This window comes from Sebastes umbrosus, chromosome 8 (genome assembly GCF_015220745.1).
Source record: "Sebastes umbrosus isolate fSebUmb1 chromosome 8, fSebUmb1.pri, whole genome shotgun sequence".
NCBI classification, from domain to species: Eukaryota; Metazoa; Chordata; class Actinopteri; order Perciformes; family Sebastidae; genus Sebastes; species Sebastes umbrosus.
In genome coordinates this window covers 1,973,837-2,034,784 of record NC_051276.1, presented here as the reverse complement: position 1 = coordinate 2,034,784, position 60,948 = coordinate 1,973,837, and the positions used below count along the sequence as shown (strand labels likewise).

The following is a 60,948-nucleotide window of genomic DNA, read 5'->3' as shown; positions in this document are numbered from 1 at the left end:
CAGGAACACTTGAGCTGAACATTGTAGTAAAGTTAGTTGACTTGGTTGTATGCTTTAAAATTTGGGAATGCCCCTTGCTGCATACAAGCAGCATTACATACCGACATGGAGGTTTCACAGCAAATAATCCCCCAAGTAGAAGTTAAAATTGGAGATCTATAAGGACTCAAAAAAAGTAGAACAAAAACACATGGAGGCTGTGGTGCAGCAGAAAACATGCATCAGTTTACAGAGTAAATGCAGGTATCAGGTATCAGTGTCTATAAGCACAACCTGATCAGTGCAGTGAGATGCGATAGCTTTATGACCCAGTATTAGGCTACTCAATTACAGTGTCTGGCACTGCCTGAGACATACAGTATGCTCTTTATCAGGGCACACTGACCTGCATATAAAAATGTATATCAGTAAGATCTGAATTGATAATATGTATCCATACTAAAATGACTAACAGTAAAACAGATGACACAATATATTGAAAAACCTTTGTCGGCATAAAACATCCTCAGAGATACTTCACACTTTGGCGCTTACATATTTACATAGTAACACAGATACACCGTTATGTACAGTTTATTTGCCCCCACTCCTTTATAATTTAGGCCATTGTAATGCTGTCCTGCATTTTCATTCATTTATTTTATCATCATTTGGCTACTTTGCACCTCCCTTTATTCTGCATGTATGTGTTTTTCAACTTTTAATTTGCCTTACTATGGCTGTAGGCTATATTTTATTAATAATTAATTAATACAGTGTATACATTCTCTGTGTATATTTATTTTATTAGCATTTTAAAGTATACAGAGTATCCTTTGTTTGGATCAATAGTCTGTCTTATCTTATCTCTCCAGAGTTCAGCCTTATATAAGATGGGGGATGCATGCTGAGACATGTATTTTTGTATACACATGTATGTATGTTTTTTGCTTTTTTTAATATTCACATATTTCATGGTGATAATAGGCTTGCAAAAGTTGCAGTGTTATGGCATCTGAATGCTGACCCTGTTCTATAGCATACTGCTGCTGAACGAGAACTTACTTTTGATATATTTTGCCAACAAAACAATGCCTCTTCTTTAGTTATATTTGAAATTTGATTGCAGGACTGGACTTTTTCTTGTAATATCTTGTATTTTAATAGTCTGGTTGTGGTCCCTTTACTTGGGTAAAGATCTCAATACTAGCCTACCACTGCTTACCAGTAACAAGGATATAGAAACTGTGGTGTAATATAGGCCTACACTGTATAACAGCCTATCGCTTGAAGTGAATGTAACTTTGTGCATTAACAGGGCCTGGTACATTATGGAAATGCTTGTTGTGTATTATATATGGCTACTTTGACAGGGAAGATGCATTGTCATTCTTATTACTATTAAATAAATATATGATAATGTGATAAATATGAAATCGGTGTAGACTAGTTCTTAGTTTGCCTGATTCCCAGCAGGCTCTACTACTGGTGAAGAACATGTAAACAGTCGTCACTCACCGCCGTCACTAAGCAACGCTCCTCGGCGTCCTTCACTTCGCAAGGGATTCTGGGAATCTGAGTCCTGAGGATTGAACGACCGCCCTTTCTGGAGCGAGCAGAGTAGAACAGAGCTACACGCGTCGAGGGAAATATTATCACTAAACAACTTTCTGAAGCAGCGGAACCAGACCTGAGGTATGTATGCGGACAGTTTGTAACATGTATTTTGACCCACGGCGGCTAGAATTAGGAAATGTGTCTGGGAAAAGTGTATTTTAATGCGCGGTTTGATGACGTAATGTTGATTGTCAAACACGAAATGGCGAGCGTGCTAGGAGCAGGAGGCCCGGTACCCTCCTCACTGTGGGGCTGGAGCAGGTTCACCTCCTTCAGGTTACAGGATCCAGACGGTCACACTGGTAGATCTAGTCCTGGTGAGTCCGGCTGTGGTTCCAGAGATATCCCGGCTGTGTGAAGGGACCTGTGTTGTTCTTCTGTTGGGGGCAGGACTGAATGTTTGCTAGTGAAGCTAACACCGTTAGCCACATGATCATCCATGTCTGGGCTCCTTGGTTGGATACTATGCCTCCTGTCTCCTTGTGTGGCACCACAGGGTCCGCTCTTAAAGTTTAGCAAAGTTGTTTATTTGTACACTTCTAATTGGGAGTTGTTGGCGTTGAACCAGGTTCAGTAGTGATCTGGTTCTGATGGGCCCTCACCATCATCACCTTCACTTCCTCCTTCTGTGCTATGTTGTTGTTTGGTAAAGCCTTTCTCAGCTTTGAACCTCAGATACAGACACTTCCCCTCAACCCCAAACCATTTAACTAGAGTCTTACTGCCTTGTTTCTATGCAGGTCTGCCAGCTGGGCTCCTAAACTGCACACTCAGTGATGCAGTGATCACAATGTTAAATGCTTTCACTTAACATGTAATGGTTTCTGTTTCTCCTCAAGCAATTCTCTTAAATTGTTGCCATCCTTATCACATTGAAAGCATGCTTTGAAGAGCATTTAACACAAGTGCAGACGCTCACTGCATATTTCAGCTGTTCACAATATTCACAAACCTTTTCTCGTTAATGAAGCATTTGCTTATTCTGTGTCAGCCCCTTCACTGTATGATAATATGCAGAGCAACAACACTCTTGCGTCTAGAATCATTCCAAAGTCACCTAGAAAGGGACATGACAGGTTGGTTACCTGTTGCTTGTAAAATGAAGTGGAACCAGAGAGAGGAGGATGTGTGATGTTGGCTTGTGCAATGCATTGTGGGGAATATGTATGAAGGGGCAGCAGCTGTCTCACTGTGTCATATTGGACAGTGAGGTTCAATCAGACTGTTGTGCTGCGGTTCAGGAGAGGTTACACACACACACACATCTCATGTCAGGTTGCACTCACTGAGGTGATGGACTTCACTGCTGTCATGACACGGCTGCATCTGACACTCAAACTGTTTTATCCAAGGGGGTGTGATCAGGGTGAATATCACTGTTGGCTTGATGTAGTTGAAAATCTATAGCCTTATGTAAATGACAGTCAAGATATGGAGTCATAAACAGACTGCCCAAAATATTGAGTTAATTGTATTTTCTGTTTTGTTGTCTAAATGACTGCATTTGTTTCTGTTTTGAGTACGTTGTGTATACTATTATTCTCTATACTATTGTATTCTCTGTTTGCACTGTCCCCTTTGCTGCTGTCATTCTGCAAATTCTGTAGGATTATCTTATCCTATTTTATATCAAATGAAATTCTGACAAATAATGTGTTTTTTTTTCTTTCAAAATGATAAACTGATTTTATCCTGCCAAACATTTTCTTTAGAAGTAAGGCAGGCGTTTGTATTGACTGTTGTTTTTGTAAATGCCACCCAGAAATGGATATACTTATTTAGATTTTTTGTCCTTAGGCAAAATGAAAACTACTATTAGCGAAACACCATATAAATATTTCCAATTCCAAAACCCTTATTTGTTGTTTTTAACACTCATTACTGAAATAAAACAGTCCTTTGACACAATGTCCTCTTCAAACAATAAGAAGGCTGGATCAAAACAATGGAGGAAACTGTAACCAGGAATCCAGGTCAATCTAAGTGACATTGTGAGGCATGCATGTGTGTGTGTGGTCGGTTCAGCTCATAGCTGTGTTACTTTTCTCAAACAATATTAATACTTGTATGTCCATCTGCAACATTTAGTCTTGTATTTTATACCTGTCTTATTCTATTTAGCTTGTTTATATCCTAGTCTCTGTTTTTAATTTAATTTAAATGTCCTTTTATAATGTGTTTCTTTTGCACTTTGTCTCGATGTTTTATGTAAAGTGCATTGAATTGCCTTGTTGCATAAATGTGCTATATAAATAAAATTGCCATGCCTTTCTCCGTTCTCTGCAGAAAAGGATAAGGTCAATAATGGCGGCTGAGGTGGATGTGGAGCTGGAGGCAGGCAATGAGTACCCAGCGCATTACAAAGTCATGATGGACAAACTTAATGAACAACGACAGCTGGACCAGTTCACAGACATTACCTTGATTGTGGATGGTAAGTAGGAATACATTATAGGTCATCTTTAGGATATTAAAATTCCTAAGCAATGCTTCTTATATGTCCATGTCTCTTGTCTCTTGCAGGACACCAGTTCAGAGCCCATAAAGCAGTGTTGGCAGCATGCAGTCAGTTTTTCCATAAGTTCTTCCAGGATTTTACCCAGGAGCCACTGGTGGAGATAGAAGGTATTCTGTGTTTTTAATACCTGTGTTTTTAATATTTGGAAAAGAAAGTAGTCAGACAGCTCTTCAGTCAGGAGATAGAGCAAGACTGTAAACCTGTTCTTTGCAAGTGAACAACAACGTTCATTTTAAGATTACCCAACTGTTGTCAGCATCCATTAGAGAGGTAATTACTGTAATGTTGTAGCGGCAGATATATTTCCTTGTGTTCGTTACTTGAGCTGCAGCGATTAATCGATTGATTTTCAACTATTAAATTAATTGACAACTATTTTGATAATCTATTAATCGGTTTAAGTAATTTTTTAAGGAAAAAAGTTAAAGTGTTCTGATTCCAGCTTCTTAAATGTGAATATTTTCTGGTTTCTTTACTCCTCTATGACAGTAAACTGAACATCTTTGAGTTGTGGACAAAACAAGACATTTGAGGATGTCATCTTGGGCTTTGGGAAACACTGATCAACGTTTTTCACCATTTTCTGACATTTTATAGACCAAACAACTAATCGATTAATCGAGAAAATGATCGACAGTTTAATCGACAATGAAAATAGTTGTTAGTTGCAGCCCTATTTGTTACTGTGATACATCAAACAGCTTTTACTCACCACTGCTGCTCTATCATACTCTTGACAGGAGTGAGTAACACCGCCTTTCGCCAGCTGATGGAGTTCACTTACACAGCAACACTAGTTGTAGTTGGAGAAGAGGAGGCCTATGATGTCTGGAAGGCTGCTGAATACCTCCAGATGCAGGAAGCCATCAAAGCGCTCAACATTAAGTGAGTCTTGTTGCAGATGACCTGTCACCTACCACAGCTGATGACGCTAAAATTGTGTCACTCTCAGAATTTAATTGTGTGATTTACATATTCAGTGTTTTTTTTTTTTTGTCTCAACAATAGCTTGTCTTCTCTTGTAGGATAAATGAGATTGCCTCGCTGACAGCAAAGAGCAAAGGTAAAAAGAGGAAGATTGCTGAGACATCTAATGTAATTACAGAAACGCTACCTTCAGTGGAAGGGGAACAGGTCAGTATGTTCATGATGATCACACTGATACAGTTTTAGTTCCTTGCTAAGCAGTGGACAATAAGATCGGCTGAAATTTAACTGCATTTTTCTAACACTGAGATTCATTCTTGCCTAATGTATGAAGTGCACACAAGTGACCCCTACTCTGTCCACACATTTAATTGACAGTTCCAGGGTTATTATAGTAAACTAAAGCTGAAACTAAAATGAAAATAAGCAGTGACAAATATTTGTAGTAAACTGAGACTAAATATAAACTATACCCTTTAAGAAAAACTAAACTGAAATGATATTGCCTGGTTAAAAAAAAATATAAAAATTAAATAAAAATGAAGGTATATTCATTTCAGTTGTAGTTATTAGCTATAATATATCACTACCAAAAAAAGGAGAGAGCATGAATTTCCGTCAACTCGAGACATCGAACCACAGAAATTGAACGGACTTGACATTCCAGTAGATGGCGCTATGCTGCAATTGCTTCACTAAAGTAGTGCAAAGATTAAACATTATGGCCATTCCTACACAATTCTCCCACCATTAACTTTGTATGTATATGTAGCTACATACTTCTGAGACATTATAGCTGGCCTCAACGAAAACAAACTACAACCAAATATATACAAAACTAAAACTAAACCTTTCTGAAAAACTGAAACTAAACTAAGCAAATGCACTCTGAATATGAACTAAAGTCAAAACTAAAATAAAATAAAAAACGAATGAAATTTGGTCAGGACTGAATGTTTTCAATGTTCTGCAGGTGGAGATTGAGGTGATAGGGGAAGGGGCCATCGAGGTGGAGGAGACGGGACTGGAGGAGGTGGTCGATGCAGCAAAGAATGCTCAGGCTGCGTCGGATGACTCTGCTCTGGCTCTTCTCGCTGACATAACCAGCAAGTATCAGCAAGAGGAACCTACGTTACAGGTCATTAAGAAGGAAGGAATAGAAGAGGTATATTGACTTGTATTTGTACAGAACTTCATTTAAGCTGAGTTTACCATGTTTATTAAGTAAGAGTTCTTGATGTGAAAGGACTAACCCTGCCTTGCCTGTGTTTGTGCTGGGCAGGAGGTGGTGTATCAGGAGGAAACGGTGACTGCCTCCAAGGCGCTGGAGAACGTCGAGGTCGTAGAGGTCCAGATTTCCCAAGTGGACAACATGTTCCGCTGCAACAAGTGCGATCGTAGCTTCAAGTTGTACTACCACCTCAAACAGCACTTAAAAACACACCTGGGCTCGCTGGAAAAACCCCACGTGTGCAACCACTGCGGGAAAGCCTACACGCGGGAGGGCGCCTTGAAGCAGCACGTCAGCACGTTTCATTTTGATGCAGAAGAGCTGTCTCGAAACCAGAAACCCCAGAAGAAAGTGCACGTTTGTGAATACTGTAAAAAGCACTTTGACCACTTCGGACACTTTAAGGAGCACTTACGGAAGCACACTGGTGAGAATGAAAAATGAAGCTTGTTGTGTTCAGTTTCTTATTTTGCAAATTACTCAGTTTAGTACTGTCATAATTATGTATTGTTAACTTGTTGTTACACATCTAGCAATGAAATAAATGCTCGGCTTTATGCATGTATTTGTAGGGGAAAAACCTTACAAGTGTCCAGATTGCCATGAACGATTTGCAAGGAACAGCACACTGAAGTGCCATATGGCAGCCTGTCAGAATGGAGCCGGAGCCAAGAAGGGACGCAAGAAGCTCTATGAATGCCAGGTACAGCTTGTACACATCAAGGCCATCACTGCTCCCCTGCCAGTGCAGTGTCTACAGTAGAAAAGAGATTTCATTCTAGTTTTTGAACGTTTTTTTTCTCATTATGTAAATGTATTCATTCACTTAAAGCGGCAGTAGGCAGAATGTTTTTGGCATCACTGGGCAAAAATTCCATAATAACCTTTTATCATATTGTAATTCAAGTGTTCTGAGAGAGAACTAGACTTCTGCTCCTCCTCATGGCTCTGTTTTCAGGCTTTAAAAAAATCTAGCTTGTGACGGGAGACTTTGGGCGATCACAGGTCATTTCAGAGGGAGAGAGAGCGTTCCTATTGGCTGTTCATTCAACAGAGGCAGCTGTCAATCATTCGCCAACTCCGATGAAACGCTCAATCTAGGGAGTGCTGATCAAATATGAATCAATATTCTGAATATGATGATTCTGAAAACATTTAACGAGAGAAGTAGGCATTACAGTAACAGAATATTGATTCATATTTGATCAGCGCTGCCTAGTTTGATAGGAGTTCGCGAGTGGTTGACAGATGCTCAGAGACAGCAAGGCTCCAGCTCGGCTCTAGTTGGTTGTTTTCCTCCGGTCTGTGAAATCTTGCAGATCCCATTAGGAGCACCGGAGGACACAGAGGCACATGATTTCTTTCTTCAGATTACCTGTCTCATGCACTACTGTCAGGATATAGTGACCATTTTATAAAAATAACCTTTTTTAATCATATTTGTTCCAATTCTACCCACTGCAGCTTTAATGCTGAAAGACATAACTCAACTTTATTTATATAATATTGGACTCAGGGGGCCTGTATACTCGTAGGCAGAAGACAGGTGGGGTGCTATCCATCATAACAGATTAAAAGGGGCCTATAGAGAAAACGGAACACTTGAGTACATTTTTGTGAATTGTGGCAACCCTACCGCCTTGTGCATGTGACCTGGGTAGATGAAAGTGAGAGTAGCCTGAAGGAGTGGCTTCAATGAGAGGGGACAGGTCATCAGGGCCATGACTCTGTGATGAAGAAACAGTTTAGATTTTGGGACACAATAAAATCTTGACAGATAAATGATTTGTTTGACAGAAATATCACATCTAGCTAACCAAATTAAAGGGACTATTTGTGACTTTCAGAAATGCTTGTTAACAGCGACACCTATGGCCGTGAAATAAATGAAAGTCAGCGTCGGGATCGCGCTTGCTCGCTCTAAATATACCTGAACGAGCATCGCTCAAAACGGTGAGGCGACACACGTCAGCTAAAAGCACAATATCACTCTATATTTCAGCTGCTTGGCAGTAATGTTATCTGACCAGACGAAGGTCTCTCCATGAATCAATGCTGATCCTAGTGTTGGCTTTTCCTGCCTCAGTGCAGGCTGAGGCAGCGGGGCTCTGCAGCGTGTCTCCTTGCTCTCTCTGCCCGCAGCCGGAGAGAGCAGGGAGACACCGGCACCCGGTCGGTAACGAGACGATAACGTTTCTCTCTGCGGAGCCCCATCACTTCACAAGACACGGGAAACCTCTGTTGGTCTGGAGGAGCTGCAGCAGTTATTTCTGCACAAACGTCCACTGTACATTCACTAGATATTCTCAGAGCTAAACTAATTCTTCTGCAGTGTGGAGTGTGCGCTGTCTGAGTGAAGGTAAGCAGGCAGAAGAGGAGAGGCAGCAGCTACACGCGAACGCGCATATGCGAGCGCGCATGTGTCCCGACCCGGTACATTTATACACTTAAAAAGTTACAAACAGTCCCTTTAAGAAAAAGTGTGCGTAATGGTAATGAGATAGTCATACTTTGTTGAATGGGACATAATTATAGTGTCCTGAGTGTTAGACAGATTGGGATGAGCAGCTGGATTTGAGTATGACAGTCCATGGCAGCCCCATGAGTGGTAGGGGATGAATTTGGCCAGATGTTGCAGTGAGTTCACTTGTAACAGGAACTCCACCAGTACATTTATGGTGACAGTGAACTTTATCTTGTGTGTATGTGTGGGTTACCTCATGGGGCCATGGACTGTCTCAGGTAATGCCCAGACATTCTGATATATGCCTCATTTAGTGTGCAGCATTATGTATTTTGAATAATGTACTAATACTGTATGTGTTGACATATTGTCGCACAGTTTAGATTGTGGTGGCTTACCTTTGAGAAATGAATGATGTCTCAAGTGTTTCCTGCTAATGTAAGTCATTTCATATTGAATATTTGCCAATACTGGGCATATTAAACTTGATCCATTATAGGCCAGATATGCTTGAAGGGTGAATAATGTATTTCTGTATTAAAAAGGTCTAGTTTGCATCACAGCTTTCCATTCATCTTTACAAGTCAACAAAGGAATGGAATAGAGCTGCAGTCAAATAATTGATTGTTTGTTTTCCAAATACTCAAAAGAATATGTTGCTTTTCTTTGGTCTTACATTAGTAAATAGAATATTTTTGGCTTTGGCCTGCTGGTCTATAGACAACTGATGACCTCCCCTTGGGCTCCAGGATATTGTGATGGGCATTTGTTACTGTTTTGTGAAGTTTTAAAGAACCCCCAATTCCTATGTTACCTACTATTTTCTCCTCCATCAGGTCTGCAGCAGTGTGTTCAACAGCTGGGACCAGTTCAAAGACCATCTCGTGAGCCACACAGGCGACAAGCCTAACCACTGCACCATGTGTGACATGTGGTTCACCCACCCAAAAGAACTAAAGGTCCACCTCAAAGACATCCATTCCATCGAGGAAAAGACGGTCGAAGAACTGGTCATCACCGACTCCGCTGCCACCGCCGCCCTCGCCATCGCAACGCAGGGCATCGAAGGGGCCGAAACGGTGCTGCTGGACGACGGGATCCAGGTTGAACACGTCACGGTGGAGCCCGTGGACGTGATGGAGATGGAGGAGACTGCGACAGTCGTGGTGGAGGACGGAGGGGTGGCGGAGATGTGCGAGGAGGACGTGGAGAGGTTAAAGCGGGCCGGGGTGCAGATCCAGGTGGTGCACGTGACCACGACTGAAATTGACGGGCAGCAGGTGGTGAACTCTCAGGTGGAAGTAGAGATGGAGGGTGAGATGGTGAGCGTTGAGGAGGCAGAACAAGCGGTGGATGTATGAGAATGTGAAAAGGAGGATGGTGTCCTAAAGGACCGGCTGTGTTATCCTGCAGCTGACTTGTTTCCCATAAACACTGCATGTGGGATTACAGCATGTCACCTCAGTATGTCCTGCTGTCTGCCCTCACATTGAATGACTCCATTTCCACCGCCGCTCACTCTTTGAACTCTGAGTTATGGACAGAGTTACGAAGAGGCATCATTTCCTGCTAATGATCCTGTATTTATTTTTAAGCTGTTTGCCACCATATCAAATATTCTCAATGACTCTTCCGTGCTTCATCAATCAATTTGAATGTTTTTTTTTTCTTTGTGCCCTTATTTTACCTCAAATTTATATTATGTTCTCTTAGTTTGGGTCACTTGCCAAGACAATTTGATGACGATGAATGAAATGTTCTTGTGTCAGCGTATGTATGTTGCCGATGCTCCTCAGTGCTAATGCTACAGTTTAGTCCAAGCTTATTTTCATATGGACTTTTATTGTTTTTGCAGGAAAAACTCAGATATGGAATAAAATTGGTTTCCAGAATGGACTACAAGTCTTGCATCCATCTACTGAGATCTTGATTAGGGCTGTGCAATTAATCCCATTTCAATTTTGGCTTCCAACGATTATAATAACAAGATAATTGACGTAAAACAATTATTGTGCCAAATTCCGTTTCGCAATGACGGTATCGTTTTGTCTTGTGTTATAAATCCAGCACACCCCTTCCATTTACAGTGGTGCGCTTTTGCCCCACTCAGCAGGTCAGAGGAGGACGGGGAGGATCCCCTCGTGGGAACTCTCCCAGACGTTGGCCTATTTCCTCCGTGGTGCACCACAACCGGCTCTAGGTCGGCTTTGAAAGGCCCGGGGTGAAGGTGGTGCTTTACAGCTCCCCTCGCCTGGACAAAATTCTCTTTCTAAATGCATGATGTTTCCAAAGTCAATGAGTAATCGTGTTTAATAATCGTGATCTCGGTATAGACCAAAATAATCATGATTATAATTTGTCATAATCGAGCAGCCCTAGTCTTGATTATCTTAAACTGAACCCAGGGTATTGATACATACAGAAATGCTGTATTATTATAGATTATTATACCTTCAGAATGAGTTTTTCACTTCCTTAAACCTGCTCTGTATCTGTTGGATGTGTAAATGGACGACTGTTTAACTTAGCCCTTGCTTTTGCCCTTATCACTTCATAACCCTCTGAGACCCGCGATCCCGACTGACTTTACTGTCTTTCAAAGGCTGTAGCAGGTTCACTTTTAGAGCTAGAGTAAAGCTACTGATATCATATGAAACTAGAAAAACATTGGTACCAACCATGTCATGCTAGATTGTCGGGAAGAAGACTAAATAACGCTTCAAAGTTGGGCTAAATTTTGGCAAGGAAAAACTGGCATGGCCATTATCAAACGGGTCCCTTGACCTCTCTGACCTCAAGATATGTGACTGAAACTGGGTTCTATGGGTACCCACGAGTCTCCCCTTTACAGACATGCCCACTTTATGATAATCACATGCAGTTTTTGAATGCAGTATAAATGTGTTATTTTCTACCGTATTTGAATATTTCTACATACTGGGGATCCATAAACAGTCCTGGAATTCCATAAATTGGGTATCACTGTAAAGCTGAGACTCTCCAGTGAGCCCAGTTGTATTCATGTGTGATGATGTTAGTCCCCATAGTAGCCATTTCATTGTAGTGAGACCATTTTTTTTAAAATTTGACCTCACTGTATAAAATCTGTGTAAGACCTCTAGGATAATCACAGCCTCATGAAACTTTACAGGCACAAACTAGAGACCTAGAGCATTCAGAGGATGGATGGATCAGACTAGAGACCTAGAGCATTCAGAGGATGGATGGATCAAACTAGAGCATTCAGAGGATGGATGGATCAAACTAGAGACCTAGAGCATTCAGAGGATGGATGGATCAGACTAGAGACCTAGAGCATTCAGAGGATGGATGGATCAGACTAGAGACCTAGAGCATTCAGAGGATGGATGGATCAAACTAGAGACCTAGAGCATTCAGAGGATGGATGGATCAAATTAGAGACCTAGAGCATTCAGAGGATGGATGGATCAGACTAGAGATCTAGAGCATTCAGAGGATGGATGGTTTTCCTAGCTAGATTGACAATAAGGGGGTTTCTGAGCAGTTTACACAACAAAAGTGCTCGCCATCCAATCGCTGAAAAATGCAAAATGTCAAAAGTTTTTGATACCAAATCACAGCATGGCTTTTTCTATGGTGTTCCTTATGGTGTTCGTGTCTTAATGTGGTATATTAGAGGGATTATTGATCATTTTTATCAATTCTCCAGTGGTAAAAGACAGTTACATTTAGCACCAAATCTCTGTAAGAAATTGTATCAACCCCAAAATTGCTGCAACTACTTATGAGACATAATAGAGGATGGAGATGACCATCATATACTTCGATCATAATGTTTTAAGCCCTTAGACATGTTTACTATTTATTTTTAAATAATTAATTAATTAATTAATGTTTATTTTTGATTTATGACTACAAAAATTTGACACTCAGTGCTAAGCTGCATCTCAAATTAATCTTCAGGTTCCAGCTTTCAGATGATGTACTCCACTTCTATGTGACATCTACTGTTGACCTGCTATCTCCCCCTAAAGACCCCCTGGACCCCCCTAAAAAGACAGAAACAGGTCTGTTGTGAGTCTCAGACTGATTATATGCCAACGCTGTGTTAACAGCTTGTTTCCACGGCCCCCAAGTGGATAAAACATCAATGTAGTTTTGAGGAAGTTGGTGTAATGCAGACCAATGCTCATAAACCATACATTTTGGAAAGCTTTTTTTCCCTCCAAAAGAACATAATTAAGATGCTGGTCTAAGAAATAAAGTTATTAAAAAGCAGTTGGGGAAACATAAAAACAAATCCAAGAATCAAGAATCTGCACTTCAGATATTACATTATGATCCAAATGTGACCTCGATATGTTTTAGTCAATTTGATGAGGTTATGGCACAGGGGACTACATCTTTATATTAAAACAAACTACCACATGCACACACTCTCACTCACACTCTCTCTCTCTCTCTCTCTCACACACACACACAAACACACACAAACACACACCAGAATAGTGAGCTGGAGACATGGACCTCCTGCTGGTCCCCTGACCCCACCTTGACCCTCTGCTGTGCTAATAGGCTGGCAGGTGACACACTCAGGTTGGGTTACTGGACAGCTCCTGTGGTACTGAACTCAAGTGATCCTGCGGCTCGAGCTGTAAGTCTTGCCTCTGATTGGATAAGAGATGCACCGGTGGACCGCTCAGCCCGCCGCTGATTGGTCGCTTCAGCTGCCAGTCAGGCGGATTCCCTTCACAACAGAGTGAGCCGGGAGCAGCTGCTGCAGAGCCACCGGCCACCGGAGAAACACGGTCTAACAGAGGTCGGTAAGGCTTGTCGCCTCGGGCCCATGAAGACATCCATCCAGGTAGGACTGAGTCACAGATGAATCATGTGTGGTGTTTGTGTGCTGGTAGGGGGGGTTATGGAGAGAAATGCGCCGGCTATGGCCTGCTGCTGCGAAGAGCTGGTAACTGTTGACTGTCATTGAACAGACACAGACAAATCTCTTCATTAATGCACTGCAAGGTTGATTTAACCGAAAGGTTGTTGTTTGGAAAGAGTTTGCAAAAAAATAAATAAATAAATATTCTAAAACATCACAGACACAAAACATAAGGCGACTCAGCAGCAGCTATACCTTGAAAATGAACCCTTGAAGGTGGTAGAGCTCTGTCTATCATATGGACCGAGAATAATATATTTTTCATAATGTCATGGTCTATTTTTGAATGATTTTTTTGAGCCATATTTTGCAATGATTATTGTTGAAGCTTCAGTAGGCAACAAATTTTTGGCATCATTGGGCAAAAAATTCCATAATAACCTTTCAGCATATTGTAATTCAAGTGTTCTGAGAGATAACTAGACTTCTGCTCCTCCTCATGGCTCTGTGAACAGGCTTTAGAAAAATCTAGCCTGTGAAGGGATTTTGCTGTAAAATGAGAAAGTTTGTGACCCCGCAGCCATGTTGAGATCTGTTGAAGAAATACCAAGCACCGCCCACGGCTCAGCCGGAGCACAGCCAATAGGAATGCTGAATAGGAACACTCTCTAACTTTTTTACATGTCCCATATCATGCTCATTTTCAGGTTCATACTTGTATTTTGTGTTTCTACTAGAACATGTTTACATGCTGTAATGTTCAACAAACCCTTTATTTTCCTCATACTGTCTGTCTGAATATACCTGTATTTACCCTCTGTCTGAAACACTCCATTTTAGTGCATTTCAACAGAATTGCGTTGCTAGGCAACATCATGGTTCCATGTTTACTTCCTGTCAGCTGATGTTATTTACATACACTGCAACAGGAAATAAACTGGGAGACATTTAGAATGTTTATGTTTAAAACCGTGTAAATATTGTATATTTGTGACATCACAAATGGACAGAAATCCTAACGGCTTGTTTCAAACGCACAATTTCTGAATACGGGCTGTGTGTGTTTCTCCGTATATTGAGCGTTTTGATAGTTTAACAGTATTTATAAAGCACTTAAACCTGCTTTATAATATAAAAGACATAACAATCTCACTTTTTACAATATTGGACCTTTTAAAGCCTGAAAACAGAGCCAAGAGGAGGTGCAGAAGTCTAGTTATCTCTCAGAACACTTGAATTACAATATGCTGAAAGATTACTATGGAATTTTTGCCCAATGATGCCAAAAACATGTCTGCCTACTGAAGCTTTAAGGATAGTTTGACTGATGGGATAGCATGCTTGCCTTTTAGGAGTTTGATCAACACAAACACACAGCAAAGATTTACACAAACAGATTAGATTTACAAGATCAAAATACCTGCCTGTGGCTGTAATGAAAGGAAGCAGCCTGAAGCTGAACTGTTATAGTGGTTGCACACACTGACTGGTTTATTTGCATGTTATGCTTTCTGTGTTTGCTGATCAGAAAGAGAGACAGAGGAGAGATTTGAATATCTCGGCAGTTAGATTTGCATGTCACAATTGCATTACGTGTCTCACCAAGCTGAGCCGTGAATGCTCCATACTGTGTCTTTTGGCCTACTTCAAAATTAAACAGGTAATCTTTAATGTATTTTATTAGAAAGGAAATGTTTTCATTATTCTCAGTGTAGACCTGGATTAGAAACCAGAGGTGGGAAGTAGCAAAGTACATTTACTCATGTAGTGTACAATTTAAAGTACAATTTTGAGGTACTTTACCGGAGTATTTCCATTTTAAGCTACTTTATACTTCTGCTCCACTACATCTCAGAGGTAAATATTATACTTTTTACTTCACTACATTTATTTCACAGCTGTAGTTACTTTTATTTTACAAAGAAAATGATCAACTTATTAAATATGGTGCATTGTTAAATAAAGGTCTACATCCCTGGGAGAGCCCCTGAAGTCCTCAAAAATGTTTTTTTTTTTTAATCTTGTAGTACATGATAATAACATTTTATCTTGTGTGCATAAGATACAAATATATATATCATCTTTTGAAGTTTCCATAATTAAAGACTCTGACAGGGGCCAATTTGCATATTGGGGACTTGCTACTTTAAGTACATTTTGCTATAGTACTTTTACTCAAGTAGAACCTTGAACACAAGACATTTACTTGGAACAGAGTATTTTTACAATGTGTTTTTGTTTCTTCTTCTTAAGTAAAGGATCCTCCTCCACCACTGTTAGAAAAGGCAAAAAATATACAGCATTTCCATATTTTTTAAGCAAAAATAGCCCTTTTTGGGGTCTGTTTACTTCCGCCTGGAGGAAATGTGTTCTTGATTTTTATTCTTTTGATGGTCAATCAGTCAGAGCACATGAAACATTGTGCTTCAAATGTTCTTTCTTTGATGCAATCCTCTTTGAAGCGCTGACAGCGGATAAAAATGCAAACTCAGATGGCTCTTTAAAGCAGGAAGAAGTAATCGGCCAAATAGATTTGAACCATCAGATGCAGGATTTAAAGTGTCTACTGCATTATGTTATTGTGCTCCTGCATGCATACAGTGTCATGGTAACTTTGTTAAGGCCTCAGAGACATCTCTCGCCCTCTCTCCAAGATATACTGGGAGATGTGCAGTATAGGACGGATTCTGTCTTGTCAGGCTTAGGGAATACCAGTGAGTACTGTACATTTTTTCACAACTATAAGTCATACATAAAATGATAAATGTAAAACAAAATATATGTGGAGAAATTGTTGAAATCGAATTGCAAATAATGACCATGTTTTCTGGGATTGTCGCGTCATTCCAGATTTTTGGAGAGGGATTCATAATGACTTATTTTCAGATGTCATGTACCTTGGAGAGTAAGACTTTATCTTTAGGACTTATGCCTCAAGAATGACTTAAAAAAGACAACTATTTACTAAATATATTGCTGGTAGCTGGTGAAAAAGGCTCTTACGAGTAAGTGTTTATCACAGGAGAGCCCAACTTCAAATGCATGGATGGACATTTACAAAATGGAGAGGAAAACAGCATGTCAACCATAAACTGTAATTATTTGTGTCACACTGGAACAACTGGGTTAACTATGTAACACCCCACAAGCCAGATTTTAATTTTGCAAATCTATGATTGTATGGTAATGAAAACATAACTCCCTATTTGTTCATATAGTTTTCACTGTTTTGTTTTTCTATGTATAACAAATCTTTAGACAGACAGAGGTGGGTGATGGATGTATACAGAAACCCATTTCATGGAAGTATGTTTGTGTCAATAAAAAAAAAAAAAAAAAAAAAAAAAAATATGTATGTGTGTATGTATATATATATATATATATATATATATATATATGTATATGTATATACATATATATATATATATATATATATATGTATATGTATATACATATATATATATATGTATATGTATATGTATATGTATATATACATATATATTTTTATATGTGTATATATACATATATATATGTATATGTGTATATATACATATATATATGTATATGTATATGTATATATGTGTATATGTATATGTGAAAACAGTGGTGAAAAGACTTGTCTTCCTCATGTAATGATTGATTTCAGTTGACCATGTGCAAAGCCCGGTATAGGAGGTAGTTTTAGTGCATCCACAGAGGCCTACTGTGCAGCTTTGGTTTGGTTTGTCTGTCAGGGGGAAGGGATTTAGATGTCAGTCTGGTCTTTTTGGAAATGTGAAATATTTGCCCCATAGATTTCAGAGAGGCCTGCCTCTCTGTTCCTAGGGCCCGTGGTCCTCATTGTCACAGCTCTTTCACTTTTGAGCTCTTTATTCTCGTCGGCCGTGCATCTCAGTTAACACACTGGGCAGCTTTGTGTGGAGGGAGCTTGCTGTCTGTGTGTACGCATTTGCACGAGCGTGAGTGTGTAAATGTGTGTGCGTTGGCGCGTGCGTCGTCTTTGTGCCTGAATGCGTGACGGCAGTGAAAAAAAGAGAATGTGATACGAGCGCGTGGCGGAGTGAGGGACTGGACGTGAAGTGAATGGGAGGCAAAGTAAGAGACAAAACACAGAGGGGGGGACTCTTTTTACAGATGGACGTTGCATAGCTTGTGATGTGAGATGTTCTGTTCTCTTAACTGGTCTAACTATAGGCGCAGACAGGCGTTTAGGAAAGAGTGTCTAATTGTTGATCCCCAGCTGCTGTGGAGGAGCTGGATGGGTTTTCCGTTGTTGGAGTTGTGTGAAGAGGCTGCTGCACCATGCAGGCAAACCCTCCTCCTTCTCTTTAGGGAGTAGGGACCTGTACTTGGCAGAGCTGATGTTAACTGATGAAGGGCTGGCTGTTTGCAGACTCATAAACCATGTACTGTATTAAATGAGTGAGTTTTTAAATGGTCCATCTGTCCATCCATCCATTCTCTGCCGCTTATCCGGTGCCAGGTTGTGATATAGCAGCAGGCTAAGCAAGGTCCCTCTCCCGAGCAACATTTTCCAGCTGCTCCTTGGGGATCCTGAGTGTCTCCAGCGTGTTCTGGCTAGGCTGTACCCATGGGGTCTCCTACTAGTTGGACGTGCCCGGAAAACCTCCAAAGGAAGCCTATCTCTAAGGTGGAAGATAATTTTTGGTTGCTTATATCCGCAATCTCATTCTTTTAGGCACTACCCAAAGTACTTGGCCGTAGATGCCTTTTCTAAATATAGACCTGTTTGTACTCGTGAAAGGTTTTGTAGCTTTAAAACCGATTAAGACTGCTTACTTGGTCTAACAAGGAGACTAAAATATTTTTGAAATGTTTTCAAACAGAGAAAAAAGCAAATTAATGTATTTGATTAAACTGAAACCAGATGGTATTTGGTGATTTTCTTGACATAATATGATTTAAATGACTTAAAAGTTGATTTCAACTTTAATTCACTGTCAGACAGGTACGAGCAAGATATTTATAAGGTTTCTTCCACTGGTGTTGTGTCTGTCTGTCTGTGCGTGTGTGTGTTGGTGTGTGTATAAATCCATCAGTCAGCTCGTGCACATAATTAACATGGGTACTCCGAGGCCCGGTACAGCACTGTATCACTGTAAACATGGCACTGCTGTGTGCTCTCTTTCTTGACAGTGCCAGTTAATGCCTAATCCTCAGCATGAAAAAAAGCAAAACAAACATGCTCGGCCAGTGTCCATCACCAAGCAACCAGGTAGCTCTGTTATTCAGAGGAAGCAAAGCACAAAGCAATCCGGCTGACTATTACTCGTCTATAGACCCTCTGTGGAGATACTCTCCACTTAATGTAATCAAGTAGATCCAGCTAGTTATTTCAAATGTCTATATATGGCAGAGTGTGTCTCGTGCTCTGTTAAAGAGATTTTAGGAATATATTTACTAAGATTAGAAGTATGATATTTAGGATGAAAAAAAAAAAGTGAATATGTGATGAGAGCTGGTTGAATCCTCTAAATGCTGAGCAAAGGTGCTTCAATGCTTCCTTTCTTCTCTCCTTTAGAGGATACACCAAAGCATCCTCTATCAAAGGAAAAGAGATAATGCCGTCCCACAATTCCTTGTGGTCGCAACATTTAAAGCGACGCACCATTCTGCCGTTCATGAAAACAAACAATATGCTTATCTTGCCTAATAATTTCATACGGGCATATACTGATTGGGATTCATGTTGATAAATATGAGTGGACAGTGACGACTATTTCGTTTCACTTTATTTTTAATTATTTATTTATGTCGAACATGTAACAAATACCTCAGTAAAAAACAGAACAAGAATAACTAATAAAATGAACAGTAAACATGTAGGAAACTGTCAATAAATAAATAATCAACATAAATAAATATTACGTCCGAAAAAGGAGTAGGAAGAAATATACATTTAATGGTGCTACCCCTTCTCCATAACTCAAAAAATAACTCAATATTTATCATATATTCATTTTTTATTTCAGTTCCAACCTTGGTAATGAAGTGATATTTTTCACCGGTTGTCCACGTTAGGTCAGATGATCCTTTATTATATGTTGATGTGGAGTGTTCCAGCAGCAGAAGGATTTAGGATTTTTTAGTCATGATTCCTGACTCTGATAACATATTGATGCTCGAGGCGAGGCGATCTCTCAGGCGTCTTTTTGTGCGGCCTATGTAGAAAAAGCCCTCCTCACATGGACAAGACAAGTGGTATATGACAAAGGTGGTGTTACAGTTAATGAAATCACTTTGTTTACAGGTTTTATCTGAATTAATGTTAGCAAAAAGCCCGGGTTTCTGTGGAGATTCATTATGTGTTTTTCAGCAGGAAGCGTTGATTTGTGACCTGGGCTTGGATTGTTGTGTGCCGTTCAGAAGCGTTTACCCTTTGGGTTGCGTTCACTGGTTTTCAGTGCGTAAATACCTGCCGCAGGCCACATTGATTGAGTTTTCGCTAGCTTTGGTTGTCTGAGTTTTTTGAGCTGCCTACAATGGTGTTTGCAAATGTCTGTAAAAAATGATTTTTTCAACTTTTCTTTATTGAAGAAATCATCAAATACAATGTGTGACAATATGACAAAACACAACATTAAGCATCATACTGAAATATGTATCCCAAAACATGCATGACTCCATTCTTCTTACTAGGCTGATACACTCATCATTGTATCAGGACTGTAAAAAAGATCAACTGGTGCAAATAGCTGACTATTATGACATCGTGGCAGAAAAAAACAAAAAAACATAATAACAAACAAAATAATGAGATTAGAGATGCAGTTGGGTCATCTTTGTTTGAACGACTTGTGTGTGCATCTTTCATTTCTCTGTCGATAATGTGTTTGCCCCCAACTTAAAGCAGCAGTGGGTAGAAATGGAGCATATATGATTAAAAAAAAGTCATTTTAATGAAACGGTCACTATATCCTGACAGTAGTGCATGAGACCGGTAATCTGAAAAAAATCATGTCCCTCGGTGTCCTCCGGCTTTTTCCGGTGCTCCTAACGTTATCTGCAGGATTTCACAGACCGGAGGAAAACAAGCAGTCAGAGCTGATCTGGAGTCTGCCGTCCTGTCTATGAGAGCCGGCTGTCAATCACTTGCAAACTCCGATCAAACGGTCAAACTAGGCAGCGCTGATCTAATATGAATCAATATTCTGTTACTGTAATGCCTATTTCTCTCCTCAAATGTTCTCAGAATCATCTTGTAGTGTACTGTTCAGCTGTAAAATGAGAAAGTTTGAGACCCGGCAGCCGTGTTGAAATCCCTTGAGGAAATACCAAGCACCGCCCACCAGCCAGAGCACAGCCAATAGGAACGCTCTCTCTCTGAAATGACCTGTGATTGGCCTCCCGTCACAGGCTAGATTTTTTAAAGCCTGAAAACAGAGCCATGAGGAGGTGCTAGTTTTCTCTCAGAACACTTGAATTACAATATGCTGAAAGGTTATTATAGAGTTTTTGACCAAAGATGCCAAACTTCTACTGCCTACTGCCACTTTAACCTGAACCAACCCTTATCCCTAACCCTAACCACCGAGAGGGGCGCTGTCATTTTAATAGGAGGGAAACAGGCTTCTACATAACACCTGTGTTTGCGCCAGCAGTTGTGCAGACACCTGGTTTGACTTTTGAGCAGCAGAAAGAGGAGTTAGTTATGCAGTTTGAGCAAGAGAGGTTCTGATTAAAGTGCACATGGTGTACATGGAGAAGCAGCTTGAGTGGGAGAAAAAGCTTCTGATGGAGAAGGAAAAGGAACGTAATAAGCTGTGTGACATTGTATACCGGCTGTATTCCGAGACATGTTAACCAATCCTTATTCAGTAAATAGACTAATAATTATCTCAAATTGAAAAATACAATTTCCTGATGATTTTGTCCCATAACTCTTATTGCTCTGCTCCCATTATTGATGTGTTTATCTCATGCACGGTTGTCCTTTTAGTCCTTGTATTTCCATAAATAAAAGGCTGGTATTCAGGGATTGCTGCTTTGTGCTGTAAAGTGGAGGCCTCTCCTCTCTTAGCAAGTCCTTTTAGGCTGCCTGAGATCAATGCTTAGATATTCATGGCCCGATGGCAGGAAGGTGTTTGAAGGCTGGGAGACTGTAGGCCTCACAAAAGAGAAAAGCTTTGATTTCCTAGCGAGGCTTTAATATAGATGCATTCATCTTGATATAGAGATGGATGAGAGAACACCTCCCAAAGCACCATGTTACACCGAGTTAACCAATTCTGCTCCAGCTTTATACACACACCATGCTATGTCATGACAAAACACCCAATTAGTACATTGTTTCATTACAGTTTGCAGCACTTTGCTGCATAATTTTGTGTTATGCTGAATGAAAAAATACATTCCCACAGTAACTATAACTGATATCCATGTCTTTTTAATGAATTCAGTTATACAAAATTGTTTATTAGTATTGACATCGCCATTTAACTTCATCACCTCAGAAAATAAATTATTTGTGTTCCATACCAACAAGATGAAACATCTTCACAAATGCAACAATGCTGTGTCATCTTTGTTATTGTGTGGATGTGTGAGAGGTTACCATGTGCAGCTTTGCAGGATGAGATATTAGTCTATATTCATATCCTGCCTGTCACACTCAGCATCAAGCCCATTGATTCCCTAGTAGAGATATAGTTTATAGTGTTGTCAAAAATATCGAAGTATCAATACATATCAATACTGAATATTTGAAACGGTTTCAATACTCATTTTCTACAGTATCGATAAACAGCTACCAGCGACACTTTCTGCTCTATCTTCTCACTGAACGTGAGATCACACACAAACACCGCTATTTATCTTTTAGTAAAAATCAAATGTTTTATGCCCTCGATGTTGTGTACATTTTTCCCTGTGGAGATCAATATTTTTCACGGTATTGCATCGAAGTTAGAAATTCCATTATTGTGACAACACTAGTTTATTTTTTATAATACAGCTGGACACTGTCGTTTTTATCAAACTTTACTGCAGTAAAGAGGAGTAATGAATGCCTCTGATGGGGACTATTTTTAACCTAAATACATATTTGGTGTACTAGTGAGTATGCGGCACCAGAACTGTTCATGTGGGATGCAATCAAAAATGAACTACATGAACAGCCAGTGACATGGTGTTTTTAATCGATTCTTGTCTTTTTTTCTGGCAACACAGGCATATCTTGTTGGTAGGATCATTTCATTCATTGGTTTTGAGTTTTTCATGGGTTTTGTTGACAAAAACAAAAATATTGAATATTGCCAGTAGGGCTGCCCCCTATGACGACTAATCTGTCCTTTTGGTCTTAATCGACTCGAATTGTCATTTCAATCATCATTATTTCATGCTGAATGACTTATTTAGGAGAAACTTGGGAGCACATCTCTGGTAAACACCTGATTTAAAGTGCTGCTTTTGACTGATTCTTTTTGGAGAAACTCAGTTTTACAGATCTGCCGATTAAATCGATTAATCAACGAAATCTTCAGAGTGTTTGTCAACTAAGAATCTCTTTGGTCGAGGATAGCTCTGTTTGCCAGTGTTACCCTTTAATGCAACATTAGACTGTGTATTCAAACTGTTACCGTGGCAACATTTGGGAGGTTAAATACTAGGAAGGCTGTAGATTGTAGTTTGTGTTAATTATAGGCGACTGTAGTCACTGTGGTATTTTCAATTCAGGTGTCAGGTTGAATGTTAAGCAATTAACTTAAGCTGTTTGAAAGTATGCACACTATTATTCAGTTAAAGACTCCGGGACTCAGGAGATGTTAATAATTAGTTTATTTTATTGTGCTGATTTGAGTTGTCATTCTAGAAGATACTGTATGTATATGTCTGCTAAATCACGGTTCACCTTAACCTCAGATTCACCTTTTCTTTTTCCTCTCATGGGACGTTGTTAGAGCTCTGTTTTCTGAGCAGCATGCAATTATCACCTAATTATAAACTAATACAGGCACGTACTGTACCACACAAACACACACAAGGGAGTGACAGTCATCACTCATACTCTCCACTAGAAATGGAATAAGTTAGTCAGGTTGTAAGTATCTTCTTGGTGGTGGAAAGTGATGAGGATCTCTGATTTGTTTATTTTGGCTCTCATGGCTACCAAAGTGTGCATCGCTCTTGGACTCGAGCACCAAATTAAGTAAGATTGATACGGCACATGTGCACACAAACGCTTTCACATGTAGAGTGGAAAAAACATGTTTTGCAAAGATGCTCGACCCATAAAAAAATCTACAAAATTGCCAAAATGATAAATATTATGACAAAACTACTAGTAGGTAAAAAAACAATGGAAAAATGAGAATAAAAAGGAAAGGGAGGGCTGCATGTGCACCAAAGTTAACAGAAATTACATTTATTTTTGTATCTCTCTTGTGCTTCATTCCAGGATGTCTTGCTAAATGCCCCATGGCGGCACCCTGACACTATCATCTGTTCAACCTCTTTCCTCCAACACCCCCCCATTCAGCTCCTCTTCCCTCCTCCTCAACCTGTGGCCTATTTATACCCCGGAGACTCACAAGAGCCCATTAAAGCTCCGAAGACCTCTTCAGCCGGAGACAACAGTGAGTCGATCCCATCTCCATCCTCGTCACCTTTTCTCTGACAGCTAAAGGAAAACTAAGACTTCAACTACTGGAAATTCTTGAAATACAGCAAGACTACAACTTCATCAAGCTGAAGATGACAAACTGACATTCTATCGTGGAGAGGACTGTTTGCAGCTGCTGCAGATTTGGGAAATTCTGGATGCAGCATGTGTTTGGCTCCACAGACTGGAGGTTCTGTCCTATTTCTTTGACATACAGGAAAACACTCATTCATAACATTTGGTTATTGACTCAGTTGCCTAAATAGCTGTGAGATTTGGGCAAGGACGTCTTGCCTTCTAAATGGCTCACACATCTAAAGGTAAGTCAAGGTTTTCGTCCCATTTGAGTTTACCCTACATCAACTTTGACATTGGATCTATGATAGTAAAACAAATATAAATTTTGTATTTAACTTTTGCAAATCCTTGCATTGTTAATCTGATATGATTGGACAAGAAAAATGGAACATAAATTGTAGTGGGCTTAAAATAAATGTATGATACCTCGCCATACAGTTAAATAGAAGTAGCTGCAAATATAATACTCAAGCTTTATTTCTTGCCTTTTGTTTGCTTTTGGGTATATTTTAAAATGCACTGGCATACTGTAGGAGCATCAATCATTGTGCAGTGATCCACAAAACGAATATGTCTTTTTTCTTATTTAGCATCCAGTCCACCCCCTGCCATGAGCTAAGCCCACGCCACCCTGGGCGTCCCTTGCAGGATGACTGCTGTCTGCCCCGCCGAGAGCAGCCCAGAGGGGGCTGAGGCCGGGGCCGGGACGGCAGGGGGCTCCAGGGGGCCGGGGGCAGCAGGCACCGCTGGGAGCATCTCAGTTTCTGGGGCATCAAACGGAGACTCTGTCGGAGGTTCAGCCGGAGGCACGGCTGTGGTCACTGGCGGCCAGAGGTACTCGCGCTGGAGCCGCCAGGACAGCTCAGACATCAATACGGATGATGAGGGAGCCACCATCCGCCGCCTCACTCCGCTGGAAAGGCTGAACCTGGATATGTGCCAGGATGACAGGTAGTGGTCAAGAGATGAAGCACCTTTTTTTATAGGTCCTTTGTAGTCAAGGTATTTTAGAATCATAATTTGGTGTATTTCTATTCGCTTTTTTGACTTGGTGACATTTTTACTATGGTGGTGCCACTGTAGTACATCATAAAGAATATTTACATCTTCTGTTATGTAATGTGGTCACAGGGTGGTCCGTGAGCTAACAGTAGGCAGAAGAATCGGCTTCTACAAAATCCGAGGAGAGATCGGCTGTGGAAATTTCTCCCATGTCAAGCTGGGAATTCATGCCCTCACCAAAGGTAAGAAGACATCAGTGAACTGCTAAAACACCTGCACTCAAGTACAGGAAAACATCTATTGAAGAGTCACACTGACTATAATGATATTCTATAGTGATCGACAGTTTGACAGATAGCCATCACTAAAAGTCTAAACACATCCATTTGTTAAAGATAAGAGTCTTAGGCAAGCTCTCTGCTCTGGATTGTTTTAGATTTAAGTGATCATTTGGCCGATGAGCTGTTTCCATCAATGGGCTGCTACACTAAACAAGTGTGTCCTCCTTATGTAGCAATTCACTAACAAGGTGATGTGTGCCTGGCCAGAGGGCTGATTCAGCCACGAGGAGACAGACTGTCTGCTGCCCTTGAGCAGATGGATTGATTAGAGATCTCCAGTTTCCTTAGCGACGGCTAAAATTGCTGCATGCCTCATCAAAGGCGAAAGAAGAGGGAGGAGAACGAGCGTGTGTGAGTGTGTTTGTGTGTGTGTGTTTGTGTGTGTGTGTGTGTGTGTGCACTCTATATTTTCAGGGTTATATATGTACTTTATTGTCTGCCTGTCTGTGCCACGCTATGTGTGTGTGTGTGTGTGTGGATCTAAGTGGTATCATTTAGTCCTCAGAAAACAATATGAGCTGCGATGCATTTTGCATGCTCCTATTGAAAGCTATGTCACAGCTGAAAGGGAGCCTGAATAATGCATACTGACGCACAATTAGATATCTCAACACCATTTTGCCACTTCAGAACTTTTCTGTGTTCAGTTACCTCAGGTCTATTTAACTTCTCTTTTGAATTATTTAACAGAATACAGTAAAAATATCAGTTGAATTTCATATATGTAAAGTATTTCTTTTTATCTTAGATTGGCTGTAAAATTGTGTACGTTTTAAAATGTGCACTATATTTTTATTTTTTACACATTTTTAAAGAAGAGAAGTTAAATTTGATTCCAGGACAATGTAGCGAACTCAGCACTGACCTGAAGTCACTACAGTATTACAGAAAAAGATCAATTTCCGGTCATTTACAAAAGCAAATTTCCTTTTAAGATGGGGCTAAAAATGAGAATTGACCCTCTGGGAGAACATAATCAAGAAAATTGGTGAGGGCAGCTTATCCTCCATCAAATTATCTAGAGGAGAGCATCAGGCTTGGTCACTTCAGGGGCAATTCTGTGTTTGCTGCTCACATATTCTGTCCTCTATAATATTTATGTAACACATGTAATGCATAATTTCTGTGTGAGTGGGATTTTTTAAATGATGATAGACACAATGGGAGCATTTATATTCTGATTTTAAAACAAATTATTTGATTATGCCTCTGCGCCAGCGAGAGCCATGGCCAGAGGCATTATGTTTTTGGGTTGTCCGTCCATCTGTCTGCACCATTCTCGTGAACATGATATCTCAGGAAGCCTGGAGGGAATTTCTTCAAATTTGGTACAAATGTCCACTCGGACTCAAGGATGAAGTGATTCGAATTTGGTGGTTAAAGGTCAAGGTGAATGTGACCTCACACGACCCGTTTCTGTCCATAACTCAAGAATTCATATGCTAATTATGACAGTTTGCAGAGGCATACAACCATGAGGCGATAATTCTAGTTTTCCCTTTCAAGTCGCAAATGAAATACCACTTTAAAGTATTTCTCTGCATGCTTTTTAAATGATCTGTACAACTGATCATTTTTTTCAGTGATCATTGATCTTTAATCTCCTCCCTTGGCATCACCAGACAAAGTGGCTATAAAGATCCTGGACAAAACCAAGCTGGATCAGAAGACCCAGAGGCTGCTGTCCAGAGAGATCTCTAGCATGGAAAAGCTGCACCATCCCAACATCATACGCCTCTATGAGGTTTGACTCATATTGGTTTATATATGAATTTTAGCCGATCCCAATGATCACTGCATCCGGCCCAACATCCGATATACTTCTTAGTAATGCACTCTGACATTCTTGTCATACTTTTCCTTTTTTTTAAGGTGGTGGAGACGTTGTCACGGTTACACCTGGTGATGGAGTACGCAGGGGGAGGAGAGCTCTATACCAAGATCACTACAGAAGGGAAGCTTTCTGACACTGATGGCAAGATTGTCTTCGCTCAGATCCTCTCTGCTGTTAAACACATGGTCAGTACATAGAGGTTTATAGTGAGGTGGTATGGTCAAGTCAAATAATACAAAGCTAAATCTCAATCTGGATGTAACTTTTATGAGATTTCATTTCAATATCGATAGTTAAATAACTGCGATATTGACCTTTAAGATGACAACCTATATTGTCTGCTATACGTTGGTAATGAAATCTATAGTATCGTCTATTCTCTGCTGCTGCAATGGCCTGGTTTAACCATGGGGGTCATTAATATTTCATCTAACCTTCTATTCTAATTAATCTCATATGACAGACTATTTACACACCGCTGGTTTTTATGCATCACGAGTTCAACTTACAATAAGTACAACAGAAGAGTAAACTGAGACTTCAAGCTCACCAACATTATAACAAACCAACTGTGAGGAGTACAAGCTCCTGAACTATCAAAGCATGACGGTAGATTCAATGAGAAAATATTCTTTTAATCCCCTAGAATATTTATGTATGATGGACAGTATGTAGGTATTATAAAAGAGCTCTCGTGGATTAGGAAAATAATATTTATACACTTGTCCATGTAGCATCTTTACTGTATCAGTAGAATTTCAGTGGCAAGGGAAGAAAGTCTCATTGATTTCTGACTGGTGGGGATTTACGCGGTTGTGTCTCTAATCCTTAAAGATTCCCACCAGACATGTTTTAAGATGTATAAAAAAACACCGAAACTGATGGATTGCCTACTCCGGGTAGGGAATGAGTCCTTACCCCAAGCGAAGGAGTTCAAGTACCTCGGGGTCTTGTTCGCGAGTGAGGGGACAATGGAACGTCAGATTGGCTGGAGAATGGGAGCAGCGGGTAGGGGGGGGGGGGGGGCAGTATTGCATTCGCTTTACCGCACCGCTGTGACGAAAAGAGAGCTGAGCCGGAAGGCAAAGCTCTCGATCTACCGATCAATCTTCGTTCCTACTCTCACCTATGGTCATGATGGCTGGGTCATGACCCAAAGAACTAGATCGCGGGTACAAGCGGCCGAAATGGGTTTCCTCAGGAGGGTGGCTGGCGTCTCCCTTAGAGATAGGGTGAGAAGCTCAGTCATCCGTGAGGGACTCGGAGTAGAGCCGCTACTCCTTTGCGTTGAAAGGAGCCAGCTGAGGTGGTTCGGGCATCTAGTGAGGTTGCCCCCTGCCCAACTAGGTGGAGAGATTATATCTCCACACTGGCCTGGGAACGCCTCGGATCCCCCAGTCAGAGCTGGTTAATGTGGCCCGGGAAAGGGAAGTTTGGGGTCTCTTGCTGGAGCTGTTGCCCCCGTGACCCGACCCCGGATAAGAGGTTGAAGATGAATGAATGATGAATGAATGAATGAATGAAAAAAACACTCTGCTTGTATTAATGATTTGTGTCTGATATGTTTTTTTATGTTAAGAATGCTTAAAGTAACATCTACTCCTTCTCCCTCACTGAAAAATCCAGAATCTATGAAAATGCAAATATTTTTCATTTCAAAAGTTGAACTGCTGGACACAAGATGTTGGCTTCTTCACTGAAAAGTCCATTCTCAGTCTATGTGCATTGGGGATTTCCAAAGTAGGTGGCACGTACATAATGCAGTCTCTTCTTGTTCTCCCACAGCATGAAAACAACATCATCCACCGTGACCTGAAGGCAGAAAATGTCTTCTACACCAGCAGCTCTTGTGTCAAGGTGGGGGACTTTGGCTTCAGCACGCTGAGCCGCCGCAGCGAGACTCTCAACACGTTCTGCGGCTCTCCGCCTTACGCAGCGCCCGAGCTCTTTCGGGACGAGCACTACGTTGGCGTCTTTGTAGACATCTGGGCCCTGGGGGTGATGCTGTTCTTCATGGTGACGTGCACCATGCCGTTCAGGGCAGACACGGTGGCCAAGCTGAAGCGATGCATTCTGGAGGGGGCCTACATCCTGCCCTCGTGGGTGCCAGAGGCGTGCCAGAGGCTGATCAGGGGAATCCTCCAACCCGTACCGTCTGACCGCTGTACAGTGGAGCAGATGATGGGCTGCGAGTGGCTGCTCCCTGTGGATTTCCCGCGTGCCATGGAGCCCTTTAAACTAGACCCATGCTACCTAGCAGAGAGTGAACCATCTGAACTCGGGGAGGAAGAGACGGAGGTAAAAGCAGCACTGGAGACATTAGGAATCACCTTAGAACACATCCTCAACAACCAGGGGAAAGACTGCAGGAGCTCCATCACAGGGGTCTATAGGATCCTGCTGCACCGCGCTCACAAGAAACGGGCTGTTGAGAGCACGCCTGCGGTCAAACAGGTAGTCGGACCAGCTACAACGAGTAAAAAGGAACGGCTAAAAGTGTACCGTAGTTTAAGACACACATCTAAACTCTGTGTGATTCTGTGACAGAATGCTGTTCTTCGATCCGGAAATGAATTAACTTTAAAGTCTGGGATGAGATTGCATGGATTTCACTCTGCTTTTCGGTCCAGCAGTTTCAATTTAAATCATGGTATACAACCCCGCTCAGCTCCTGAAATCTGGGATTTCTTACTTTAGTATCTTTCTTCTAGTAAGTAATAATAGTCTCTGTGAGAATGTTGCTGCCAGTGAATCATTATTGTCTCCCTTTTGACAGGGACAGGGACCTGTAATACTCATGAGATTTGGAAATGTTACGAAATATCATTCATTTATGTAAACATAATGATGATTAGATGGCATACACAACTTTTTATTTGGGTCATGCAGACCAGATACGTATAGCCCACACCCATTCTATGCTCAGCTGTGCTGGAACACCAATAAACCCCATGAGAAATCAATGTAGCATAACAACATTATGCTGAGGTGATAAGTAGTGAAACTCGCCGTCAGTACATGAAACATGGTGTCTTTAATGTTTAAATGCACTTTTCTTCGATGCCTTAGTTTTCTATCATGTTATGAAATCAGCCAGACTGGTTTCATTAATGTTTGTGATGACATGAATAGAGATTTCACATCTTACCTTCTCATGTGATGTATCTCTATGAGATGTTCCTGTTGTTGGACTGATTCACCTGAATGACCTCACTCTATTGTTCCTGTGGCCTGAAAAAGCCAATACATGTCATTAAACTACAAATACCAACATACCAACCACCAAAGTTATTAGTTCTTCATGTGGCAAAATCAGTTTTCAGTTTTAACTCAGACATTTTCAGTATGAGTATCAGTAATTAGTTTTTTTTTAATTATCTGATGCCATGTTCATGCTCATGTGTTGATTATAAATAAATTACAAATTTAGATGCATATCTTTTTTTATGAAATATTTGTTTAAAGCCTATGATGCTTTTGTGTTTTTGTGTATGTTTTATCATTTTTGTGTTTTATGGCAAAATATTTTTTTGTTGTGTTTTACAGCAAAGTATCATTTTATAATATAATGCATACTTTAGTATATGAGTGTGGGGAAAGGTACATATATACTGGAAAAACAAAGTTTGGAAACTTGTGTTTAGTGGATTATTTCTCTGTTGTTACAATGCTAATGGTCATTGTATTTTACATGGTTGGAAAGCCTGTTTATTTACCTTCACAATGATGTCCAACTTGTAAGGATCATGCATTTGTGGGATGAGCAGCACAGCTGATTATGTGGGTAGCGCCCAAGAAAAATTTGCCAAAATGCTCTGCCAATGGTAAACAGTGTATTCTCATAAGGCTACCAGGAAGCCTGCAATGACTGCCCTTCACCGTCAGGCCCGTTTGTGCTGGTGTCGACAACACAGACAATGGAACCTGAACATGTGGGGGAATGTCATGTTCAGTGATGAGTCCAGGTTCTGTCTGCTAAAGTTGGATGGCAGGTCAAAGTATGGAGACGACGTGGAGAACGCTATGCTGATTGTTGCACCGATGGAGTAAGAGCTTTTGGTTGGGGCAGTGTCATGGTGTGGGGCGGCATCTCCCTCACTGGCAAAACAAGGCTTGTCATCATTGAAGGCCATCTCAATGCAGTGAGATATCGGGATGAGATTCTGCAGCCAGTGGCGATCCCATATCTCCACAATCTGGGACCTAACTTCATCCTCCAAGATGACAATGCTCGCCCCCACAGAGCCAGGGTTATCACAGACTACCTCCACAATGTGGGAGTAGAGACAATGGAACGGCCTGCCAGGAGCCCACACCTCAACCCAATTCAACATGTGGGATCAGGTTGGGCGTGCTGTACGTGTTAGAGTGACCAACACAACCTCGTTGGCTGACCTGCAATGAATCCTGGTTGAGGAATGGAACGCCATCCCACAGCAACGTGTGACCAGGTTGGTGACCAGCATGAGGAGGAGGTGCCAGGCTGTTGAGGCTGCGTATGGATCTTCCACCACTACTGAGGCTCCTGACGGTGTATTAAATGAATAAAGTGTAAAATAGCCAATATGTCTTGTTTGTTCCTTGTTACTGATAGAGAGTTCAATCATCCAATCCACCAAACAACTCAAAACAAGAGTCAATACCAACAGGAGAATACACTGTTTACCATTGATGGAGCATTTTGGCAAATTTTTCTTGGGCGCTACCCACATAATCAGCTGTGCTGCTCATCCCACAAATGCACGATCCTTACAAGTTGGACATCATTGCGAAGGTAAATAAACAGGCTTTCCAACGATGTAAAATACAATGACCATTAGCATTGTAACAACAGAGAAATAAGCCACCAAACACACGTTTCCGAACTTTGTTTTTCCAGTACATCTACATATATCTACATATCTTATATATATATATATAAGATACTGCGCAGAACCCTCAAACTCCCAGGCTTCTGGTATATACAGCGGGTAAAATAAGTATTGAACACGTCACCATTTTTCTCAGTAAACATATTTCCAAAGGCGCTATTGACATGAAATTTTCACCAGATGTTTTGCAACAATAAGGTTGCTAAGGTCTTGAGAGAGCTCTTTGCTTTTACCCATCATGAGATGTTTCTTGTGTGAAACCTTGGTAATAAGACACCTTTTTATAGGCCATCAGTTGGGACTGAACCAGTTGATATTAATTTGCACTGACAAGGGCTCGGATTAATTTCTAATTACTGATAGATTTCAGCTGTTGTCTTGGCTTTCCTTGCCTTTTTGCACCTCCCTTTCCTCATGTGTTCAATACTTTTTCCCTGTGTCATTTCACATTATTACACATAACTTAATTTCTGAACTTATTTATTTTGGTTTCTTTGTATGTATAGATTACTTGGTTTGTTAACAACATCTGGTGAAAAGTTCATGTCAATAGCACATTTGGAAATATATTTACTGAGAAAAATGGTGACGTGTTCAATACTTATTTTACCCGCTGTATATATATATATACACAGTATATAGCAGCTCATCTCTCTCTGGCTGACCCTCCATTCTGCTCCAGGACTTCTCTCCTGTTGGGTTTGCTTTTGTTGCTTAAATTTCTTTGCTCTTATGCACCTTTTCAATACCTGCACCCACATCTTCCACTCATGCACACCACACACTACTGACTTTACTGATATATCCACACCCCATACTTTAATTAAGTTGACCGTTTGATTTGGTCTAATTGGCGTTAATTTGTTTCAATGTTCATATGGTGTGTCTCCCATTTTTTCGTATTTTGTCACAGAGAGAGACAGACAGGAAAGGCAGGGATAGAGATATGCAGCAAAGGGTCAGAGCCAGGCTGGAACCCAGGCCACTGCAGTAAGGACTCAGCCTTAATGCTATGTGCTCTACACGCTGAGCTACCAGGGCCAGACTGGAACCCAGGCTACTGCAGTAAGGACTCAGCCTTAATGCTATGTGCTCTTCCCACTGAGCTACCAGGGCCAGACTGGAACCCAGGCTACTGCAGTAAGGACTCAGCCTTAATGCTATGTGCTCTAGACGCTGAGCTACCAGGGCCAGACTGGAACCCAGGCCACTGCAGTAAGGACTCAGCCTTAATGCTATGTGCTCTACCCACTGAGCTACTAGAGCCAGACTGGAACCCAGGCCACTGCAGTAAGGACTCAGCCTTAATGCTATGTGCTCTACATGGTGAGCTACCAGGGTGCCCTATATTCTCATTTTTAATTTAAATAAAATGCACTCTAAAGGTGCATTCACTCACTGGCTTCACATGCAGAAGGCCATTATTCTAATTAATATTATATATATTATATATATTAATATTATATTCTAAATAATAATAACAATAATAACAATAACAATAACAAAATAATAATAATAATATTAATAATAATAATAATAATAATAATGATCATCTTCATATTGTTATTTCATTTGCTGTATTTTCCTGTATGCAGAAAGCAACACAATCATGAAACAGTACATGGTAGGGTACCGTACTACACTTCCCAGACTTCCCCAAGAAGCCTACGTCATATCCGCCCTCATATACGCCTTTACGTGATGACGCAATTTCTGCCTCGTTGGAAGGTAGTTTCAGGCTGTCAGGAGGAAGCGCTGTGACGGTCGAAGAAGCGCTGAGTGGAGAAACCTAAAGACAGCCGGACGCACTCACTCCCATGGTATTTGATCTGCTGTCATCGAACGGTAAGAACAGTAATGTCGACATTAACTGTGTTTGATGTGATTCAGTGTGTTTTAATGTGACGAGGGACCACGCCCTCCTGGTAATACATCTCATCACAGGATTATTGATAATACACAACATCCATGTCGGCACAAGACAGTTCCTTCTCTCTGCCATCGGAGCAGATCATGTAGTTGTTTTTCTGCTTGTTAAAATCTGAATCCCATGAATATGTTGTGTGTCCACTGCTACATTAACTAGGTCATTTCCTTAGTGACTCCTGTTAAATGACTATATGCTGCAAGACAAAGACACAAAGACACCCTGTATCCGGCCTGCATCCACATCTTTTCTTTCTTTCATTTTGACCTCGACAAGCAATGCATCATATAGAGCTAGACCTCCTTATCTGGCATTAATAACTAAAGCATATAGACCTAGTCCTCCTTCTGTGGCATGAATAACTAAAGGCTATGCATCTTATTTGTTTTGATTACTTGACTTTGTATTCAGATCTCGTGACAAAGGCGTGTGGGGGCGTGGCTCAGAATAAGATGAGGTCATGATGGGAGCGTGGCAATGATGCAATATGAAGTTGTCAACATGGCTCTTTAGTATACGTGTTATTAGCTCATTGACGTGGAAGTACAATCTGTCATAATTATCCCACAATAGTCCACATGTCCTCATGCACCTGTAGTCTCCACATGGACATCAGCTACAGAACTGAACCCAAGGAATCAGACCTATATAGAAATATAAAGTAGAGTGGAAGCTTAGTGGACCATCATTCCATTTACTAATATATATATAGATATAGATATATATCTATATGTATATATAGATATATATCTATATCTATATCTATATTCTACTATAACAATATTTGACTCAGTACTTTGACTTGAGTTCTAAAATGTAATGATTTTTTGGGTATTACCACTGGGACTTTTATATGACATTTAGTCCTAGCTGAGGTTTGTGATAGTCATACTCAAATGATGCAGTTCATGTTAATTTCAGTCAGCCATAACTGTCATATTAGCTAATTAAGAAAATTGTAATGACTCCTTTAAATAGTTTTTGTCTGATCAACAGTCCAAAAATATTTCTGTAAATTTGCAACAGAAAAAAGCATCAACAACCAGTTATTTTTGCCAGATAAATGTTTTAAAGAATAAAGTGATTGATTGATTTGCAAATAGTCTCAGCACTTCTTAACTGTTATGCAGCCTATGAGAACATAAATGTCATTTAAGCTATATCACAAAATTGCAAAACCCATTCCCAGACAACGTCTAATCTAGAGCAACAATGATTAATCGATTAGTTGTCAACTATTAAATTAATCGCAAACTGAGTGATTGAGTTGTGGACAAAAGAAGACATTTGAGGACGTCATCTTGGGCTTTGGAAAACACTGATCGACATTTTTCACCATTTTCTGACATTTCATAGACCAAACAACTAATAGATTAATAGACAATGAAAACGATCGTTAGTTGCAGCCCTAGTCTAGTCTGACATCATACTTGTATTATTATATATGAACATACATGCTGATAGCAAATATTAAACTTAATGCAAATGCTGTGTTGCTCCAGATGTCAGTCACTGAGGACCTTCCAGACATGGACGGGACAGACCTGTTTGGGCTGCTGTTCCACGGTGGAGAGGACGGATCTACCGAGCCTCTCTTTCCTGACGGGAATGGGCTCATTGAATCCTGGCTGTCTGAGCAAGATGTAAGACTCCATTCACAGAAAAGGAATATAAACTTGGGATGAAGTTGGTTAGATTGCTATCCAAGACAATATTTACCCACATTGACCAATTGCTACTGCTGTGTCTTTTCAAACTCTGTGGAGTCTTGGTGTTAAAGTTCAGTTGTTTTTTTTCTCCCAGATGCTGACAGGAGTGGATACTGAAGACTTCCTGTCCAGCTTGTTAGAGGGAGAGTACAACGAGGAGGCTATCTGTCCCTCTCATTCTCCCTTGGGCAGCGACAGCGGCATTTCTGACGACAGCAGCACTGTGGTTGGAAACAACAATCTTCTCGGATGCCCGAGTCCCCAGGGCAGCGATAGTGACATCGTGCCCAGTCCCAGCTACTCCCAGCCCAGCCCGGTGCACTCTGACCCTGCCCTGGTCCCCGGAGAGCTGCAGACAGAGAGCCTGGAGGTCTTGACCGTCCAGGCGGATCACAGCTACTCTCTGCTGCAGAGCGGAGGCAGGGACATGGATGTCCTGCAGAGTGTGAGGGCAGAGAAGCTGGACACAGATGTCTTCATTGATCTGGGTATGTGTAGTCCAAGAAATCTCTGATTCTGATATCGTATATGTTCTATAGGCTTAGGTATTCTAATATGTTGTAACTTATACAGTCAACCCCTTGATGAATACCTACAGAACACATGGAGTTAGCCCACATTCTGTGCGAGGGGTGCTTATGGGGTGTTTATCTCAAATGTATTTCTCTGGTGTCAGACGACTTGGTGAGTGAGGCGATGGAGGAGGACGACTTCACAGACGAGCTGCCCTGCACTTTGGCCATAGAGGACTCAACGGAGGATTCAACTGAAGCCTACAACACAGACCAGGTCAGTTTTTCCCACTTCTATTCATTTCTATGTTTAGTTTTTTTGTGAAACCAAAGAGTTTGCGTGAAGAAAATGTCTCATTTATGTTTGTGACATGATTGGCGAGCTGATTCTTCACGTTTTGCATGCTGCAACTGTGGTAGATGATTCAAATCTTTTTGTCTTTTCTCCCCTTTAGTTCCAGTTTAAAGAGATTGTGCTCACCGAGGAGGAGAAGCGGCTTTTAGGGAAGGAGGGAGCAACTATTCCCACACACATGCCTCTCACAAAGGTAAGTTATGCCGAAAAATGTTTATTTATTTGAGGTGATTGGCAGCATTGTAAACTGCTCTGGATAAGAACATCTGCCAAATGTTTGTTTAATAATGAGCATAATCAGACAACATGCGTGCTGATACATCAGAATTATTGTTGTTCATTTTTGTAGCAATTATTGTACAATAATCCTGACCCGTGTTATCTTTTTGGCCACATGAGAATGTTTTGGTGTGATAGCTATTCAGTGTTTTGTTTTGTTTTTTAATTCAAAATGGATTTTCTGTTTGCGGCACAGCAGCTCAAGGCTGTTTTTATGTACGTTGTCATCGGTCATGTCAACATTGTGGTGAAAGCCTTCTCTCTGTGCAACAGGCAGAGGAAAGGACCTTGAAGAGGGTCAGGAGGAAGATCCGCAACAAGCAGTCTGCTCAGGAGAGCCGCAAGAAGAAGAAGGTGTATGTTGATGGACTGGAAAACAGGTGAGATGAAGAGGCCAAAATGACTATCAATGAGAAGTTAATTCTCTTTACAGTATTAACCCTCTAAAGCCTACATAGATCAAGAAAAAGCCAGGATATAGTTTTATATTTTAGCCAATTGTGAGCTTATTCTTTCAGTCAGTATCAAGTGTTATACATTATATGATTTAGCGGAGCCTACCCTTTCTTCCTGGAGCAGTGTAAAGTCACAATCGTGCATTGCCTTTGTGTGAGCATAACATCATTTGACATAACACAAAAAGGCATAGTGAATAAAAACATGTTTTGTTGAATAACTTCATAGTCAACCAGGGAAGTTTAGTTTTTTTTCAAAATTTGAAAAGTTGTAGACACAGAAACACCTGGCAAAGGAGCCTACTCCAAATGGCCTCTGTGGTAGTTCCCGATACAGTGGGACCACATTTTACTATAATGACTCATAAGCCGAGAACCTCACGGTTCAGACATTATTTATAGCTTGTCGCTGTCACAAACGGTTCCAAAGTTATTCAATGTTTTGTAGAAACACAACTAGTGTAGCAACAATGCTAGGCTAGGCTTTTAAGGGTTACATTGTGGAACTAGGTTGTGTTCTTCATATCTGCTTAGAAAATGACTAAAATGAGAATTGGATTATCAAAATAGTTGCAAATTCGTTTTCTGCCCATCAACTAATTGATGAATCGACTAATTATTGCAGTCCTACAGTCAATAGACTTATTTCTAATAACAGTAATATACGTATATACAGTGTGAGGAGCTGTAGCTGCTCTGTCAAGCTCAAGAACACACTGCATGGAGAACTTAAATGTGTATTTTGGCATTTCTATGATATTTCATCCTGACTAAGTTGATTAGCCAAACTTTTTGTCTTTTTGTTTTTTAACAAATAACTTAATTTTGTGCTCAAAGTAAAAAAAAAAAAAAAAAAATAAGGTTGTTACTAAAATGGGAATATGAGATATGACTATAATAGAAGCTGCAAGTCATACGTCATCCTCCAAGTTTGTGCAGGCGCACTCATGCTCGTTTGAGTCTGAGCAGCTGCAAACCGATAAATCTCTTAATCTGTTTGTCAGTTTGTCTTCTAGTTGGTTTGCTAGTTAGCTGTAGTTAACTAGCCCAACTTGTTGCATCAGCTAACTGAGGGTTCTCATTTTATTTTTTAGTTTCCTCCATCTTAGTTTAGTGTGTTTATTTTCACCATGGCATTTGTGTATGTGGTGAACGGGTTAAATCAACACAGTGGATTACACAAAATCCCACCGGCAGAATAAACACAACACTCTGACAGTCTCTCTCACTCGCTCTCTTCTTTACCGTCTTCTGCCGGAGATAAATTAGCAGCCGATACCGGAGGTTTGCGGGCCTCTAACAAGTCCGAACGACGGGGAGAGCACAACTTCCAGCCCGAAAGAAAACAACAGAAAGGTCCCGTTAGAAAAATAAAGGAATCACAGAGCAGCCCGGTGCGGTGTCGGTGCTGGAGCTGAGAAGAGAGCTGCCGGTGCTGGTGGACGATGCACCTCCAAAACGTCCAGAAGCTGCATTTCAACGCGTCTATCTGTCCTCCGGTGCGCTGTGGCCGGCGTGCGGCGGTGCGGCTCCTCAGTGTGGCAGCAGCCGCCAGACGGCCGCCTCGCCAGGAGGAGACGGTAAAGAAGAGAGCGAGCGAGAGAGAGTCGGGGTGTTGCGCTAATTCTTGTCTCATTTGTGGTCTGATAAACAGTAAATTCATCTAAACTGGGTTGAAAAACGATGCAATCTGGTTGCCATGGTAATGAATTACGTCTGACTATTAACCACACCCCCGTTCTCTGTTTGACAAAGAACGTTAATCAAAAAACAGGAAGTAAAACTGGCTGTGGGTGGGAGGGCTTTAAAGAAGAACTGACAAACAAATTAGCCTGCCTGCCCATGACCAGTTATGCTGGCAGTGATTTTATTGTATGTCTTTAATTTTTCTGGTTGGTCAATAAGTCTATGTACATTTGGATAAATATGCTAATTATGTAATCAATGTCTTCCACAGGGTTGCCATCTGTACGGCACACAACCTGGAACTACAGAAGAAAGTCCAGATGCTTCACAAACAGAACATGTAAGAACTCTGAGATATTGCTTCTGCATTAATATATAATGTAACACGTATCCGGAACGTGTTTTTGATCTTCGGACGGCTGTTCCAGTAACTGTGTCCTCTTGGTTCTTCCAGCTCCTTGATAGAGCAACTGAGGAAGCTACAGTCACTGGTGAAGATGTCGACTATGAAGGCCAGCACGACCAGCACTTGCGTTATGGTAAATTTGTTGACCTTTTTTTCTCTCCTTATTGTTCCCGTATATGAAGTGTCAAGTTCTTTGTCGTGCTGCAGTATTTTTTCCTCACTCTCTCCTTGGGTTTGCCCTCCAGGTGTTCCTGCTCTCTTTCTGTCTCATCATCTTCCCGTCAGTCAATCCGTTTGGTGCAAGCAGAGAACAGAAGGAGCTCTACACACCCTCCTCCCGTAAGTTACCTCAAAATAAAAAGTCTTTTTCAACCTTCCTTGCCGTGTCTTTTAATACCCAGAGTTTGTTGGATTCTTCATTAAGATGACATGTCTGTTCAATGCTGTTTTATTTATTTTTTTATTATGTGACTGAGATTTCATGAATTTCTTTCTTCATTCTTGTAGTCATCTTTCGGACCTTGCGCTCAGTGCCTCAAGAGAGCACAGATGCCATATCCTACCTTGAGCCCGAAAACGGGGAGCTTCTTTTAGTGCCCCAAGTAGACCTGGAGAATGATAAAGCCATCTTTGCCGGCGGTCAGAAGAATCACACCCCCGACTACCAGACGGTGGAGCAGTCCGACTCGGAAACGGGAGTCAACAGCAACTCCTCGGCAGACTTCCCCAGCCCCGCTCAGGCAGCCGAGATGAAGCCGGGGCCGGCTGGCGGAGTGGGGGCCTTACAGGAAGGATCCATCGATGCCGCGGTGGCGTCCGATGTGGCGTATGAGGTCACGGGATCCAATGATAACTGGATAGACCGGAACCCGCCGTCTGTCATACTACAGCAGCACCGCACAGATGAGATGTAGTAGGGAGATGCTGATCAGTATGACCAGCAGAGGGAGCCATATTCCTAATGTTTTAGGTATCAGAGGGAAGCTTACATTTACAAAAGGATGAAGGGAACATACTAGTTATTATCAAGATATAGATCAGTCTCTGTCCCTACTTTTCCCCTCTAATAACAGCCTTCTCATGTACTACTGTTACTTAATTTGCACTTTGATTTCCTTGTTCCAGTGGGTAAAAAGAACTGGAGAGAGATTTCCATTTTTCAGCCGTGTAAACTACCTAAAGAATAGGACACTGCAGAGATAAATTACATGTCTGCAATGCTGAGGGACAACTGAACTAGCACTGTGGGCTCTCATTTTATTGCACAAAGCGGTAACGATGACCACAATTTGTTGGCACCGCCGCAGGAAATTTCTTTATAATAAACTGGCAGTAGATTACTTCAAGAGAAGTATTACTTGAAGGCATTATTATTTATCACCAAATTCTAGGAGGAGCTTTGTTTGACTCTAGTCACCACTAAATGTAAACGTATGGTGCTCATGAAGGACTCTCCCATAGTAAGTTATTGTGAAAAGAAGTAGTCCAACAGTTTGCACTTCAAACTAGCCAGAAAACATCCATCGCATAATAGAATATAAGCTGCTTGATTCTCATAAAGCTCGATCAAAGTGGTCGTTTGACCACCGTAATGCTTACGCCATTGCAGGACATTTGGCCATTTAGAAGACTTGTAAAGTTTGTTAGTATTTCCCTTGTAACAAGGGTATCCATGCTCCTTTTTAATTTTTGGAATGCTTTGTTTTTATGTTGTACAGTAAAGCAAGAAATAATGTCTAATGCAAAATATCTAACAAGACCCCCCAGTCGACCCCTACGACCTCCTCTTTTTCTTCTTCCTGGGACACTTCTCACCTTTCTAAACAACTTTAGCACCTGTATGCACAGAACAAGGGGTTTGATAGATTTGCTCAGTAAACCGTGTTGCAGTAAAATATACTCAAAAATGTAATGACCTGTTTTGTCAGTGAGGCATTTTTGTAATTTTTTTGTGTATTTCTTATGTTACTGTGGGTAAAACATGGAATCTAAATGGAACTGCTTTTTGTTATAATGAAAAGTCACTGAGATTTTAAATGTTGATCATGTTGAACAAATGCACTGACATTTGACATCTAGTCCAAGAATGAAATGTAAATATGCTTATATGATTGTAGCTTTTCTGTACATTTGAACTCTTTATGTATAAGACATGTCGGGACATCTATAATAATAAACTTTTTATATATCAGAATGAATTTTCTTGATCCGTGTTATTGACGAAGGAATAGAAGAATATCGGTCTACCGTGAATTCTATAACTTGTTGTTCAACTTGAGGAGGATGTTCACCATACAAGACTTGCATTGAAATTAAATATTACAAGGGAGACAGTTGGCTAGTGTGGTTAACATTTGAACTGTTTTCAGCATTTACCTGAGAAGTGTTCTCTATACACCTACAGTATATACATGTAAGTTTGTTTAACCTCAGGTTGGGCTGAGCTGTGTGTCAAAACACTGCCTTTAAAAACTTCCTAAAATGCTGTGGTGGTCTTTTTTCCCGAATAGTTTCTAAAAGACGAGGCCTTAACGCGACTAAAACAACACTCCAAGTGTGAGCTTGATTGGCAAAGAATTCAATATTTTAGTTACAAAATCAAAGCACGAGAAATTGTATTTTTATTTTATAATACCTTTCACCGTTTTTATATTGAATGTACATACTTGGATTATTTTTTGTTATCTTATTTACATTGCTATTGATCTTATTTCTTATTATTTAAGTTCTACTTGATCATATTTCATTATTATAATAAAACTACGCCATTTGGAGTCAAAATTATACCGTTTAGTTGTTTTTTATTGATTTTTTACTGTGCACAATGGTAGAATGTGATGATGCACAGGGTAAATGTCATGGCCAAAGGCTCCATTGTGTGCATATTACCTCCTGTAGTGGATATCAGGAGTATTTAAGAGACAGATTCACTTTCAAGAGGCAGAAAACCCATTTGGCACATTTTGGGTATCCAAGTGGCCAAATGGAGAGTCAGCCTGGTCCTATCCTGACTAAAACCTTTGTAGAATCTATGTGCTTTGTATTATTTATATCTGCTTTGGCACAGTTGTAGTCAAGGAGTTGCTGTCTCTGTGCATGGTATCATTGCTATAATGGTGTTATCCACTGTCTAATCTAGAAAACATTTTAGGCCAGGATACAAATGTAAATGTTTCCTTTGGTTCATCACAGTTTACTCAGGCATAGTAACAGTCACAATGTTACTGACACTGGGGATGAATTATCTGAGGTCTTACCTATCCATAGAGACCTAGATCATGCATATAGACCTGGTAGTTGGGGAGCTATTGATTTATTTTGTGTATGTCTGTCTAGTCGAACCACACCTCTCAGCTTCCATAATCTTTCTTTATCCACGAGAGTCTTCTTTAACAGTCCTACGGTGACATTTTAGTGACATTTTCAGAGACAAATTAGTGCTCTGGAGCTACCAGTTGCCACAGTTTTTGACCATTATGGTTTTAGGGAGTTAGTAGCCTCACTCTAGGCCATGTCGGGAGACGGTTTGTAATTTATCATCCATTGAGATTTTCACAGCCAGCCTGGAATTTCCCCCATCTTCTTCTTAGCCAAACTGCTTACTGCTTTCAGAACTGTAAAAGCCACCAAACTCCAACAGGATTTATGTAATGTTGTGTGTGACTACCATATCACAGTGCATTGGATTTTTAAAAAACGTAAATAACTTGTAAATGTATTTGTATGGATAATAGAAGGATATTTTGAAGGTATTTTCACTTCACTTTAAATTCTGTAAATTCAAACTGTTAAAGCTTCAGTAGGCAGAATGTTTTTGGCATCATCGGGCCAAAATTCCATAATAACCTTTCAGCATATTGTAATTCAAGTGTTCTGAGAGAAAACTAGACTTCTGCACCTCCTCATGGCTCTGTGTTCAGGTTTATCTAGGCTGTGACAGGAGACTTTGACCAATCACAGGTCATTTCAGAGAGAGAGCGTTCCTATTGAACATTACTATTGGCTGTTCATTCAAAGGAGACAGCTGTCAATCACTCGCAAACTTCGATCAAGCGCTGATCAAATATGAATCAGTATTCTGTTACTGTAATGCCTATTTCTCTCCTCAAATCTTTTCAGAAACATCTTGTAGTGTACTGTTTAGCTGTAAAATGAGGACATGTGCTCCGGCTGGTGGGCGGTGCTTGGTATTTCCTCAACTTATCGCAACATGGCTGCCGGGTCACAAACTTTCTCATTTTACAGCTAGACACCTGAGGACACCGGAGCACACAGAGGCACATGATTACCTGTCTCATGCACTACTGTCAGGATATAGCGACCGTTTTATAAAATAACTTGTTTAATCATATTTACTCCAATTCTACATACTTCAGCTTAAATTCAAAGATGTGTTGCTTTTTTCACTTGCCCATTCTTTCTATTTTTGTATCCTCCCACCATTTTCCTGTTCCCCTGTCTGGAAAACAATATTTGTCTGACTTTGGAAGTAACCTCAGCTTTCGGGGAATAACAACACATAGGGGGCTGTTTGGTGACTAACAAGTGTGAGGTTGGCTTCATGAGTCATGAGTTTATTTAACATGTTGAGACTGGTTGTGCAGTGAGGGGAAAGGTCACTCTCTGAACGAGCAGCAGGTGGCGGTGTCGCTCCAGATGTGTGACACTGAGCGCTCTGCTCTGGTGTGCAGCAGCTTCATATAGAGCCAGATATCATCATCTTAATTTGCATTCAAATAAATGTCATAGTGGTTTGACTCATCAATTAACAAGAAACCTTTAAAGGTCATATATTATAAAAAAGTGAGATTTTCATGTTTTTTTTATTATAAAGCAGGCGTAAGTCCTCCATTTGTGATGTCACAAATATACAATATTTAGACCCTTTACACAGATTTAAACGTAAACACTCTAAATGTGCCCCCGTTCATTCCTGGTTGCAGTGTATGTGAATGTCATCAGCTGACAGGAAGTACACATGGACCCAAGCTGTTGCCTATAGCAACACAATTCTGGTGCAGTTTCGTTGCAATCCCGTCAAAATGCGCTAAAACGGTGTGTTTCAGACAGAGGTTAAATACAGGTATATTCAGGCTGACAGTATGAGGAAAATAAAGTTGTTTTTTTAACATTACAGCATGTAAACATGTTCTAGTAGAAACATAAAATACAAGTATGAACCTGAAAATGAGCACGATATGGGACCTTTAAAGGAAGCAGCAGAGTGAAACCTTCCTGTAATTAGTCCCATCGGCTGTTAATGTCTCATCTGCATTAGACTCTATAGGAGACATCATTCTGAAGTATAGACAGCCAACCGGTGTGTAAACATGAGCAGCCTTCAGGCCTCTGTCTCTGAGGCCAGTGATGTTGGATGTAAACACGCACTGATCACATCAACTGGCCGGACTGCGGCACAGTGGGCTCTTTTCGGGAGGGGCCCACGCGCATCTGTCGGGCATCTGCCGCAGGGGTGAGTGGACTGAGTGGGGTAATAAAGAGTGTGGGGCGCACGCACACACACACACACACACACACACACAGGCCTACTCACACCCCCCCAGCCCGCCTGGTGAAAGGACCGGGTGGGGGGCAGGTGGAGGACGTGGTGGAGTATTGTTGAGACACAAAAGTCTCCTTTTCTCTCGACCACGGCGTCCAGTCAGACCAGCAATTAAAGCTTCCTTTACAACGGGCCAACAAAGAGCGGAGTGTGCCGACCAGCCACAAGCTGCTCTGCTCTGGTCACTCCTCCATCAAGACATGATGTTTCCCTACAGTATGTTGGTCAGGACCGGCTCGCAGGTCTGGACCGGTTCTGCTCCTGAAGGCAGACTGTAGACAGCAGCACCGCCCTCTCTAACAACTAGTAGGCTATATACTGACAAGTTTATTTTATTAAGTTAATTAAGTTATAAACTTGTAACACACTTTTTAGTTTATGAAAGTACACTTTAAAGTACTCTCAATTTAATAGTTTTTATACTACAGGCTTGTGTATACTTGTAGCCCACTTTTTAGTTTATGAAAGTACACTTAACTTTTAGAACTTAGCCAATTATTAATGTATTACATAAACCTAGTAATTATGCACAACTACAACTAAACCAAGTATTCTTAGACTTTTCTGTATACTTGTCTGTATAAACTAAGTATACTTAAATATATCTCTGATAAGTACATAAAAAAGTAAACTGAAAGTGTACTCTCTTATTTTAAGTTTAAAATGGTAATTTTGTAATGGGTTATGTATGAATAATGGTGATGTGTTTTGTTTTTTTTTGTCTGATGGGTCTCACTTGTCTGTCTGTCTATGGTAACAGTATGTCTATTGTATCTCTATACTTTTTCTCAAAATGAGCTGCCTATGGATGCAAAATGAATTTCACTGCAAACTGATAATAAAGTTGTATCGTATTGTATGGTATCATATAAGTAAGCCAACTTGAATAAACTTCTATTTGGTAATCGTGTTGAGTAACCGGTTGAGAGGATGCACGCGCATGCAGGTGCACCATCAACAAGCTGTTTATTGAGGGCAACTTAGGCAAGGCTAGACATCAGGGAAAGTCTGGACGGGCTATATATAACTCACAGCAGTGATTCCCCACGCTGGGGAAGTCCAGATTGTTCCACAGTTTATCATGGAATAGATTAATTTCTCCACACAGCTTTCCTTTGACTAATCTGCATAGTAACATTCTCACCTGTAGGACGGTTTGACATGCAGCCTATTGGTCTACTTCTATAACAGACATGGGAAAACATCACTTGGTGCTTATCAATGACATAACCTGCAAACACAAGGCAGGGTTCCTGGTATTCAGAGATGGAGTGGTAAATAAACTATGACCTCCACCTTTGATCATCACAATCACATTAGGGTGAATTAGCCTAATGTGACACCCAGCACCACTCTGAAATCTCCAGGATGTGTTCTAATCAAACCAAAAAAAGAAAATGCAGATATCACACTCATAACAGAAATGGTAGACATATCAGTACTCTAATGCCAAATTGTCTCAGACTAATCCTGATTTTCTAATGTGGGACAGTCATGTCCGAAATGCGGGACACTGAAAAGTCTGTTAAAAGACCTAAAAATCACCTTAATTAATGTAGCAAACACTCAATGATCCCATGTTCAGTCATGTGACCACTTACAGTGTTATTGCTGTTACAAAACCTCAGCTTATAGGTGTGGATGTTGCATAGAAAATCACACAACATCAAACAATAAGAGTATAAACTATAACAAATATAATGACTATAACCGTTTTGAAGCATTTAGGCATAGAAAGACATTCAATGTTTGTATTGACTTGTATTTGTTTGAGGAAGACCTACACCCACAGTGTCCCACTTTATGGCAACTCACCCTATTAAAAAAAATTATAAATAAATAAATAGGATGCTTAATATGATTTCTGTTTATTCTTCATATCCCATGATTTATATGCATTATAAATAGGTCATAAACATCCATACATATAGAGACTGTATAGTGTGAGCAGCAGGCTGATGAAAGTCCACTGTAAAGTCACTGTGGTGATGTTGGATGTTGACGAGGCGAGCAGGAATCGGTGGTGGGTGTGTGGAGGGGGGGGGGGGGGGGCATTTTCTTGAAAGGTTGTAATCTGTCCCCACGTGGGCTTGTCAACAAGCTCCCGGTAAACTGTTCGGGGACTTTTGCTGTCCTCCACTCAGCCCGGCCGCTCTGATCCAATGGTCGGAGCCGTGCGCGGAACAGACCGCCCCTTGCCGAGAAACTCCGCCGCTCCGCTATAAAACCACCCACAGCCTGTTCCGAGCTCAGAATAACACCAGAGACCAACTCAGACAGACTAACACAGACAACCACACAGCCTTTCTTTACTCTTCACTGCAAAGATCCGCGATCGCACTTGGATTATAACTATGACTCTGGAAGAGATCCGCGGACAAGAGAACAACATGGAACACGTAGACAGGTAAATAATCACGAATACAACGCACATTATTCCAGCTTGTTTGGCCTTGTTTTCTACCTGTTTTCTATCTGTATGTGCCGGTGGTACTGACGGTGTTGTGTTGTTCTGTGTGCAGGGTGCAGAGTGCAGGCGCAGCGCTGGAGGAGCTGCTGCTCGCTGCGAACAAACACGACTACCTCACTGTGGGAGTCTACGAGTCCGCTAAAGTCATGAATGTGTAAGTATTGCAATGCATCATATGTTTAACTACGAGTGACATGTTTTTTTAATTTCCAGCCTATAAGCATGAGGAGAAGTTGTGTTCTGACATCTTGTCCTATCTCCTGTCCACCACAGGAGACCCAGACAGCGTGGCGTTCTGCGTCCTCGGCCACCGACGACGAGTACGAGTGTGACATCGCTCTGCAGATCCACTTCACCCTCATCCAGGCTTCTGCTTCGACAACGACATCAACGTGGTGCGCGTCAACGACATCGAGCGCCTGGCAGACCTCGTGAGCGCAGACGAGCCCGGCGAGCCCAAGGACGCGCATTGCATTCTGGTCACGGTACGTTCCCCAGCCTGGAGCACCCACTCAGGCAGCCAGTGAATCATGCATGCATCACTTCTCTGTCTGAAGATTCTGCACACCAAGTTCCTGCATGTCTGCTTGTAGCTATGCCTCATGTGTTCTGACTCTGAATCTGTTTGTTCTTTCAGAGCCCCAGTGCCAACCCGTGGAAAGATCCCGCTCTGGACAAGCTGGGTCTGTTCTGTGAGGAGAGCCGCAGCGTGTACGACTGGGTGCCCACCATCACGCTCCCAGAGCGCTGAAACGACATGCCACTAACAATGCTTCACATGATGAAGATGATGAAAAGAAAGTGAAGAAGCTGAGCCTCAGTTTGGGGGGGGCATCAAGCCTTTCTGCCTCACGTATCTGGATTAAGAGGCTGCGGCTGTGTAACCCCCTCCTGCAAGAGCACAACCTTACAGTGCATTCTGGGTCAGCACGTTGGTTCTGGAATACCCCGAGGACGGGTTCAAGTTCAGAGGTCAAGTGTGGACTGGGTCGGGTGAATGTGGAGTGGACAGAAAGCCTGATGGACACTGAGAAGGAGTTGGACTGTACTGCAGAGTGCATGAAGAGAAGAGAAGTGGCGGCCCTGTTGATGCCCTACATAAAAAGGCATTGGGGAACCGAGCGGAGAAGGTCACAGAGACTTTGCAAGAAATGGACTTGTGAAAGTGCAGAAGCTGGACTGGATCTCATTAGAGGGGAATGAGGAAGACTCCGGAAGAGGGTGTCTGAAAATGTCTAAATGGACTATACTTTTCTTTTCCAGCGCAGGCGATCAGGAATTTCTTGGAATAAGCAGACTTTGCTTGCAAATCCTGATTTGAGCTGTGTCTGAACCTCTCACGGACTATTATTTTTACTTTCAAATGTGCAGACAAATATGCAATATTGTTTGAATTGTACTCATTTATTTTTTTAATGTTTTGTGAATAAACATTTGAAACTCACCCTCTTCTTGTCAGAAGTGTTATTTGTCCTTTGCATTAAGCTTCACAGACCAACAGGACACTGAAGGTTAGCTGAGTTGCAGCAGAGTGTGGGAGGTGACAGCAGATCACACAGATATAGGAGTCTATCAGGAAGTGTTGCTTGACTTCAGTTCCACAGTAAAAGAGGAGATTAAAATGTGGGTGGCTGACGTAACGTTGGGTGGCTGTGAGAAAGAGAGAGAGTAGTTACAACATAATGCTGCTTGTGACGTGCTCTTTCCAGGCACTGACCTTATACTGCTCACAAACCAGCTGCTTTATACGACAGCTTGCACAATCGTTGCAGCCAGAATGGAGGCTGAGGCTGGGGGGGCCTGCAGGAGAGAGCTTTCTTTTGTCTTCTGTGCACAGACAGCTGAGGCTAGAAAGGTCTGTATGTCAGTGGGTAGTGGGGTTAGCTGTAGTTTTGTGCATCCAAGTGGAACAAGGAGACTGTATGGAGTTAATAACCCACTTTTCCTCTGCTGTAGAGCCCCGAAACTTAACTTAGATGCAATAATGCATCTATATTGGTTTTCATGCATGGAAGTTCAGTTTAATAAACCCTGCAAAGGCTTAACAAATACATGCAAACCATTAGGCAACACACTTGGGGATAGTGCTTTTTGCATGTGCACACACAGCCACGTGCAATCGCACATTAGAAATACTGGAAACGGAGCTGAATCGTAGCAGAAACGAGGGTCAGCGAGATCATCGGCTGTAGGTAAAGGGAAGTGTGTGTGAGCGCTGCGGTCGGCTCTGAGCTGAGGCTGACAGTAAAGGGGCGGCCCACATCAAACAGATAGCAGACTTCAGAGGAACTCATCTCGCTTTTTCTTGGCAGCCCCTCGGCCTCCAGCCAAACCGCTGGTCTTACCCTGCATGTGTGCACACATGAACACACAGCTGCACACAAGCATGAATGAGCACCTGCATGCACACACACACACACACACACACACACACATACATACTCACAAACACACACACACACACACAAGCAAAGGAGGCAGTCCCTCTCTGCTAAGACTGATATCAGGTAACAGCTCAGCGTTCTAAGAACAGAGGAAGCTTCACTCAGACAGAAAAAAAGAACAAGTTATAGAGAAAGAGTAAAGGGACTTTCCGTGTGCATTAATATCTGCACTGCTAGACATATGGGAGACTTGAGTAAATTACCATAAAACAAAACTGGTCATTTTCTTACATGCACTGTCAAAACTGTAACTAGACTGGGAATATCAGTCTTGATATGAAGACCAGTGTGGCTTGTGATGACTATTAGTCTGCGGTTGCTGCACTCTGGCTGCTATGATCAAACATGAAGCTTGTGTCTGAGTGAAAGTGGAAATACAGGATCTTGTGAAATTTACCTAGAAGTCCCAGCCAACTCACAGGGTAGATTGGGACACATTTCAAATAATAATTCATAATGTAAACAACAAAGGATTGAAAGTATTTTTTATCTAACACAAAAAGCATCCAAAGTATCCTGGTGTTTTGTCTATGCAGGTCAGTGTTCTTCAGGCAGCCTTTCCTGTTTTTCTGCCAGGAAAGAAAAAAGGCTACCAGCAACAATAGCAGTGGCAGTCCTGTCTAATCGTGACCTGTTCTAGGGAAAAAAAGCAATATTTAATGCCCCAGATAAAACCTATTTTCTCAAGAATATAAATGTTGACCGTTTCGTTGTGCTTCGGGTAAACGAAGTTTGCTAAGTGTATGGTAGTTACAATTAAGGACTAAGTGTATTGTTGACTAAATCCTTGACCTACTTTGGATAAAAGTCACATTGATGGTCTTTGTGATGGATCAGATTTGTCTTTGTGCTCTCTAAAACCTTGTTTCTCCACGTCTGCATCACTCAGGCCTTCATTATCTGCTATCTCAACCCTAATTCCTGTTGCAGCAACTCATGCAAGCCCTATGCAAGACTGAAAAACAACAACATGCCTGTTTTTCATGCTATGTTCCTTTTGGCAACAGGTGTATGTGGGCCAGCAGAGAACAAAAAAAAAAATACTGTAAAGGCTTCCTTTGCCTCGGCTGCTGCTATTTATATGGAGTTAACAAACATCTTGTCCCTGTGTTGGCTGTGGTGCCAATGCCTGGAGCAACAGTCCAGACTGTCTGAGCGAGGTCTGAGCCAGAGCTGGTCCAGAGCTACGATAGACTGAGAGGGAGGGAGGGAGCGAGACCAGACAGATGTGTGCTCCGACTTAGAACCTTTAGTGTTTTCAACTGTAGCACAGAAAGACGGTCAACATCAAGCAACAGTTTACTCCAGAGTGCATCCAGACTCTTTCTTCGTCTTCTTCTTCCTATAAAGTGCTGGTAATGAGTTTTCCTCTCTTTCACATAGGCCGTAATAACCCAGACAAAATACAGCCGGTTAGCCTAGCTTAGCGTAAAGACTGGGAACAGAGGGAATCAGCTAGCCTGGCTCTGACCAAAGGTAAAATCCACCTACCAGCAGCTCTAAAGCTCACCATTTAACCCATTATATTTAATCCAAGTGTAAAAACAACAAGTTTTACTGGGGATTATGTGCGGGGCTATTTACTGGCAGGGTGCGGTGACTTCCCGGAGTCCCAACCATCACAGTGACAACAAAACTCCAGACGATGGATCCAACTGGTATCAATCTTCTCATCTAACTCTCAGGAAGAAGGTAAATAAGCTTATATCCCCAAATGTTTAACTTTTTCTGTAACCATTCGTAAGCTGTATGTAAAGCTGCAAGGGGATAGAAATGGGGCAAATATTATTAAAAAATTTTTTTTTTATAAAAAGGTCACTATATCCTGACAGTAGTGCATGAGACAGGTAATCTGAAAAAAAATTATGTGCTTCTGTGTCCTCCGGTGCTTCTAATGGCATCTGCAAGATTTCACAGACCGGAGGAAAACAAGCAGTCAGAGCTGATCTGGAGTCTGCCGTCCATCTGCTGGCGATGAGAGCAACGAGTCAATCACTCAGGAACTCCGACCAGACGGTCAAACTAGGCAGCGTTGATCAAATATGAATCAGTATTCTGTTACTGTAATGTCTATTTCTCTCCTCAAATGTTTTCAGAATCATCTTGTAGTGTACTGTTTAGCTGTAAAATGAGAACATTTGTGACCCGGCAGCCATGAGCACAGCCAATAGGAACGCTCTCTCTCTGAGATGACCTGTGATTGGCCAAAGTCTTCCGTCACGGGCTCGATTTTCTAAGGCCTGAAAACAGAACCATGAGGAGGAGCAGAAGTCTAGTTATCTCTCAGAACACTTGAATTACAATATGCTGAAAGGTTATTATGGAATTTTTTGCCCAGAGATGCCAAAAATGTGTTGCCTACTGAAGCTTTAAGAGCAGAAATAGTTGAAATAATAAAGTCCCAAAATGATTCTCACTAATCACTAATGGTACGTGTCCACATAGGCGTTTTTGGACGCGAGGGATCACCTCGCTCCCAGCATCAGTGCCAAGTGCCTATAGCACTAGTAGGCTCTAGGCACTAGGCACCTGATTGGATGAACACTTTCCTGCGTGGGCTGCTGCTCCCGGCTTTCAAACCGGAACCAACATGGCACCCCATTCGGAAACCTTTTTCTTATATATTACGAAAATAGTTCACCGAAATATGTTTATGAAAACATTTTAGGTATATATAAGCCATGCAGTTACTGAATTTGTCTTCATTTTAGATCGACAACGGTTAGTGTAAACGTTTTTTAGAGTTTCCAGAGGAGACGAGTCGCACCGGACGCCCCTGATTTACATAAAGTAGCCTAGACCTCAACTTTATCCAAATAAGGAGCGGGCAACGTGGCGGTCCGTCTCTCGAAATGCAACGTTACGCTATCAGAATGCATTGCACCGCTGCTTACATAGACAATGAATGGGAAGCGTGGAAAGGACGGATCCTGTGGACACGTACCAAGGACCACTGATTTCGACTGAGCAATGCTTTCATCCATGGCCTGGTGTACTGAAGCCAATGCTGCAGCTTTTCCACCAAAATTCTCAAACACTTAACCCTTTTTTATTGGATGTGCACGCAGAACAGTCAAACATATTGAGAGAGGAAATATAATGCACATGATAATATTTAGATATTTGTTTTAAGCTATAAAATGTGTCCTGTGGTGTTATAACACAACACAATGTTTGCTGCTTGACTATTTTAACCCCGGTGAAATATTACAGTAAACGTGTTTCCATATTGGGGATGTAATTCCCAGACTTGTAATTCAACTGTAAATGCTAAACGCTTCAGAGGTACTTTGGTATAGAGTGATACTTCGCCCTTCCCAGAGCCATTACTTTCATGGGGAGCTGTGGTCCCTTCTTCCCATTCCCTTCTCCATCTCACTTACAGTAACCACAGCGAGATGAGATTACACGATGAGCTGGCAGGCAGCATCCCCTCTCACCCCACCCAGCTCTGAGCCTCTCTCCCTCTCTCTCTTATGGGCAGATCGGTACCATGAGCTCATGGCCCAGCTGGTTCTGGCAGGCAGAGGAGAGAGATAGATAGATGGATGGCTGGTGTTGGGTGTCTCTATAATCTAAGTATGTGTCACTCACTGGAGAGATGAGCTGCACCCATGGCTGCTCCTGCTCCTGCTGTTGCCTCAATTTACAGTGAGCTCACGCCTCAGAGGCCGTGTGTGTGGTGAGCCAGCACAATACGCAACTTTCAAAAAAGTTCTTAGATTCACAGCGCAGGGAATTTCTCATCGCTGCGGTGGCCAAGGTGATTTTAGTTCAGCAACATGTGCACACACTGAGGCAGCTGTTTGTGAGAAATTACTCTCAGTATGAACTGACGCGGGTGGTTTTTGAGTTTTGTGGTTGCGGTTAAGCTGAGGTAGCTGTACATTTTGAAGCATGTACACACACACACACACACACACCTGGGCAACTGGGATGTCCACACCATACTGAGAAGGATGACATCACATGATCAGTTCAGAAGAAATGATCACGGTTGTCTTTGTACAGAGCCTATAATCAGAGTAAAACAGCTGTGTGTGTGTGAGCCGAGGGGAGGGTGACCAAACACACTAAAAACACCTGACCTACACTGCGTCCCCTTAGGGGGGTAGAGTGACACACACACAGCAGGTCATCGCAGATTAGGTCATGACACACACTTAACTGCTGTTAATGTTGGTTCTCTGGTTAGAACCAATGAGACAATCGTTTTATATATATCAGCTGGGCCGAGCTTTAAATTTGGAAAATAATCCCTCCTGTATTTGTGCAGGATAGAATCATTTGGATGTTTGTTTTCAAACTGGTACCTCTGCAAAAAATTGCCCTGGGATTGCATCAGGGTGTTTGTTCAGTAGCGACTGAATGGATTGACTGGATGAAATGTGGGATTTCTGAGTGCAATGTCTATATTATTAACATAAACAAGATTATGTGTGTGCACTCATTGCCTTTTTGTTGCCTTAAAGCTCGGGTCACTGGGTTTATAAAAAGTATCATATGATACTGTATGAGCCACGGTAGCAGCGACCTTATATAAACCTCCCCGGTTAAACTTAGATCACACGCTCTGAGTGCCAGAGTTCCTATTTGATCCCGCCTCATGGTGTTTCACATGACGCGAACAACAATCATGCAGAAGCACGGAGAGACTTGAAACGCTGTGAGATGAGTTAACAAGCAACCCTCTAGAACGAATCAAGAATGTGAACCAAGCCCACAAGGAGTAATCTGAGGCCATGCATTGATCAAATGAGGCTGTGGCTCTGGGCTTGCCTCTTTACATAAGCTGCAATGATTTAAAGGCAAAGGCTATTTCAGGACATTTGAAGCAGCTCAGAGAGTCTCGGAGTCACCTGGTTTGCTCCGACACAGCAGAGAACAGAAGAGGAGAATGTAAATAGAAAACTAGCCAAATATAGTGTCAAATGACTTCAAATAAAACCTCCAGGTTTATTATCATTCACTAAAGCCTGTGGTATTTAATGAATGTGAGCATGTATTTCTCACTCATGCTTTTTCTCTTATCCCCCATGTGCCTCTGCATTCTATTCATATTTTCTGCTTTACTGTAGCTGCCAGTCTGGCTGAGGTGGGGCGCCGCTAAGTGATTTGCCAAATATGGGGCGCAGCCTGTAACCTCCGCTCCGGGGCTGACACATTACTAACATAGCTGAGTTTATCCTTGCAGAGGCACATGTACTCAAAGCCATGCCAGGAATCCCCGTCGCAATCCTCAAGTACAGAGCTGCGGGCCGGAAAGCATGGCCATAGAAGTTCAGCCTGGAGAGGGGAGATGAATCCTGCTGACAGACAGACATATACACAAAGACAATGTGGGGAAGTTGCCCGTTTTGCTCATCTGATGATACAGTCTCTGTTCTGTTCTGGCATGCAGACAGAGAGAGCAGACTAGGTTGATTCAAGGATAGATAGAGAGAGTGTAAAAAGAGAGAGATAGACGCATTGCATGCATGGTGTAAATTCCATCACGCTGATGTGTAAGACTATGTCAGGCTAAACAAAGTACTGTCTGAAATAGCAACACTCGTACTCACTCGTGGGGATTGATTTAATTCAAGAGCTATGCTGGAGCATGCATACACAGACAGGAAGAAGAGGAACAGGAACACATTGTCTACTGAGTATGAAGTCACATAAGGATTCTGTGCAAGCATGAAACAAAGAAAGTAAAAGAAAAAAAAGAGAAGCTGCATGTTCTTGCTTTAAGGAAGAGGGTGAGAGAGAGAGAGCAGAGTAAACAGTGGAGCTGCCAGACTGCCTCTCTGTTTTCGGTGCTCATGCTAATTAGAAACCTCGAGAGAGAGGGTGAGCAGCCATGCAGGGACACGGCCTGCCTTGACACGGGGAGGGAAAGAGTGGAAGAGAGAGAGAGAGGGGAGGAAACAGAAGAGATGGAAAAGTAAAGTAAAGGTTAGAAGAGGATCCCTGACAGAGGCCTTGTTTGCTTGTGCTGAGTCGTCACTCAATTGCAGGTCAGGGTTATTAGGTGAATGATGATGTAGCGTGACAGCCTCCTGCTCATGCACAAACAAGTTTCTTTGGAACAGCGTGTGTGTAAATGTGTAATGATAGTTTATGAATACTTTCAAACCGTGTACACACACAGACACACATTACATATAGGTGCACACGACAACAAAGGCATGTGATAACCTTGCTGATAGGGTTGAACATTGAATTGACCACAACATGTTTTCCCATACGTGTGTGTGGGGCTCACATGTTTTCTCAGGAGTTAAAAACATGCTCCTCAGACCACTAAGGTATTGCATAATATTGTCAGACCTGGACGGACCATGTTCTTGGCATCATATCTTATCTAATGCTCCCTCTATTCTGACAACAGCCTCACTGGCAGATGAAAACAAACAGCAGCTGGCTGCATGTTCACACTCTTTCCTTTAACTGCCAGCGGCAAAGAGGAACAACGAGACTCAGTGCGGCGGATAGATCATGCATCAAAACAATGAGCTCATGACCAAAAATACTGAGAAGAGTTTGAGTCTGCACAAAAGAACATTTATCAGTTTGCACCGTGTGCCGCATCTCAATGAAATTCCTCCCAGAGGATGATTTGAAAGTGCAATTATAATTTTGCACGGGGTACAAAAGGAGAGACATGTTTTTCAAGGACTTTTCAAGGGAGTGATGCAATTGCCCCTCTTCCTTGCACTTGGGTTTTTTTCATAGCAACATACCATACTTAACCTAGTAACACACTGAGGGTGCATGGCAACAGTGGTTCAATGTATCCCGCCTCCTCTCCCACCCTCCTATCTCTGCACCTCTCCATCTCTCTGTGCCATCATACCTTGGTATCTAAACAAGCCCCCCTGTGTTTGTGTGGCTGCTCTGTCATTGATGAAAAACAAAAATAAGCTCTTTTTGTTTTGCCGGTGTTACTTAATCTGTAGGGATGGAGGGAGAGTGGGAGAAAGGGGGGGGAAGGGGGCTGTGCTCTGAGGGCTCGGGCACCAGCCAATCAGAGGGCAGGATTAGCTACAGGCAGGCATAAACAGGAGTTGTTGCTGTTGGTAACAGAAATCTGATTGGTTGTCGGGAGTTCTTGCTCAATGGGATAGGTGTCTCAGTTTGTGGGTATTTTGATCACTGTTATGAATGTGTTTATCTGCTGTTGTGCTCTTTAATAACCTTGTTATTCTTCCCGCTTCTGTTTCCACTCACAGAGGAGGACTTTATGGTCCAGCCGCAGAGGGCATACTGTAGTAAAATGGCTGAGCTGTTATGTAGCACTGAGTGCTGCTGAACTTTGGTTACCTTTAGCTGCTGGCCTGCAGAGGACAGGCCATGTTGTGATATCTAGGCTGCAGAAGAAAACACACAAACATGGCTGGACATCTCGTAAAATGACGAGGGCAGAGGAAAGACGTGACGCTGGAGGACAGGTCACTGACACTAGCATGGAATGCACCTGCACCTGCTTTCCCACACTGTTGTTGATTTGCAGCACACCTTTTGGTTCCCTAACATACATACAAACATACATGTACAGTTTAAAGAGGACCTATTGTGCTTATTTTCAGGTGCATGCTTGTATTTTGGGTTTCTGCTAGAACATGTTTACATACTTTAATGTTAAAAAAAACGCTTTATTTTTCTCATATCAGCTGTGCTGCAGCACCTCTTTGCACCCTCTGTCTGACACGCTCCCCGAAAAGCCCAGTCTGCTCTGATTGGTCAGCTGGCCTGCTCTACTGTGATTGGTCAACTGAACCAAACTCTTTGGTCTCTGCTCCAGTTACGCTCTAACTAGTTTTGTTTGAGGGCGTGCCAAACTAACTGCTAGGCGGATATTATGCAAATGTGTTACTTGGTGACATCACTATGTTAGAGAAGAAAAGGCGGGACTTCAAGTGAGGCGTTTCGGGCAGTTCAGGAGTTTCTGTGGGGGAGAGTAACTCCCTTAAAGGGACTGTTTGTAAGAATCAGAAATAGCTGGTTAACAGCGACACCTGTGGCCGTTAAGTCAATGAAAGTCAGCGTCCTGTTGCTCGCACTCGTGCTCGCTCTACATAGACATGAACGAGCATCGCTCAAAACAGTGAGGCGACACACGTCAGCTAAAAGCACAATATCACTCTATATTTCAGCTGCTTGGCAGTAATGTTAGCTTTAGGCTTAGGTTTTGGTGCTTCCGTGTAGTTTGTGTTGGAGTCTTGTCTGAACAGCGTAGCAACACGCGAGTGCGCATGGGACACCGTCCCACAATGATTTATAAGTGTAAGAAGTTAGAAACAGTCCCTTTAAAACACATTTTCATAGCCTGTTTTACAGTGTGTTTTCTCTATCTGTAAATTCAAGTTCAGATTTGATGCCATAAAGTCACACACAAACAACATGTCCTACAAATACACAAAGTCCTTAAAGGCAGCAGAATAACATGTAATCCTAGAGGTCAGCCTCCCGTCTGCCTGTGCCAAGAGTCACACTCTGTTTACCACGGAGTCGGATGGAGCACACAGTGCCGCACATGCCGGGTTTGTTTACATGCAGTTCCTTCCTGAAAGGGGCGGTGACACACAGCCGGCATTCCACTGTTGCTTTGGAAACAGGGCTCCCACGGTAGCCAATGGGAGGGCAGGGATTATGACATGTGTGTTTGTTTGTGTGTGTGTGTGTGTGTGAATTAATCAAACGGTGGTATCTATCTGGCAGCGTGGTGAGGGGGGATTTTTTTAATCAGCTCACTCAAGGAAGAAAACACACTGGGCAATAATACCAGGATCAAACAAAACACACGCCGCTAAGCCAATTAAAAATCAACAGTGTAATCTCCCGATGATGAGGAGTATACGTGTGTGCATCTGCTCGTGTGTTTGTTGTGATAAATGCTGAACACGCTCCTGTTGCTCCTGTTTTTGTTGTTGTGACAGAAACATTTTCATCATGTTCATTCCTTGACCTCAAGCTCGTTGTGTGTGTGAGCATGAGCAACTGTCCCACTAAAAGTAGTGTGTGTTTTTGTGTCTGCACATGCATGAGCATACATGTGGTCATGAGTGTGTTTTCCTCATACAGCTGTTATTGTTATGACATGATGGTTGATTGCCGCTTCTGTCACCTGTTTTAGGTTCCTTTACCATCAGGAACTAGTTGTCTTCCAGTCAACACTCACTTTATCACCGTGAACACACAGAAGAACACACAAACAGAAGCTCTGCTATCTACCCAATTATAAAATATGGTAAATGCTACAACACAAACAAAATTCAAGCCATATGTGGACTTGTGTGATTGTTTAGCAGTGATCTGCAAACATCTTCATATATTTGCAGAGGTGTAAAGATTGAAAGGAGTGTAAGTGTGGTCTCTCTCTCTCTCTCTCTCTCTCTCTCTCTCTCTCTCTCTCTCTCTCTGTGTGTGTGTGTGTACTGATATACAGTCAGAGCCACGTGTTACCTGCCACACAGGATGCAGCTGCAGCAAGTAAACAGTAGCTTCATAATAGTGTGTTGAGCGTGTGTTTTACGATTTATTTCCTTAAAACAGGGGCGTCTTTGTTATCTCTGTCTGTCCTTTGTTCCCTCTGTCTGAAATCCACGAGCAGCTCTTCAGATGAAGCGCCCTCAGGGCAGGAGAGAGCTAATCTAATCAGTAATCCACTTTTTTTTCTTTTCTTTTTGTCCACACCAATCATGTGAGCGCAATCACGTTTGCTTAATCACTAGAAAACGGGGATGGAGTAAATTAGTGACAGTTCATCCGTAGCAGCAATACGGAAAAGTTTCTTTCCACCTCCTCTGGTAAGTGAGATGAGATTGAGTTGGAGATTCAGTGTCTTGCTTAAAGCTTCAGTAGGCAGAATGTTTTTTGGCATCATTGGGCAAAAATTCCATAATAACCTTTCAGCATATTCTAATTTGAGTGTTCTGAGAGAAATCGACACTTCTGCACCTCCTCATGGCTCAGTTTTCAGACTTTAAAAAAGACTTTGACCAATCACAGGTCATTTCAGAGAGAGAGCGTTCCTATTGGCTGTGCTCCAGCTGGTGGGCGGTGCTTGGTATTTCCTCAACAGATCTCAACATGGCTGCCGGGTCACAAACTTTCTCATTTTACAGCTAAACAGTACACTACAAGATGATTCTGAAAACATTAGAGGTGAGAAATAGACATTACAGTAACAGAATATTGATTCATTATACAAGGCTCCAGATCAGCTCTGACTGCTTGTTTTCCTCCGGTCTGTGAAATCTTGCAGATGCCATTAGGAGCACCGGAGGACACAGAGACACATGATTTTTTTTCAGATTACCTGTCTCATGCACTACTGTCAGGATATAGTGACCATTTTAAACAACAACTTTTTGTAATCATATTTGCTCCATTTCTACCCACTGCAGCTTTAAGGCCACTTCAGAAATGTGAGTGGTGGTGGCTGACAGAGAGATTGACCCAGGTCCAGTTTGTTTTACTGCATTTGTCAGAGAAAATATAGCAGACGAAAACATCATAACATGAAGCAGGCACCTTGAAATAGTCAGACAAGCCTCTTCTTTCTGGAGTCCAGTATGAATCTAAAGTGGCTCCTTTGTCCTGGTCCAACAGCAGAGTGTCAGACAGACAGTTTAGGAAACAAAGAAAGAGACCAGACAACCACAACATCCTCTGCAGACTCCTCAACTCTACCCAGCAACTACTGTACACCGACTCTGAGCCAATCTGTTTCTGTTGCAAACAAACAGGCATGCTTACAGTATGTGCTCACAGACGTAGACCACAGACAAAAGATCTCACTTGGTTTGTG

General features: G+C 41.7%; 4 protein-coding genes across 6 annotated transcripts; all 4 read left to right on the top strand.

Annotated features, from left to right (window-relative positions):
- The first annotated feature begins 1,533 nt into the window (after positions 1 to 1,533).
- On the top strand, positions 1,534 to 10,633 carry znf131 (zinc finger protein 131). 2 transcript variants are annotated; one of them, XM_037778755.1, is made up of 9 exons: positions 1,534 to 1,674; positions 3,883 to 4,030; positions 4,120 to 4,221; positions 4,855 to 4,999; positions 5,140 to 5,248; positions 6,015 to 6,206; positions 6,324 to 6,699; positions 6,845 to 6,975; positions 9,573 to 10,633. In XM_037778755.1, exons 2-9 carry the CDS (start codon positions 3,901 to 3,903, stop codon positions 10,095 to 10,097), a joined length of 1,710 nt encoding a protein of 569 aa, XP_037634683.1. In that variant the 5' UTR covers positions 1,534 to 1,674; positions 3,883 to 3,900; the 3' UTR covers positions 10,098 to 10,633. The 2 variants fall into 2 exon arrangements, with proteins under 2 accessions (XP_037634683.1, XP_037634684.1); XM_037778756.1 differs by lacking the exon at positions 1,534 to 1,674 and adding an exon at positions 1,778 to 1,913.
- A 2,838-nt stretch (positions 10,634 to 13,471) lies between these two features.
- Positions 13,472 to 30,911, top strand: nim1k (NIM1 serine/threonine protein kinase). Of its 2 annotated transcripts, none has more exons than XM_037779177.1 (7): positions 13,472 to 13,582; positions 24,018 to 24,541; positions 24,897 to 25,250; positions 25,431 to 25,543; positions 27,265 to 27,386; positions 27,515 to 27,661; positions 29,262 to 30,911. In XM_037779177.1, the coding sequence occupies exons 3-7, from the start codon at positions 24,949 to 24,951 to the stop codon at positions 30,018 to 30,020; spliced, it is 1,443 nt and encodes a 480-aa protein (XP_037635105.1). In that variant the 5' UTR covers positions 13,472 to 13,582; positions 24,018 to 24,541; positions 24,897 to 24,948; the 3' UTR covers positions 30,021 to 30,911. The 2 variants fall into 2 exon arrangements, with proteins under 2 accessions (XP_037635105.1, XP_037635106.1); XM_037779178.1 differs by lacking the exon at positions 13,472 to 13,582 and adding an exon at positions 19,071 to 19,109.
- Positions 30,912 to 34,034: 3,123 nt separating this feature from the next.
- On the top strand, positions 34,035 to 41,874 carry creb3l3l (cAMP responsive element binding protein 3-like 3 like). Its single transcript, XM_037778437.1, has 10 exons — positions 34,035 to 34,192; positions 35,777 to 35,917; positions 36,078 to 36,471; positions 36,660 to 36,772; positions 36,951 to 37,043; positions 37,403 to 37,509; positions 39,542 to 39,610; positions 39,725 to 39,809; positions 39,922 to 40,015; positions 40,184 to 41,874. The coding sequence occupies exons 2-10, from the start codon at positions 35,777 to 35,779 to the stop codon at positions 40,588 to 40,590; spliced, it is 1,503 nt and encodes a 500-aa protein (XP_037634365.1). The 5' UTR covers positions 34,035 to 34,192; the 3' UTR covers positions 40,591 to 41,874.
- Positions 41,875 to 47,526: 5,652 nt separating this feature from the next.
- gadd45ga (growth arrest and DNA-damage-inducible, gamma a) lies at positions 47,527 to 49,153 on the top strand. The gene is given in 6 exon segments (XM_037779009.1): positions 47,527 to 47,646; positions 47,762 to 47,886; positions 47,983 to 48,014; positions 48,016 to 48,073; positions 48,076 to 48,194; positions 48,347 to 49,153. Coding segments are annotated over 6 exon segments (501 nt in total). The 5' UTR covers positions 47,527 to 47,593; the 3' UTR covers positions 48,461 to 49,153.
- Positions 49,154 to 60,948: the final 11,795 nt, after the last annotated feature.

Coding starts and splice junctions, on each gene's coding strand:
- znf131 (XM_037778755.1), top strand. CDS start 3,901: ATGGCGGCTGAGGTGGATGTGGAGCTGGAGGCAGGCAATGAGTACCCA. Junction 4,222..4,854: donor GCCACTGGTGGAGATAGAAG/GTATTCTGTGTT, acceptor TACTCTTGACAG/GAGTGAGTAACACCGCCTTT. Junction 5,249..6,014: donor CTTCAGTGGAAGGGGAACAG/GTCAGTATGTTC, acceptor AATGTTCTGCAG/GTGGAGATTGAGGTGATAGG.
- nim1k (XM_037779177.1), top strand. CDS start 24,949: ATGACTGCTGTCTGCCCCGCCGAGAGCAGCCCAGAGGGGGCTGAGGCC. Junction 25,251..25,430: donor GATATGTGCCAGGATGACAG/GTAGTGGTCAAG, acceptor ATGTGGTCACAG/GGTGGTCCGTGAGCTAACAG. Junction 27,387..27,514: donor ACATCATACGCCTCTATGAG/GTTTGACTCATA, acceptor CTTTTTTTTAAG/GTGGTGGAGACGTTGTCACG.
- creb3l3l (XM_037778437.1), top strand. CDS start 35,777: ATGTCAGTCACTGAGGACCTTCCAGACATGGACGGGACAGACCTGTTT. Junction 36,773..36,950: donor AAGCCTACAACACAGACCAG/GTCAGTTTTTCC, acceptor TCTCCCCTTTAG/TTCCAGTTTAAAGAGATTGT. Junction 37,510..39,541: donor GTTGATGGACTGGAAAACAG/GTGAGATGAAGA, acceptor TGTCTTCCACAG/GGTTGCCATCTGTACGGCAC.